General features: G+C 44.2%; 2 protein-coding genes across 10 annotated transcripts; one reads left to right on the forward strand and one right to left on the reverse strand.

Moving 5' to 3' along the window:
• Positions 1 to 2440: 2440 nt before the first annotated feature.
• Positions 2441 to 40555, reverse strand: LOC135520005 (protein dopey-1-like). Of its 7 annotated transcripts, none has more exons than XM_064945310.1 (39): positions 40178 to 40555; positions 38667 to 38862; positions 38279 to 38460; positions 37700 to 37870; positions 37303 to 37492; positions 36816 to 36914; positions 36416 to 36515; positions 32020 to 32102; positions 31093 to 31207; positions 30657 to 30777; positions 30451 to 30570; positions 30093 to 30198; positions 29613 to 29642; positions 26381 to 26602; positions 24170 to 24665; positions 23635 to 23918; positions 23140 to 23292; positions 22889 to 22989; positions 19979 to 20253; positions 18417 to 19694; positions 17319 to 18222; positions 15560 to 15671; positions 14120 to 14302; positions 13443 to 13568; positions 13177 to 13311; positions 12277 to 12332; positions 11788 to 11892; positions 10929 to 10995; positions 10414 to 10558; positions 9975 to 10054; positions 9346 to 9455; positions 8989 to 9138; positions 8813 to 8874; positions 8518 to 8670; positions 8237 to 8373; positions 7790 to 7845; positions 7244 to 7408; positions 6742 to 6871; positions 2441 to 3049 (listed from the first exon to the last, which is right to left on the reverse strand). In XM_064945310.1, exons 2-39 carry the CDS (start codon positions 38802 to 38804, stop codon positions 2756 to 2758), a joined length of 7434 nt encoding a protein of 2477 aa, XP_064801382.1. In that variant the 5' UTR covers positions 38805 to 38862; positions 40178 to 40555; the 3' UTR covers positions 2441 to 2755. The 7 variants fall into 7 exon arrangements, 6 of the variants coding, with proteins under 6 accessions (XP_064801382.1, XP_064801380.1, XP_064801379.1 ...); XM_064945308.1 differs by having other exon boundaries at positions 23635 to 23942; XM_064945307.1 differs by having other exon boundaries at positions 32020 to 32129.
• Positions 40556 to 40596: 41 nt separating this feature from the next.
• ube3d (ubiquitin protein ligase E3D) lies at positions 40597 to 59287 on the forward strand. 3 transcript variants are annotated; one of them, XM_064945313.1, is made up of 11 exons: positions 40597 to 40927; positions 44051 to 44256; positions 45326 to 45416; positions 45838 to 46072; positions 46886 to 46958; positions 47338 to 47416; positions 47661 to 47769; positions 47914 to 48101; positions 49581 to 49719; positions 53636 to 53662; positions 58898 to 59287. In XM_064945313.1, the coding sequence occupies exons 1-10, from the start codon at positions 40851 to 40853 to the stop codon at positions 53654 to 53656; spliced, it is 1218 nt and encodes a 405-aa protein (XP_064801385.1). In that variant the 5' UTR covers positions 40597 to 40850; the 3' UTR covers positions 53657 to 53662; positions 58898 to 59287. The 3 variants fall into 3 exon arrangements, with proteins under 3 accessions (XP_064801385.1, XP_064801384.1, XP_064801386.1); XM_064945312.1 differs by lacking the exon at positions 53636 to 53662; XM_064945314.1 differs by lacking the exons at positions 53636 to 53662; positions 58898 to 59287 and having other exon boundaries at positions 47914 to 48145; positions 49581 to 49663.
• The last annotated feature ends 12162 nt before the right edge of the window (positions 59288 to 71449 follow it).

The raw sequence follows: 71449 nt of genomic DNA on the forward strand, positions 1-71449 counted from the left end.
TAATGTATCGTCGTTGAAAATGAAAAATATTAATTTTCACTAAGTTTGTTGCTTCAGTGTCTTTAGATATTTTTGTCAGAAGTTACTATGGAATACTGAAGTATAATTACAAGCATTTCATAAGTGTCAAAGGCTATTTTTGACAATTACATGAAGTTGATGCAAAGAGTCAATATTTGCAGTGCTGACCATTCTTTTTCCAGACCTCTGCAATCTGCCCTGGCATGCTGTCAATTAACTTCTGGGCCACATCCTGACTTATGGCAGCCCATTCTTGTATAATCAATGCTTGGAGTTTGTCAGAATTTTTGGGGTTTTGTTTGTTCACCCGCCTCTTGAGGATTGACCACAAGTTCTCAATGGGATTAAGGTCTGGGGAGTTTCCTGGCCATGGACCCAAAATATAAATGTTTTGTTCCCCGAGCCACTTATCATTTTTGCCTTATGGCAAGGTGCTCGCTCGGTCATGCTGGAAAAGGCATTGCTCATCACCAAACTGTTCCTGGATGGTTGGGAGAAGATGCTCTCGGGGGATGTATTGGTACCATTCTTCATTCATGGCTGTGTTCTTAGGCAAAATTGTGAGTGAGCCCACTCCCTTGGCTGAGAAGCAACTCCACACATGAATGGTCTCAGGATGCTTTACTGTTGGCATGACACAGGACTGATGGTAGTGCTCACCATGTCTTCTCCAGACAAGATTTTTTTCCGGATGCCCCAAACAATCGGAAAGGGGATTCATCAGAGAAAATGACTGTACCCCAGTCCTCAGCAGTCCAATCCCTGTACCTTTTGCAGAATTATCAGTCTGTCCCTGATGTTTTTCCTGGAGAGAAGTAGCTTCTTTGCTGCCCTTCTTGACACCAGGCCATCCTCCAAAGGTCTTCGCCTCACTGTGCATGCAGATGCACTCACACCTGCCTGCTGCCATTCCTGAGCAAGCTCTGCACTGGTGGTGCCCCGATCCCGCAGCTGAATCAACTTTAGGAGACGGTCCTGGTGCTTGGACTTTCTTGGGCACCCTGAAGCCTTCTTCACAACAATTGACCCACTCTCCTTGAAATTCTTGATGATCCGATAAATGGTTGATTTTGGTGCAATCTTACTCGCAGCAATATCCTTGCCTGTGAAGCCCTTTTTGTGGAAAGCAATGATGACGGCATGTGTTTCCTTGCAGGTAACCATGGATGACAGAGGAAGAACAATGATTCCAAGCACCACCCTCCGTTTGAAGCTTCCAGTCTGTTATTTGAACTCAATCAGCATGACAGAGTGATCTCCAGCCTTGCCCTTGTCAACACTCACACCTGTGTTAACGAGAGAATCGCTGACATGATGGCAGCTGGTCCTTTTGTGGCAGGGCTGAAATGCACTGGAAATGTTTTTTGGGGGATTCAGTTCATTTACATGGGAAAGAGGGACTTTGCAATTAATTGCAATCCCTCTGATCACTCTTCATAACATTCTGGGGTATATGCAAATTGCCATCATACAAACAGAGGCAGCAGACTGTGAAAATTTACATTTGCGTCATTTTCAAAACTTTTGGCCACAACTGTACTTCCAATGCCTCAACATGGACAGTCATTACAGTAAACAGAAAAGTTGGGAGGGAAGTGTTTGATAGACACAATTTATGTTCATGTCAGCCTTCTCTCTTGCCTTGCACCGTACATATTGCCAGAAATTCTACCTCTCAACCACAGGAGACACCACGCAAGCGCTCCCTCTTTGTGAGGATGTTTTCATGTCTGAGGAAGACTTCCAAAAAGTCCTCCTGCTGCAAAACCTTGTAGAGGAATGCATTAGTCTTAATATACGAATTTCATTGCAGTTTGTCTTTTTCAAATCTATCTAATATCATATTTCACAAAGTGGTGGATGTAACTGGTCAAAATGTGTGTCAACATTCTAGTTATTCAGTCTATTAGTCATTCCCAACCCGATACATGAAATTATGCATACAAATGGCACACAGACTATTTATGTACAATGAGAGAACATGTTAAAGGCCCAGTGCAGTAAAAAGTGATTTTCCTCTTTTTTATATTTCCACACAGTTTTGGTGTGAGAGCAGTTTGAAAAGACAGTGTGAAATATCAGCCTGTTTGGTGGGATAGACTTTTGGCCTGACTGGTGAATAGACCAATAAGAAAGAATTCCAAACCTCTCCGCAAATAACAGCTAGCTTTCAGTTTTCCCCTCTCCACTTCCAGACAGTCCTAACGAAATTCTTGCTTGAGAAATTGCTCTTTGCCAAGAAGCTATTCATATTTTTTGGACAAATTGAAAACAATCACAGTAAGAAAAATGTGATATTGAGATAAAACAACTGCACTGGACCTTTAAGTGCTTTCCACTCTCTATGATGCTCAAACCATTTCAAATAACTTGTCTGTCCATGGTGAGGGTGAGACCGAGACACACATGGCATGTAAGATCTCATGATAAGTCTTTAATTCAGTAAGTCACAACAATATAGAATTGCACAGCATCTTCACATTGTCCCAGAAAGGGCTTGCACAAACTGTCAGTCAGTCCTCACAGCTGTATATACAAATAATTAAAAGCCTTTGAAAAGTAAAATACAGTCATTATAAATAGAATAAATAAAATGTACAAACTTGATTTATTTTTAGTTCCCATGGTTTATGTCCCTAATATGTTCCCTTATATACAAGATGAGTTTTATTCACTAGTGCTTTTTATTAATTTATTTCCCTTCGGAAAAAACATTTCCCTCTGTCCCTCGTGTTCACGTCTTGATAAGGCCCTCTAGAAAGTCTTTCTCCACCATCTCCTCGATGTTCTGCCGTGCCCGACTCCAGAACACTTTTTGGCTCTCCAGCTTGCCCTCCTTGTTGGGGAAGGAGGGCCCAGAGTGGCTGGGGGCGGCATTGCGGCTGCTGGCCTTACTATTGAACACCTGGCTGAGCAGGTTGAAGAAAGGGAGGAGCTGCTCCATACTGCGGATCACGTAGAGCGTCAGGGTGAGGTGGCCCGGTTCCCAGGACAGAGTACGCAGGGAACAGTCCTCCTCTGGGTTCTTCTATGGGAAGGAATGGATGGAAACAGATGACAGCAGACTGAGCAAAGAGATGCGACTTTATATAGCTATGGACTACACATATTAAACTCAACAAAAAAAGAAACACCCTTTTTTCAGGACCCTGTCTTTCAAAGATAATTCGTAAAAATCCAAATCCAAACGGCCTGCTACTCGGGCCCAGAAGATATGATATGCACACAACTGGTAGATTGGAATAGAAAACACTCTAAAGTTTCCAAAACTGTTAAAATAGTGTCTGAGTATAACAGAACTGATTTGGCAGGTGAAAACCTGAGAAAAAAACTACTTCCTGAATGGATTTGTTGTTGGTTTTGTAGTTTTCTATTCAATGCCATTACAGTATCCATTGACTTAGGACTCAAATTGCAGTTCCTATGCCTTCCACGAGATGTCAACAGTCTTTAGAAATTGTTTCAGGCTTGTATTCTGATAAATGAGAGAGTAAGACCAGTCTGAATGAGTGGACCCTACCGTGTCACAGAGCTTTTTCATGCGCAATCCCGAGAGAGTGCCTTTCTTGTTTACCTTTTATATTGACAACGTTATTGTCCGGTTGAAATATTAAAGATCATTTAGGCTAAAAACAACCTGAGGATTGAATATAAACATCATTTGACATGTTTCTATAAACTTTACAGACAATTTGGATTTTTTTGTCTGCCTGTTTTGACTGCGTTTGAGCCTGTGGATTACTGAAGAAAACACACAAACAAAACTGAGGTTTTTGGATATAAAGAGACTATATCGAACAAAAGGAACATTTATTGAGTAAATGAATGTCTTCTGAGTGCCACCATATGAAGATCATAAAAAGTAAGGGATTCATTTTATCAGAGTTACAGGGAGACAGGACGGACAGCTGATTGTCCTCGCAGTGGCAAACCATGTGTAACAACACCTGCAGAGGATTGGTACATCTGAACATCACACCTGCGGAACAGGTACAGGATGGCAACAACAACTGCCAAGTTACTCCAGGAACGAACAATCCCTCCATCAGTGCTCAGACTGTCCGCAATAGGCTGGACTGAGGGGCTTGTAGGCCTGTTGTAAAGGCAGGTCCTCACCAGACGTCACTGGCAACAATGTCGCCTATGGGCACAAACCCACCATCGCTCGACCAGACAGGACTGGCAAAAAGTGTTCTTCACTGAATAGTCGTGGTTTTGTCTCACCAGGGGTGATGGTTGAATTCCAGTTTATCGTCGAAGGAATGAGCGTTACACCGAGGCCTGTACTCTGGAGCGGGATCAATTTGGACGTGGAGGGTCCTTCATGGTCTGGGTCGGTGTGTCACAACATCATCAGACTGAGCTTGTTGTCATTGCAGGCAATCTCAACGCTGTGTGTTACTGGGAAGACATCCTCCTCCCTCATGTGGTACCCTTCCTGCAGGCTCCTCCTGACATGACCCTCCAGCATGACAATGCCATCAGCCATACTGCTCGTTCTGTGCATGATGTCCTGCAAGACAGGAATGTCAGTGTTCTGCCATGTCCAGCGAAGTGCCCGGATCTCAATCCCATTGAGCACGTCTGGGAACTGCTGGATCGGAGGGTGAGGGCTCGGGCCATTCCCCCCAGAAATGTCAGTGAACTTGCAGGTGCCTTAGTGGAAGAGTGGGGTAACATCTCACAGCAATAAATGGCAAATCTGGTGCAGTCCATGAGGAGGTGATGCACTGCAGTACTTAATGCAGCTGGTGGCCACAGCAGATACCGACTGTTACTTTTGATTTTGTCCCCCCCTTTCTTCAGGGACACATAATTCAATTTTTGTTAGTCACATGTCTGTGGAACTTGTTCAGTTTATGTCTCAGTTGTTAAATCTTATGTTCATACAAATATTTACACGTTACGTTTGCTGAAAATAAACCCAGTTGACAGTGAGAGGACAGTTGAAGTCGAAAGTTTACATACACCTTAGCCAAATACATTTAAAACTCAGTTTTTAACAATTCCTAGTAAAAAAATCCCTGTCTTAGGTCAGTTAGGATCACCACTTTATTTTAAGAATGTGAAATGTCAGAATAAGAGAGAGAATGATTTATTTCAGCTTTGATTTCTTTCATCACATTCCTAGTGGGTCAGAAGTTCACATACACTCAATTAGTATTTGGTAGCATTGCCTTTAAATTGTTTAACTTGGGACAAACGTTTCGAGTAGCCTTCCACAAGCATCTCACAATAAGTTGGGTGAATTTTGGCCCATTCTTCCTGACATAGCTGGTGTAACTGAGTCAGGTTTGTAGGCCTCCTTGCTCGCGCACACATTTTCAGTTCTGCCCACAAATTTTCTATAAGATTGAGGTCAGGGCATTGTGATGGCCACTCCAATACCCTGACTTTCTTGTCCTTAAGCGATTTTGCCACAACTTTGGAAGTATGCTTGGGGTCATTGTCCATTTGGAAGACCCATTTGCGACCAAGCTTTAATGATGTCTTGAGAAGTTGCTACAGTATATCCAGAATTTTCAAACATCATGATGCCATCTATTTTGTGAAGTGCACCAGTCCCTCCTGCAGCAAAACACCCCAACAACATGATACTGCCACCCCTTTGCTTCACGGTTGGGATGGTGTTCTTCGGCTTGCAATCCTCCCCATTATTCCTCCAAACGTAACAATGGTCATTTTGGCCAAATAGTTCTAGTTTTGTTTCATCAGACCAGAGGACAGTTCTCCAAAAAATGGTGTTTATACTGTTTGTATTTACGTACTATTGTTTGTACAGATGAACGTGGTATCTTCAGGTGTTTGGTAATTGCTCCATAGGATTAACCAGACTTGTGGAGGTCTACAATTTTCTTTCCTGAGGTCTTGGCTGATTTATTTTGATTTTCCCATGATGTCAAGCAAAGAGGCACTGAGTTTGAAGGTAGGCCTTGAAATACATCCACAGGTACACCTCCAATTGACTCAAATTATGTCAATTAGCCTATCAGAGGCTTCTAAAGCCATGACATGATTTTCTGGAAAGGCACAGACAATTTAGTGGGTCAACTTCTGACCCACTGGAATTGTGATACAGTGAATTATAAGTGAAATAATCTGTCTGTAAACAATTGTTGGAAAAAGTACTTGTGTCATGCACAAAGTAGATGTCCAAACCGACTGGCCAATACTATAGTTTGTTAACAAGAAATTTGTGGAGTGGTTGAAAAACGAGTTTTAATGACTCCAACCTAAGTGTATGTAAACTTCCGAGTTCAACTTTATGTGCTTTGTTGGTGTGCCATTATCTGACTTGATTGTCTGCCAGAATTTTTTTCTTTTTCAAATTAGCAGCTGACATTTACATTTCTCAAGTTTCATTTTTGTTGTCACGTGGGGAAAGCGCCCTAGCGCTCTGATTGGCTCAAGGGTGTGAAGTTATCCCTGACGCTCATCCAAGATTCTACATGTTGAATCGTGAAAGACTGCCTCACTCTTGACCACCGGCAGGTGTCCCCTGGAACACACCGCGGGGACTGCAGCTGATGTTTACCCACTGATGGCCTTCGGAAAAGATTTTCAGGCTGCTACACTACTGGCCTTAGGGGTACACTAAGTTGTCCCAAATGTCGGTAATAGCTAAAGTTACCAAGGTCATTGCGATTGGTCACTTTTGCTAATGTGGGTCTATGTCTAGCCTTGCATTATGTTACTCTGAAGGAAGACCGGAGCAGTTACCTTGGCTCGTTTCCTCAGCAGCTTGGCTAGTCGGACAACGTAGGGTTTGAACTCTCTCTGGTGGGTCCCCTGACGTCTCACCTCCAGGCCCGAGTCATCAGATGCCTCGGGGATAAAGGCCCAGCGGTACCTAAGAAAGAACACAACCAATGCCCAAACATTACACACATACACACACACACACACACAATCCTTTTCACACTTCTGAGCAAAAAACACACAATGTATGACGGAAAGGACAAAGTGACAGGAAAATATAGGAGCCATCACTGAATGATTTTGTTCAGTACGAAACGGGTGAAAAGGCTTGAGGACCTCACTGGGTAAGAGTGATGTGACATACTTTCTTTCATGTGTTCTGAAACACAATCTGTGCTTAAACCTTTAATAACCTTCCAAAAACAAATCTAAAGGAGAGAGTGCAGTGTGCATTACAGTCTTCAGATGAATGTACTGCATGCGAGTGTATGAACCCAGGCAGGAGTAGTGGGTTAGTACACACATCTGGAACTGCGGCAGGCTCTCGGAGGGCAGTGCCAGGGCCAGGTCCAGCAGTTTGCAGGCAGACAGGTAGAGGTTGAGCCAGCGCTGGCTGTTGTAGGAGGTGGAGAAACCGTTCCCTCCAGAGTAGGTGGTCTCCAGGCCAGCCACCGATGGACCCGACGTCCTACAGGTCAAACCCAGATGGAAACATGACCAACGCATACACACGGCATAGACTCAGACGGAACGGACCAGTTTCCTGGACACAGATTAAACCTAGCCCTGGATTCAAATGCACTTTCTGTCAAACGGAGAATCTCCATTGAACATGCGTTTAAATTCAGGTCTACTCTTAATCTGTGTCCAGGAAACCAGCCCTACAGATTGAAGATACACATTGGTAGTGGACGTTTCCCCACCATACAATCTAAAGCGCGTTGAGCACCTGAAACTCAATAAATCCAATCCACCATCAGGGCACATAATTTCTATGGCAGGAAAAACACATTCTCTCACTGTCATGTATTAATCAATGTCCACTCCCATTTGGTGGATTGACAGTTACCTTGACATGTCCTCATCTGCAGTAAGCTCCTGCTCCATGAGTAAAAAGACCTGAACCTGAGAGGGAGGGAATACATAGGTAAGTAAATAGGAAAAAAGCCACACACTGTTAGGATTATATATAACGATCTATTACCTTGGTCGACGATCTATAGTACAGTAGTTCGAGACAAAGGGGATGATCACCACAACTCAGTAATCGAAAAAGTATTGCAAGAACAACAGTTCGGCTTATTTATCCAATGAAGACACCCATTACTTCACTTAAAAAGCCGACATTATCTCTTGGAAATTCTATCAAAATATTTATAAACAGCGGGACAAACAAACGCAGAGGTGTTTGAGGCTTGGCGTAGGCCTTCATCAGGCTGCCCATCGGCAGGTGGCGCTTGTGTCTGTGTGACTAAGTGCGGTGTGTGTTCTGTAGCGTGCTCTAGCTCTCTCTCACCAGTTCAGTGATCATGGTGGGCCACAGTGAGGTGAGGTGTTGAGGAGACATGCGCAGCAGTAGAACTCTGAAGAACAGGAACACTTGGGCATGGAGGATGGGCACCTGGGGCAGACGCAGACTCTCCACCAGCCGCTCTGATGGGGGAAACACACGCACTCATGTAAGTCAATACGCCATCCGCTGTGTGTGTGTGTGTGTGTGTAAATATCTGAAAACAGAAGGATGTGTGTGTTTGGGGGAGGGGTTGCGTGCGTGCTTGTCTGCATGTGCGTGTTTACCCTGTATGTCAGGTAGGTATTTTTGGTACTGGTCCACCTCGCTGCTGTAGATGGTGAAGGCCAGGCGTTTGAGCAGCATGGCTCTCTGCTCCAGCTCTGCGTCTCGGTTAGAGAACAGATTCAGAGAGCTGCTCTGAGCCACCGCCACACGAGCTGCAGACACACACACACGCCTTAACTACTATACTATAACAGTTATAATATAAAGTCGACCCATATATTTACCTGTAAACCTCACATACAACTACACACAGAAATTCTCATTTACAAGAATCAGGCTACTAATTATACTTACTCATAAGATCTCTAAACGTGGTCTTGTCGTGGGTCATAAGATGATCAATGATGGCTCTCCAACTGGAAAATGCAGGAGAGGATGTCAGATAGAATCCTATTATATGAAGCACATATAACAAGAATACACAAACCCCTGTACCCTCCCCCACACACACTCAACAATTCTCAACTCACTGGCTGACACAGGAGGAATCCATCTGGAAAAAGGTGTGGTCCATGAAGAGGTCAAAGGCTTCTTTCTTCCAGGCCCGCCGGGTGTACTGGTACCCACTCAGGCTGCTCAGCAGCTGGATACACGCCCGGTAGCTGGGGGCGTTGTGGGCACTGCCAAGGAAGAGGGCACAGAGACACAGTGCACATTAGAGATAGGACCCAGACATGACCAGACCAGGAAATACTGGGCCCCAGTCATACAGCGTGGGAGTGTTTCCTAGGCAGATCCCATGGGCATGTTATTTAGTGTAATTGAGGAGCCGGGAGCTCTCTAGGCTCTAGCGGAGAAGCGTCGTGTATTGGCTGGTCCATCCCTACCTGTGGTTGCGGAGGTAGGGCACGACATAGTGCATAATGTTCACCAGTAGAGGGATCACCCTCTCTTTCTCGTCACTGTAGAACACCATGTCTAGGAGATGGGCCAGCACCTGACAACACACAACCGCTACTCTCAATACTCGCCACTGTTCAGATAGGATACATGGCAACAGCGTGCTACCCTAAAAAGTACTATAAAACCTAGCACATTGCGATATTGCTTTAAAAAGATACATCCTTGCACTACAGCAGACATAAAGCGACCAGTAAACACTCACACACCGCAATGAGTAAACAGGTCACATGAGAGTGACATAAGCCTAAACAGCAGGAAGAGAGGGAGGTCTGGTTATAACACTAAAGCAAGAGAGGCACAGTCAGTGGCTCCGGTTTATATTTGGCTTCAACAGTGACTGTGTCCAGGGAAGGATTTATTGCTTTGCTAATAGTGATTGAGGTTGGGCCTGGGGGAGGGAGAGCTGATCGTAAATCAGCTGAGTGCGAGTCGACTGTGCGTGGGTCCTAATAGCAGAAGCAAGGCTGTTGGTAGCCGTGAGTGGAGAGGACGCACGGATGGACGGACACACCCCGACAGACAAGACGGCCAGACAGAGCGCTTGGTGTTTTACCTCCGCTAGCAGTGTGAGGGCGTGAACGCTGTACACAGATGGAGTGAAGCTGGACGCCTCCATCACTGTGAGCATTAGATCTGAAACACACACACGCCATTAGTGACACATCATACGCAGCACAGACACACATGCAGACGCACGCTGTACGTGAGCACAATCAAATGTCCACACTAACATAACCTACCATTTTGAATGCATTCCCAATACATCGGGTCATTCTAAGTGGTATGATAGTGTGGATATTGAAACACAGCCATACATTCAGTCACACAAGAAACACCTCTGAAATCGGCACATTTCTGATTAAGGGTGTGTTCATTAGGGGCCAAACGGAAGAAAACGGACTGAAACAGGGAATTTGGTGCCCCAATGAACATGAAGCCGACGTATTGTACACAACTAGCACAGACAGCCAGGGTCCTCTCATCGTTCCTACCCTCTACGTCTTGCTCCAGGCTGGTCCCGTCCACCACGATCTGTGGCGACGCCTTGACCTCCAGGTTCCTCCTCAGCCAGGTGGTCTGCTCCAGAGAGGAGCCTGCGATGGTTCCGATGGCCTCCACCACCTTGTGGGTCACATCCTGCACACACACACGGACACAGACAGTGAATAATCATACTGGCTTCATTACAATACTGCCATACCACTTAAGTAAAACGCATGCCCAATACATTGCTTCAATCCAATTGGTATGCTGGGGTAAATAATGGAACGGAACTCTTGAATTGAATTTATTTGGGTAAAAACATGTTCAGCAATATGTACATTGTATTCCCAGAAGATAGCACATACAAGTATTATTCAAAACACTTGATTCCAAAGTGGTCCTCGATGGGGCTTACCTCGATGAATATTATCTTATATTTTCTAGGAGATAAGAATTGTGAATTATGTCATCTTTAAGATAAAATAATAAATAGTGAATCCTTTTGCATGGGACTAAGGCTTACTTGCAGCTCCCGCTGGTCCTTCTTGCTCTCCAGGTTCGGGTTCTTGAGGATGAACTCATTTAGAACTCTGGGGAAGAGACAGATGGATAGGTTAGTCTGGTGGCTGCGTATGTACAGCGTAGATAAGGGGACGGGAGTGATGTTGGGAGTAAGAGAGGGCAGAGTCAGAGAGTGTTGTAAAGCGCAGTTATAGTAAGGAATCGCAGAACTCTTCCCTTTGTGGTTGTAGCTTCCAAACAACAGGCTCACAATGTCACGTTTGATATTCGCGTATCCAGCAGTGTCAACGATAGCTTGCAAGATTCTCCCTCCTCCTCCGATTAGCTAATTCGAGCCCTGAATGCTGATTGGCTGACAGCTGTGGTATATCAGGTGCTCTAATTACTTTAGTAAGCAGATTATAATAGTAATAAGGCACCTGGGGATTTGTGGAATATGGCCAATATACCACGGCTAAGGGGTGTGTCCAGGCACTCTGCGTTGCGTTTAAGAACACCCCTTAGCGTGGTATATTGCCCATATACCACACCTCCTCTGGCCTTATTGCTTAAATGTATCCTTGTGTCTTCTTCCCCTTATTGAAATTGACTGGTCTTCGGTAGCTTGATCACTAGAGGTAGTGCCTGATTTAACTAGGCAAGTCAGTTAAGAACAAATTCTTATTTACAATGACTGCCTACCCCGGCCAAACCCGGGGCAACACTGGTCCAATTGTGTGGCGCCCTATGGGACTCCCAATCACGGCCGGATGTGAGCCTGGATTCGAACCAAGGACAGTAGTGACGCCTCTTGCACTGAGATGCAGTGCCTTAGACCTCTGCGCCACCCCGGGAGCTGGTATGTGTGTGTGTGGTCTAACCCCAGTATGAGGAACTGTCCAGGAGCAGGCAGCCCCAGCTGTACCGAGTCCTTCAGTAGGGCCAGCAGAGACGGCCAACTGTCCACCAGACCGGACACAGGGATCCTACATAGACCAACAGGCAGGATATAGTCAGAAACAATGTTCTAATGATGGGTCAAGTACTAATTTAAGTCCGATACCTTTATAAACAGTTTAGTAACAATAATAGTAACGCTACAGAACTCAATGAATTGGACTATGGAAGTAATGAAATTCAGGGGTTTTATCTGAAATTAAATAAATTGTATTCTACACGCTCAACACACTTGACACACAAAAATGTCAAACTAAACATGACATTGCATGAACTAAACTACAAAAGAGGTGAAACTCAAACTAATTGATTGTTTTAGGATTCACATGGATTTTCATTGCCAACATCTCATATCTTTGCTACCTATGCTCAACACACTTGACAGACCGGTGGAGGAGGGCCGTTGGTCTCACCTCTGAACGTAGGCATAGAAGAACTGCAGCATGCACACCTCCAGAGACAGATGCTTCTATGGTGAGAAAGAGGGAAGACAAGTGAGAGAGGGGGAGAGAGGGTTGAGGAAGAGGTGACACTGGACTACATTACATTTCATTTGAACATAATGAGGTCGTGGCAGGGAAGCTGCCAGTTTACTTTGATATACTGTAACAATAACATGGTATCTGTCCAATCAAATCAAAATCTAATTTTATTGGTCACATACACATGGTTAGCAGATGTTAATGCGAGTGTAGCGAAATGCTGGTGCTTCTAGTTCTGACAGTGCAGTATTATCTAACAAGTAATCTAACAATTCCCCAACAACTACTTAATACACACAAATCTAAAGGGGTGAATGAGAATATGTACATATAAGTATACGGATGAGCGGCATAGGCAAGGTGCAGTAGATGGTATAAAATACAGTATATACATGTGATATGACTAATGTAAGATATGTAAACATTATTAAAGTGGCATTGTTTAAAGTGGCATTGTTTAAAGTGACTAGTAATCAATTTATTAAAGTGTCCAGTGATTGGGTCTCAGTGTAGGCAGCAGCCTCTCTGACTTAGTGATTGCTGTTTAGCAGTCTGATGGCATTGAGATAGAAGCTATTTTTAAATCTCTCGGTCCCAGCTTAATGGTAACATGCAATAGTAACAGAGGACCGACATTAGAGTGAATTAGGACTAACGCAAGCAGGAGGCTAGGAGTCGAGCAGCTTTTTATATAGTCATAAACTGTAACAAGGTTAGCGTAGCACAGTGTTTTCTAAGGGTATGTATTGGGAAACGAATATGCCTCGTTTCAACGGTAAAACAGAGCATGCCAGTTTAGATTGCAGGCTATTGGGAGACTGCAGCACCAACCTTCTCTTTGGCGATGGCCGGCGGCTGCTTCAGGACCTCTTTGACCGTCTGCATCACGGTCTCAGTCCTCATGGCGCTGACCGACCGTACCAGCTCTACCAGCAACAGCTGCTCCTCACTGGCAGTGGGGATCACCTACACACACACACACACACACGTGCGCGAACATGGACACAGACAGGGTAAGAGAGCTCTGTGCCCTGCCATTAACCACAAAGTGTATGTGTTTAGTAAGGGTTTCTGCCATGTTGGTTTCTGGAGCTTACCTTGTAAGTGGCAGTGGTCTTGACCTGCTTCCTCTCGTTCCACACGTAGGCGATAGCTGCCATGAAGTGGGCTCCGTGGTTCATGGAGATGGGTCCGAGCAGCTCCAGGATCTGCTGACGCAAGTTCTGAGGAGAAAGAGGAACGATTGAGCGCTCTACGCAGTGTCAGAAATAAGACCAGGCCGACGGGCAGTGGACAGTCCATCCTCCTTCAACAATGTTATGGTCCTGGGGAAACACACATGTTGTGCAAGCTTTTGTTCCAGTCCAGCGCTAATGGATACTTAGCCAAATCCTCAAATCAGGAGTACTGGGCTGAAACAAAAGCCTGCACATCCTGTAGGGGGCCTAGGAGCAGGATAGTTACGAGCTAGTAACATAGGCATTTTGCTGCATCCACTATGACACCTGCTAAACTGTGTCCACTACCAAGAAAAACTTTGTTTTGATTATATTGAAGAACAATGATCTAGGTATCAACTGCAGGCACTCTTTTCACAGTATCGTGTAGACCCAGACTGAACTGTGCTGGCTATTATCACATTGTCCATTTCAGCACAGTTCCAGCAACTCTGGATGGATGAGTAACTAGAGCAGCTCAGTAGAGCTTGGTTTGGCTCGCCTTAGTTCGATTCAGTACTGTGAAAAGGCTTAGGGTCAGGGTGTAACCGCAGTACCTTGGTGGATCCCAGGTTGATGTTGGAAGTGGATGCAGCGGAGGCGGCGGCTGGCCGGTCAGAGCTGTCGGCCTGGTACAGGACGCTCCACAGCAGGGTGACGGAGGACATGATGGTGTGGAGGATGGACAGGATCCCTGAGCGAGCATCTGCCAGGTGCTTCTGGTCCACACTCGCCTGCAGCTGAGAGGAGAGATAGGGACATGGAGATACAGTCACTGGTGAAAGTGTGTACACCCCTTGCAGTCTTCACGTTTAGCTGCCTTAAAATTACATCTGAAAAGGGATTACATTCGATTTTTTCCCCCTACTAACATACAACCTACTCCACATTTTCAAAGTTAAAGAAAAATTATAGAAACATGAACAAATTAATAACAAAATGTAATAGGAAGATGTATTGTCCTCACACCCCAGAGTTAACACTTGGTGGAAACACCATTGGCAGACATTTTTTTTTTAATTGCTCAACTCAGTAAATGTGGATGGGAGACATTGATGGGACAGCAATATTCAAACCGTGTCTCCATATTTCCAAGCAGATTTTCAAGTCAGGACTGAGACTGGACTGTTCAGGAACACTCACCACCTTTTGGGAAAGCCATTCTGGTGTGTCTTCGGCATTAAAGCTTGTGTAATTGTCACACTGAAAAATAAAACTCTATCCCAGGGTAGAGAAACCCCTCTATTGGGTTTCCCTCTATTTTTTTTTTACCTGGGCTTTGCTTCTTTCATATTTATTTTGATCATGACAAACCTCCCAGTCCCTGCCGGTGACAAGCATACCCATAACTTGATGCTGCTACCACAAAAGCCATGATAATAGCAATCACGGTTTGAATATTGCTGTCCATCAATGACTCCCAACCAAATACACTGAGCTTGAGCAATTTTGACAATAACAATGGATATATGTTGCCCTAAGTGCAAAGTTGGTAAAATGTTATTCAGAATGATTTACAGCTTTAATGGCTGCCAAAGGTGCTTCCGCCAACTATTAACTCTGGAGTGTGAGGACATACGCAATCAAAACATTGTATTTTTTATTTATTAATTTGGGAAAATGTCCTATAATTTTCTTTCACTTTGAAAATGCTGTAGTAGGTTGTGTAGATCTGTACAGATAATGTCATACTCTTTAGATACAATTTTAAGGCAGCAAAATGTGAAGACCGTGCAAGAGGTGTGCAGACTTTCACGAGGCACTGTCAGCACACGCAAATCCTGCGACAGAGTAAAATACATACAAAGACATAAAATTATGTAAAAGAACAAGCACACATAGCTCTCTGAGAAGATGTAGGGAGGAATGAGTCAGAGTGCGTGCATGCAATGAAGGAGGTCTATCGATGTGTAAATAAGTGACATCAGCATTAAATCATTGCAGATATGACATGTCTGTCTACTTGGCAGTGCAGCCTGGCTGACTAGCGGCCTCACCTGGTGATACTGTGAGGATGGGTCCAGTAGACAGTAGTGGATGATGGCTGTCACTCCTTCCAGTACTGTTAGAATCAAATCTGGCGGGATGCACAGGGCCATCCACTGAGGTCTGGAAGAGGGATAGTGGGGAAAGTATAAAAGAATAGTCACCGTTTGGTATAAAAAAACTATTTTGCCATAAACAATTCATGTTGTCATAGAATATACAGTAACAATGTAGAATCTACAAAGTCATTAGTCAAAGGTGGGTAAATTTGAGGCAACTGCTGGTCAAGAGAGCCATCTTGTGGCAGCATCACTCAACTAATTTCTTCCAAACAAACCCTCTGCTACAAAGCAGCTGTAAATCTGTTGCCATGGATATGTACTTAAATTAACCAATTCATCCTCATACTTCACTAGCGAGGTCCTTCCAATAGGCGACAGATTTTCAGGCGAATGCTCAAAAATCAGTGGTGCTTCCACCAAACTGAGTGGCTGTGGATAAAAACGCATGAACGAAGAAGTAGAGCACATAAAAAGGTATGTTTTTTCTTCTTAAAGGGATGGTTTGAGATTTTGCAAATGAAGCCCTTTATCTACTTTCCCAGAGCCAGATGAACTCGAGGATACCATTTTTATGTCACCGTTTGCAGTTTGAAGGAAGTTGCTAACTAGTGTTAGCGCAATGCCTGGAAGTCTATGGGAACATCAAGCATGCAAGGTGTTCCTGTAGGCCTCAAGTCATTGCGCTAACGCTAGTTAGCATTGGCTCACAAAACTACCTCTAACTTCCTTCATACTGGATGCAGAGACAGACATAAATATGGTAGTTCATCTGATTTTAGGGAAATAGATAAAGGGCTTCATTGCCATTATCCCTTTAAATTTTCATGTACCAAATAGAAATATATAGTTCAATGTGTCATCATCTAATTTTCAACTGTACCGATGGGTTTGTCACAAAAACTGTTAAATAGCAAATGTGCCCACTATGGTCTTGGCACATGGGCTGTAGACAACAGTTTGCAGATACCTATATGATGACATTATTATGGAGATCAGTTTTATTTGTCCAAGCATCAATTATCATGTCACCAGAATAAGACCACTGATATTTATTGTAAAGGCGCACCAAGCTCATCACCGTGCACTTTCACCAACCTTTTGAAGTTCATCATAACTTATTTCATCTGTAGTCTAATAAACTGCATGCTTTCTCCGAGTGGTAGTGGGAGGACCACACAACATATCATCGCGTGACTCCAAGTTTACTTTGGTTATTATATCAAATATGTGCGCATAAATCCACATTTTACTGACACAAAAAGGTCCCACCATGTCGAATCAACAAATTGTCCCCCGACATTTATGAAATTGTCCCAACATTTCCTGTTTCGATTAGCCCGGTCGTGACTTCAAGTAATTCATGAAACGGTTGGATGGAAACCTGGTTACTGACAATCTGCTTGCAGTTGCCTTCACACCAGATCCTGGTACAACAATATTCCCACTTTTACATTTCAGTTATTTATCAGACACTTTCATCCAGAGTGACTTACAATCAGCGCATTCAACTTAAGTAGGTAGAACTAAAACACACACAAACCCTTCAATACAGCCACGATCACATCGTCCTGTGGACGACAAAGGTAGCAGTGGTGTGGTTTTATAATGGCTAACCAGTACTGATGGATGGGTGGATATGGATGTCTCAGCACCATCTCAAAATGCCTAGCTCATATGGGCCTATAAGAAACTATCCTATAGCAGTTACCTGGTGTCTGTGATGGTGGTCTCATAGCGGTACTGCTGAATGAGGTTATCCAGGTTCCTACAGAGCTGCAGTGTGACCGAGGCCACCACCCTGCGCAGTACCTTGCCCATATAGGGCAGCGTGGCCGTGATCAGGCCGATCCACTGCGGGTGCATCTTACACGCGTGGTGCTGGTGCAGCGCCCGGATCACCGCACACAGGAACATGCCCTGTGCCGTGATAGGCTGCCCGTGAAGGTACTGCAGCGACGTCATTGGCTGCTGTGGGTTCATGTGCTCCACCTCGCCTCCCAGCAGTTCGAAGCCCGACCCTGCCCCACTCCCCGTCCCTAACGTTACACTCCCTAATGTTACACCCCCCGGGACGACCACGGGCCCCCCGTCGCCGCCCTCCTCGGCGGGCACTAGGACCCTGTGCTCCAGCACCACCAAGCTCTGGAGAAGCCTCAGCAGCTGGGACTGAACGGCGCTGCAGCCGTCCATTTGATCTTCTGAGAGGTTGATGATACTGTCCTCTGAGAGACCCTCCTCCTGGGAGGCCACGTTGACGGAGGCCGCCCGCTGCTCGTGCCACTTCTGGGCCGAGAAGATGGAGGAGAGCAGGCAGTGGAGCACCACCTTCTGGACCTTACACTTGGACAGCACGTCGCTGATGAAGCTGGCGAAGCCTTTGGCTGAGCCGCCGGTCACCTTGGACAGCTCGCTGAAGAGGAGGGTGAGGACCTCCAAGCTGGTCAGCTGCATGGCCCGGTTGCCCGCCAGGTCGGTGGCAGCCGTGCCCACGTGGGCAGAGTAGTAGGAGCGCAGGAAGTAGAGGCAGAGGGAGATGATGATCTCTAGGAACATGGCGCTGCGGAACGAGTGGGAGTGGCTGTCCTGTGAGATGGGGCAGTAGAAGTCCTTACCTGGGAGGAGGAGGAGATTGAACACCACATTATTCTACATTCTAATAACAAGAAACATCCGATTGTATGGTTTTTAGGGTAGCTCTTATCCAGCGCAACTTACACCTCCGGAATACATTTGAATTGTTTAGTTAATTTGTGTTTAACTGTCCTTTATCTGTGTATTAATGCATAAAAAAATAAATATGACTTGCCCATGACGGAGACGCGGTGGCGTGCCAGCAGGTTCTGCAGCAGTGACAGCTGGGGTGTGTAGGTGTTGTTGATGCTGGTGGTGGAGATGGCGTCCACGAAGTCCGATGGCACCGCCCGCAGCATGGCGGCGATGGCCGAAAGGGCGTGCAGCGTGCGGGAGGAGTCGTACAGCTGCAGGTAGAGCAGCACGTGCTGGTAGAGGGGGTGGATGTTGAACCGAGGCGGCGAGGCGGAAGCTCTACGCCCCACTCTCCCGTTGGGACCATTGTCCCCGCTCACGTCTCCGCCCACACTGGGCGAGCCGGTGTCACTCTCAATCTCGGACACCTCGCCTTCTCCGCAGCTGTACCAGTTCTCCAGATCCAGGCTGTCTCCGAAGAAGATGCTGGGCGGCCGGAGCTTCTCGGCCTGCACAGCTTTCCTCTGCCTCTCCTCGTCCTTCCTCTTGCTCTTCTTCACCTTGGGCTTGGCGCCGGGGGACTTGTCTTGCAGACGCTCCATGATCTTACCCTTGAGGCTGAGCTGGGTGCTGCTGTGGGAGCGCTTACGGGCCCGCTGGTCCACAACGTCCAAACAGAGGCTCCGGTCGTGAGGGGTGGCCGGGCCCGAGCTATCCGGTAGGGTCACGATGGAGGGGGACGAGCTGTGGCGAGTGATGACCTCGTGGTGCCTCTCCCCCTCCTCCCCTGTCTGGTCCGGTGGGGTGACATGGAAGAACCCCAGGGTGCCACCCGCTAACATCTCGAGGCGGTGAGAGGGGGCGTGGGGGCCTGAATCGAGCCGAAGACCGGTCGGCGTATCTGACGAGGAGCTATCGGAGTCCGTCTGCGCCCACGCTTCAGAGGGGGACGGTGTTTCAGGTGGCCCCTCCTCCTCTCCCATACCCACCACCCTGTCTATCAACTCATTTAACACTGACAACACAGCCTCTTCTAGTGAACCCTCCTCATCAGGAACCATACTGTCTGATTCTATAAGGAAAGGGACTTGGTCGGAACCACATCCGTTCACTGTGCTGCAGGTGCCGTCTGGCTCCTCGAAGCTGCCATTGACTATGGAGGAGTGCGAGCTGCTGGACTCAGAGCCGTGGTGGTGGGGTTCCCCCTGCTGGTCAGGAGGATGGCAGTCACCCCTCAGCACCAGGTTCTCACTGCTCAGGCTGAGCAGGGACAGGCTGTCACTCAGAGGGTTGACTGTCAGGCAGAAGGGCTCCATGTCGCCCAATGGCAGCCCTCGGAGCCCTGACTTCAGAGAGTCCCCTGGCATCTGGCTGAAGTCTGAGAGAAGAAGAGAAGAGGATGTGACATACTGTTTATGCAAATAAATTAGGGAGTCGAAATGAACCGTGAACTAGATTCACTCCAAACCAACGTTCACCAAACGACACTGATCCTTTAGAGCTATAGACTTTTCTTCCAGTCCAACATTAAACAATCATGAGATGAGTGTTGAATCTATTAGTGCTGGGCTGGAACAAAATCCTGCACTGTCCTGTATCTCTTCACGACCATGGCTGTCCTATCCACCACCATTCTAACCCGTGTCTCTCCCCTCTACTCACTGTCACAGACTCCCGAGTCCCTCATGTAGATGGGTTCTGAGGTGTCCTGCTCGGCCTGGGCGTTGTGGTTAGGGACCTCCTGGGCCCAGTGGCGCTGGGCCTGGACGCGCTGGATGGACACACGGTGGGTCTTGGGGTGCAGCAGCAGCAGCAGGAGGGGCTCCAGGACCCGGGCGATGTCGTGTCTCTGGAGCACCTGGTTGAGCCAGGCCCGGCCCACTGCGCTGGCCGACGCATCCCAGTAACTTAGACTGTCCAGCATGATGAACAGAGACCTGGGAGAGAGAGAGAGAGAACAGAAGACAGCAGAGATATTCATTTGTAAAGGCAAAGGGGTAGCGTGTCATATATATATATATATATAGTCATGACCGCAGTCAAAATCCATGTGACCGCTGAGTCACAGTAATCTGCTCCTATTCTCCGCTTCTGTAGTTGATGCATTGGTAGCACCCAACTCGCTAACTGCCTGGTACTCAGCACTCTATTGTCCCTCTAATCCGACTGATAAAAAAAATGACAGCAATAATCCCATCAAACATTTCAAGACTGAATTATAAGAATCTGAAAGTGGTGATGGCGGGAGTTCATTCATCTTCATCAATGGCGGTCAAATTATTTTGGGTGGGTGTTTGGGAGTATCATGCTTATAAAACTCAGCATTAGACTACAATGGTTGACCTCATTGTGATCAATCAATTCGAAGAAAGAAATTAAACAACAGGTTGAAACTGAGTGGGAAAACATGGTAGTCATGATCTTGTTTCAAAGCCGCAACAAATTGACAGCGCTTTCTAAGCTGATTATTAATTCCAAGCATTTAAGACGTCACATGCGCATATTAGAGCTCATGCATATGTATAAGCCTATAAATCAAATCTTATTCGTCACATACACATGGTTGGCAGATGTTAATGCGAGTGTAGCGAAATGCTTGTGCTTCTCGTTCCGACAGTGCAGTAATATCAAGTTTTAACAAGTAATATAACAATTTCACAACTACCTTATACACACACAAGTGTAAAGGAATGAATAAGAATGTACATACATATTAACCCAAGCCCCCCCAAAAAGCCTCAATTACAATAATTATTGTGCTGTTATAAAATACATATAGCTCTGCCTATGGCTATCTTAAAGCTTATACATACACTGAGTGTACAAAACATTAAGGACACCTGCTTTTTCCATGACAGACTGACCAGGTAAATCCATGATCCCTTATTGATGTCACTTGTTAAATCCAGTTCAAATCAGTGTAGATGAAGGGGGGGCACCGGTTAAAGAAGGAGTATTAAGACTCAAGGCATTAGAGCCATGGATTGTGTATGTGTGCTATTCAGAGGGTGAATGGGCAAGACACTGAGTTTTCTAAACATCTTGTGTATCTAAATGCCCCTTATGCGGTTGACCTCGGACAGTGACGTTTATATCTCACTCTAAAATACTGAGCAGCTGTTCTGTTCCTCTTGAAAGATAATAAAATATCTACTGCTGCACCGTACAGGCGCTGTACACCCCGGTCTCATCATTACCAATGCTCCAATCTCTCCTGTCATCTGTCACTGGAAGGTCTATTCTCCTGACTGTCATGCCTGCCCCTTCTGACACTCCATCAACAAAAGATTTAAGTGCCTTCGAACGGCGTATGTTAGTAGGTGCCAGGCGCACCGGTTTGTGTCAAGAATTGCAACACTGCTGGGGTTCACACACTCAACAGCTTCCCGTTCGGACTGAGAATGGTCCACCAGCCAGAGGACATCCAGACAACTTGACAACTGTGGGAAGCATTGGATTCAACATGGGCCAGCATTCCTGTGGAACGCTTGACACCTTGTGTCAACACTTGAGTCCCAACGAATTGAGGCTGTTCTGAGGGCAAAGGGGGCTGGGGGTTTACTAGCGATGTTCCCGAATAGATTTCACTTGGTTTTCGATGTTGTGGCTTAAGTGGGCTACTGTCCGTTACCAAATTAAGCACTGGGTAGCTTGCAAGGACAGGGTTGGAGTCTGGCATACGTAGTTTGAGCTGGTTAATGCGTGGAGTGAAAGACATTCTTATAAACCCACAAATTTGTACATGCAATCCTGCTGTAGCCTACAACCGGAGTAGCCTACCCGGCATGATTGAAAAAGGAACCATGGGAAAGCGCATTCTCCATATCCTATTAGAGTGCATTCATTACTTGTCTTTTTTCCCCTGTTCCTGCCTAGCTGATAATGGCACCATTCTAAGTCAAAAACAATCATTCACAGTTAATGTTGCCAAATAACTATAAATCAACCGTATAGGACCTCCATGTACGCACTCAGCTCAATAATCGTTTGGGGAAAATGTCCTTTCTATTTTATTCCGGCTAAGATCAAATATATTCGTATAACTCTAAAATAATATATTATAAAATAATGGTATGGGAATTATAATCATATCTTGTCTGCTCAATGAACTAGTCTACAGCTTAGGCTGCCATTCTATGCTATTCAGTTCTTCTGAGACACATTCCATTCATATGTTTCTTCATGGATTTATTGTGATGGCGTATACTAATAATCCACCGAGCGTCAATCTAAGTAACCCAATTTAAAAAAAGACCCCTATCAAAATAGGGTCAGATTATGGTAGAGAAATGTTTTTAGCATGGGCTGCATCTCAATCCATCCAATGACGGCAACAGTGGCGTTTGTCGGACCATGAGACATCCCAAAAATCGGTCTTCTCACAAAAACATCTGTAGCATCCGAACGGTATGTGTGTGTGTGTGTGTGTGTGTGCGTGCGAGAGAGAGACAGAAAAAGAGTATGAGACATGTATCACATTAATATATTAGCAGCGGTTTTGTCCACCCTTGATAAAACAAGGGACAAAACCAAACTTTTACAGTGGCAAGTCAATAGAGAGGCAAGGCCTACCTGTCAAAGGTACGGTTGAAAGGGGAAGACTTGGTGATGTTCAAGTCTCTGGTCAGATGCCAAAGCACAGAGAACTTCACATGGGCCTCGAGACGGATTTTCTGAGAAAACACACAGAAGTCTTAGATGACGTGTGTGGAACGCGTGTGTGTCGGAGCATATTCCTTCAGGCATACAGGACTCTTACAAGCATACCGTGAAGTTGTGCGTGTTCCTATGTGTCTGACTGCACATGTACTGGGCAGACCAACCTTGTCTCTGTGCATGAGCTGCTGGCTGATGACGTCCTCACAGGTGCTGGAGGAGGGCACCAGGTTGTGGAGCTGGTAGAAGAGCTCCACGCTGCGCTGGTGGTGCTGAGGGGCCCCCTCCCCCAACTGTCCCCACAGGATAAGGGCCACACTCTGGAGAGGTGAGGGGGAAGGAGGAGGGAGGTCGTGTTAGAGAGAGACCTAAAGCTTCCAAGATGTGTCATGGTGAGCAACGGAGAGATTTCTTAGGATAGGTTTATTACCATTTATCATGTTCAAAAATGTACTTAACATACGTTTCTACCATTTATCATGTTGAAAAACAGATTTATGAACACCAATTCTGACCATTTACCATGGTGAGCAATGACAAAGAGAAAGTTTCTTCCATTTATCATGCTGAGCTACATTCTGTGTCCTCTGTACTGAACCACCTCTAAGCATCTCAACCATATCAGATGCAAATAAGCCACAAATTTCCTCCCTGTGACTTACCTTGAAGAAGTCCGTCTTCTCTGCGATGTACTTCAGGATTCCCTGTGTGAGTGGTGGCCTGATCACCACAGCAACGCGGCCCTGGCTGGGGCTCATGGGCTGGGTGGAGTCGGGGTTGCCGCCGGCGATGCTGCCCTCGGCGGTGACCATGGCGACAGACTGGGTGAGGCCCACCAGGTCCATGACCAGGGAGATGGCCACGGCCTGGACGCTGAAGTCACTGGCCAGGCAGCAGGTGTCCATCAGGGTCTGCAGCCACACGGCAGGACACATCTGCTCGCTGTCTGGAGGAGAGAATAGAAACGATACTGTATTGAGAAAAGGGGAGAAGACATACAACAGTAAATAGCTGTAGTCCAGATGTGCTCATCTAACACAAAGAGAGATAATATGCTTAACATATGGAGAAGGGTATGGGATTATCATATCAAACTGGAATGTAGTTAACCGCTTCTCCAGCCGTAGTAAAAATCTGTTAATCTGCACAGAGCCGGTATTGTAACTAAAACGTGGTCAGACTGTCCGTCTGTCTTACCAGTCTGCTCCTTAGGCGGAGGCGTTGATTTGAGGTTGCCCTCGGCGATGTAGACGGGGAAGCTGGAGCACTCCAGGAAGAGCTGGCAGGCAGCAGTAAAAGCCGCCAGACACTCCCTTTGCCCCGGGACCTCAACCACGTCACGGCCGTTGTGCTGGGCACCGCCCTCTGGTTCCGCTCTCACCACATCGCTCCTCTCGCCCCCAGCTCCCTCTACCATCCCTGGGGTGATGTAAAGGGTGACCAGGCGGGAGAGGAAGTGCTGGAAGTGCTCCAGGCAGCACTGCATGACAGGCTTGTCCTGCGGCTTGTTCTGGGAGGCTGGGAGGGAGCTGCTGCAGCCCGTCTTGAGGGAAGGCTGAGTGGGTGCTGGTTCCTCAGAGGCCTGGTACTGGACAAAGTCTGTGAAGCCACTCTCGGAGGAGCGACTGCTGTTGGGGTTCTCCCCTATCTCAAACACATCGCCAGTGGGGAGCTCCAGAGTAGCGGGCAGGGGCTGGGGAGAGAGAGCAGGAAGAAGAGAGGAGAAAGGAGAAGAGAATCAAACACAGACAGTAACAATACATATCAGGAGTGGAAACAAAAGGCGACCATCTTAAAAAATCTGGAAAGCTGAAAACAGTACCCCTGTTTTAGGATGGCCAGCGGGGACCAAAGTGCATCAGGCCAAGATAAGAGTGCAGGTCTCTCAGGAGACTAGGAGGGAGAGCATTTCTAAGCACTCCCTGACAGACCCCCCTCCACCTTGGGCACCCACAGCAGACAGGGAAGTGCACAGCTGATGCCCCAAACTGAATGGACTCCTCTACTACACCCTACATAAAGCTCCCTCCCTGCATCATGCCAGCCAGCTTAGGACAGATCGACAGACAGCCCCAATCCCACATTGCCATGCCACAAGCAAGCCCCAGGGCATTCTCAGCATGCAGTGCAGCGGGCTGAGGCTACACATTCTGGCGCCAGGACTCAGATGGCAAACTAAGTCCTGTAAATGTCCCCAGGAGGGTAGCTGGAAAACAGGAAGAAGGGAGAGAGAGGGGGGGGATAGAACAGAAGGGAGGGAAGGAAGCCTTCCACACCAATGGAGCAGACAGACCCAAGGGGAAACCATCGGGTAGGCTGATCCTCCTCGGAGAGAAAGAGAGGCTCAGCTGTTTGTTAGTTGCCACTTGTGTGTGTCTCTATGTGCTCCCCTCCCCTGCACCTCTCCCAGGCCTCTACCTCCAGCCTAGGATTCTGTCAGCTTTTAGTCAAGCCTTACTGAGCACTGAAACACTACCAGACCGCCAGGTAACAGACAGGGGGGCGGAGAAAGTAGACTGATCCCAGCTTCTAACACCTCTGTCTGGGGAGAGAGGGAGCTACCCTCCAGTCCTGGAGCTGGGACCACCCAGCCAAATTGAGGGGGTAGAAGGGTGGGGGCCAGCTCAGGGACCAGGGGACACCATGAGGGCCTTGGATGGTTGTTTATGTTTTTGAGGGTGAGGGAAGCAGACCAAACTGAGGAGCCCTGCCGTGATGATTTTATTTGGCAGGAAGTGAAAGAAGTGACATGCGTGTACTATCAAAGGTAGTCAGCCATCAGCTTGGAACTGAAAGATGGACAAAGTTTTAATTTTCAAAGTGAGAATCAATGAACGTGGGTGTGTAAGGGGAAGCATGTTTGCTTTTGAACGTAATTTGGTTCCATTTCATCTCCGCTGGACAAAGACAAAAGGCAAAAACGATTTAACCTTCGCATGAATTTCACATACTGTTCAGAGATAAAAAAGGAACCGTTTCTTTTATGAGCAACCAAACGCTCAGAGACAATACGCTAAAGCAAACTGTGTTAAGGCAGGGAAGAACTAGGATGACAACAGGATGCTTTCAGACTTGGCAGAGGTCATGATTGAAGCTCATTCATCACCACCAAAAGCTTTACGGGATCAAATGGAACTGGGTTAAAACCGTAAATCAGGATAGACAGTTGGTTATGTCATGAAAAGGTAGGCAAAAGATTATCCTTATTACCTGGGAAATGTCTGCAGAAAATATTGATTCATAATAAATCTAAGCATCTATTTTACATACATTCTAAAATATGCATACAATAATTTAAAAAAAATCACAAATAAACAAAAGCTATAGAATATGCTCTGGCTGTAACAACCAAGGTTAATCTAACTCGTATAGGTGTCCCGGTCTGGGGCACCATCTCATACTTCTTACCCGCTTCTCCTCCTTAGCAGAGGCCGTGGAGGCGAGGGGGCCCGTGGGCAGGGACAGGGGGGACACCAAGGGGGGCTGCACCTTGCTGAGGATCTTGGAGCAGAGGCGCAGGCAGTGGGTGAGCTCCCCAAGGCCCAGGGCCGGGAGGTGAGAGGTCAGGGCAGAAACCATGCGCAGCAGCAGCTGGGGAAGGTGCTCCGTCTGGATCTCTATGTAGGTCTCCTGAAGGGAGGAGGAAGAGGAGGGTGAGAGGGCTCTGGAGAATAGGGGAGTCGCCACTCGCCTGGTGACTGGAGATGGAAATTGGATGCCTAGATTCATCTGGTACAATGCATCACATTACTTGATTTGTGTTTAAAACTTTAAATAGTCCCTGTCAAATAAATGTAATAAAATAAATAGGCAGCATCAAGTATGTCTGAGAAAGCTCTTGGAGATTGATGTAATTAAAATCCAATTCCGAATCTATATTAGATGTTTATTATTATTAGTTATCGGCACAACGCTGTGGTTAGCCTCTCGATTCTTTAAAATAAGTCCACACATTAGAGAAACAATCTGTGGTTGTTTCGGACCCCAGTACCACTTCCAATGAGTGAAAGGGGGACACCTAGTCAGTTGTATAACAGAACGCAAAAAAAAAACTAAAATGTGTCTGAATACTTAAGTCAATGAGATATATTTCTGTATTTCATTTTCAATAAATTTGCAACACATTCTATGAACATATTTTCACTTTGTCATTATGGGGTATTATGTGTAAATGGGTGAGAGAACATTTTTTTTAAATCCATTTTAAATTCAGGCTGTAAACAACAAAAATGTGGAATAAGTCCAGGGGTATAAATACTTTCTGAAGGCATGGTATATCCTTCCATCAAGACAAAAAAATGGAGGCAAGGCAAAAAAACTGGTACATTTCTTTCTTTTTATTGTTGTTGCCTGCTGCATCTCGGGCTCTGTAGTCGTCACGCTGTTTCTCTTTATAAGAATCCAACCGTTCTTACCTTTCTAACAGCACTAAGACATCATTACATTACATTTAAGTCATTTGGCAGACGCTCTTATCCAGAGCGACTTACAAATTGGGTGCTCAGGTGCTTGTAGGACTTAAAATGTATAGCGCCTTCAGAAGGTATTCACACCCCTTTTCCCACATTTTGTTGTGTTACAGCCTGCATTGAGATTGTGTCACTGGCTAGGACGAGGGAGGTCTTTTTGTTAATACAAATAAATGGAATATGGCTACGCACAGGCAAAATCCAAGAGGAAATCCTGGTGCAGTCTGCTTTTAGAAATGTTTACAAATTGGTTAAAAACTAAAAGCTGAAATATCTTGAGTCAATAAGTATTCAACCTACTTGTTATGGCAAGCTTAAATAAATGTAGGCATAAAAAACATGCTTAACAAGTCACATAAGTTGACTGGACTCACTGTGTGCAATAAGTGTTTAACATGCTTTTTAAACGACTACCCCATCTCTGTACAATCATCATACAATTATCTAAGGTCCCTCAGTCCAGCAGTGAATTTCATGCACAGATTCAACCACAAAGACCAGGGAGGCTTTCCAATGGTTTGTCCAGAAAATAAAAAAGTTGAAATTCAAATATCCCTTTGAGAATGGTGTCAGTTATTAATTTTACACTCACTACAAAGATACAGATGCTCTTTCCAAATCAGTTGCCAATGCCCAATGGTGATTTCAAAACAGTTAGAGTTTAATGGCTGTGATAGAGCCGCACTCAGTTATCTCCTAACACAAATCCAAAATACTAAAGCTTGTACAAAACATAAATATTCCAAAGCATGCATCCTGTTTTAAATAAGGGACTTGTAATACTGCAAGAAATGTGGCAAAGAAATTAACTTTTTGTCCTGAATACAAAGCGTTATGTTGGGGCAAATCCAACAAAACCCATCAGCGAGTACCACTCTTCATACTTCCAAGTATGGTAGAGGCTGCATCATGTTATGGACTAGTGAGTTTTTCTGGGGATAAAAATTAGCAGAAGGCGGGCACAGGCAAAATCCTTGAGGAAAACCTGGTTCAGTCTGCTTTCCAACGGACACTGGAAGACAAATTCACCTTTCAGCAGGACGATAACCTAAAACACAAGGCCAAATCTACACTGGAGTTGCTGACCAAGATAACATTGAATGTTCCTGAGAGGCCTAGTTACAGTTTTGACTTAAATCTGCTAGAAGATCTATGGCAAGACTTGAAAATGGCAGTCTAGCAATGATCATCAACCAAGTTGACAGAGCTTGAAGAATTTTTAAAAGAATAAGGTGCAAATATTGTACAATCCAGGTGTGCAAAGCTCTTGGACTTACCCAGAAAGACTCACAGCTATAGACACTGCCGAAGGTGATTCTAACAAGTATTGACTCAGGGAATCTAATCAAGATGTATTATTGTTTTATTTTCCATTAAAAAAATATATATTAGGCTTTGACATGATTATCTTGTGTTGACAGTTGACAAAAAATTACAACTAAATCGATTGTTTATCTCACTTTGTAAAAAAAAAAAAATGATTTGGAAAAAGTCAAGGGGTGGGAATACTTTCTGAAAGCATTGTATTTTATGAGGGTGGTACACAATATTACGCGTTGTTTTAGTAAAAGCCATCAGAGGCCGTCAAAGTTTACGAGGTTAGACCCTTTGAAAAATACAACCCCCACTAAAATATTTAATTATGATCAGGCTTCCTCAAATCATTGTCATCTTCCATTGTACCTTTTCCTTGAATATTGTAATGGGCATTTTCTTTACAAATGACTTGAACAAAAGTAATGCTAAAAGAAAAAAGAACAAATGGGCAAATGAAGAATAAACACACGTGAAATGTTCAAAAAGCCATAGGCTACTTAAAATATGTGAGCAATGGGAGCATATTATTCTGTGCATGCAGGACAATGACACACCAGGCTGAAATTTCATTTTCACAACATCTCCCACCAAACTATGAATATATATATAGTATATTCCCACAAAAAAAATCCCAATTCTATTGGTCTAGGTAGAAATTCCACCATATTCCCAATAATACAGGCCTATTTCACTCACTCTGGAGTACAATAACAATACTCAAAACAAGAAAAATAACAGAAATTCATATTTGGCTTTAGGAATGTTGCTGGGGTGTTGCTAAAATGTTATCCAAGCCATAGTAAACCAGGCAGGCGGGATGAAGGGTGAAGAAGCAGGAGACAGCCGTACTTTACCTGGCAGATTACCCTCATGCTTCGAGTAGGCTTCAAGGAGAGAGAGAGCAGATAGATTGAACAGACAGGAGCAAGCAGAGCATAGGCCAGAGGACACTGTGTGCAGAACATACCCACGCACAGAAACATCAGCACGCACACACACCCGCAAGCAATCACACACAGACACGCACAGTAGTACAGGTGTCAGGGGCTTTCCAACCTATTCTGAATGGAAATGAAGAGAAGCATTCTCTCTACTAGAAGATGCAATGACACAGAAGACAGGCAGATCTACAACCTGTTAATGCATTGCACGCACACACACACGCACGCACACAATAAGGGATTGCCATGAGCACTCACATTCAGAAACAGACCTATAACTAGTAAATATTATATTGTATGAGTGCTGATATTTCAATGGCTGTTGTTCTGTTTTGAGAGACTATAGTATGAGTGAGAAAGGAAGGCGGGGTGAGAAGTGTGTGTGTGTCTCACCAAGGACACAATGTCCAGTAGGAAGTCCACCAGCTGACAGAACTCCACCAATGAGAGCCCTGAGGACTCCGTGCTCCCAGCATTCCCTGGTCCATTTTCTGCCTTCCTGCAAGATGGACAGAGTGACCCTTTTACATCAAACTCAGCTCTCCCATTTACAAACACAAAACAGGATGGTGTTCATCCCGCAAAAAAAAAAAGAAAACGGGGTAAAACTTGTCCAATAAGAAATGCTTAAATTTATTGTCTGTTGAAAAAACATTTTGCTACGGTGTGGCCTAATGGTCACCGACTCGGGTTCTATCTCGCCATCTTACCACGTCAGCATACACACGTGGAGCAGCACATGCACACAGACCTGCAGCAGTCCTCCAACCAGCGAGCAATGTAGTCCCACATGTAGTACGGCTCAAAAGAGTTGAAGAGGAGATTGGCCGTTTTGATAAGCTCTGCAGTTTTCTTGTTCTCTCGCAGTTTGCTGAGGGAAACGATCAATGCGACCCTTAGCTTACAGTGGTTATTAAAAGCTTTGGCACACACACACACACACACACACACACACACCTGCTGAGATGAGCATGGTCCTTGCTGAACGGGTGGTGGTTCTGCAGGTCCAGCTCTGCTCGGCACTGTGTGTGTAATGTCCTGAACACCTCGATCAGAACGTCCTCCAGGATGGCTGGTCCTGGAACACACAGAATTACAAATCAGTCACTGATCATGTCCATTTACAAATGTATCTGGAACAGTCACAGGGAAAGAGGGTCATTAGGCACAAAATGGAAGGAAATGGACTGAAACTGACTACCTGGATTTGTCCAATAAGTGCTAATTTTAGTTGTCCGCTGTGAAATGTTTTGCTATGATGTTTCCTACTGAACACAGCCCAGTAGTGATATGTGGGTCACTATGACCAAAATGTTGTGTGTGTTCTATTCAGTGTGTAACAGTGACATGAATGATATGCGCTGCATTGATCTGATGTAGTAAGATACAGTACCGAGTTCAGGTTTGTCCAGCAGGCTGATGAGAATGCGGAAAGGCTTGAGGTCATGCATCAGGACGCTCTCCTCCTCCCCGCCTCGGGCCTTCCCTTGCAGGATCCCCACCATTGCCTGCACACACACACGGTCAAAACTTCTGGATCGAACCGCATTCAAAAAAAAAAAACAGAACGACCAAAGCAACTCCCGAGACAGACTGCAGAACATGGACTCAGCTGGTGAGCGATCTAGTTTCTGGTTGAGATTACATTTTTGGGTTAGGGCCGGAGGACATTTCCACAGCAAGTCTTCTTTTTGTTCTTCAGTGTGTGTGTGTTTCACACGCCTCGTCTAACACAGAAGTGGTTGGGGCCCAAGGAACAGGCGGTCCCCTGCAGTAGCCCCATTTCCCAGCGGGGGGAGACCCAACAAGTGTCCATGAACAGATGGCAGATGAACAAATTAAAGCCCTGGTCTGTCTGTCCCAACCACTGGAGTAACAGGACACATCACATGTAGGCCCACGCCGTCATAAGGGCCAATGCTGTTGGAGCGTGACACTGCACTACAAGGGGGAATAGGGGGGAATAGTGTGTGAGTGTGTGATCGTGGCCCAGGCATGGAGCAGAGTTTGGGAGAGCTTCAAAGGGAAGGCCCCTGGGATGAGGAGGGTGTGGAAGTAGGGGGCTATAGGCATTACAGGCAAACCCCTATGGGTGTGTGTGTGTGTGTAGGTGGGGGTGGGGGGTAGTTTAGAGATTGAAAGGGGGCACAGATGGGGAGCAGTAGGGGTCTGAATTTCACCTGCTGAAAAATGTAAGGCATTTACCTTGTTCCCTTTCAGAAGACCCACTCAAACTTTGAGGTCTTTGAAAATAATAATTTATGCAAATAACTGTGTGTGAGTGTGTAGGTGGGTGGGTTTGTGTGCGTTCAAGGCGTACCTGGACCAGCATGTCTTTGGAGTAGGTATTGAAATAGTGGGTAGCGTGGTCCTCAGGGTTGCTCTGTCGAGCGCTGCGAGGGCCTGTCCTCACACCATTGTTGTCAAAGCCTAGGAGTACAGTACACACACACACACACACACACACACACACAAGATGACGAAAGACGAGGGAGAAGAGGGTGGGGTGAGATTGTTTACTGAATGACTGGTAACTCAATCAAGCTTTTCTGAGTGTAAAAACATGAGCCCTGCTCAGCCAAGTAGACACTTACCAGCATTTTTTTTTTTTAATCCACAGCGAGTAAGACGCAAATAAGACAAAACAAAGTAGGGAAATAAGCACTGGGATATGACAACAAGACATGTTACTGCACAAGACCAGATGTTCATTCCAACATGTAAAGTCCAACAGCTCAACTATACGAAGTTGTACAGAACGCATGCAGTGGTATGTATGTGTGCATGTGCTTGTTTGTGCATGTGTACCAGGGTTCCCATTATGAAAATGTGGCGCCGGACTTTTGACCGGCAGCACTTTAATTTACCGGAAATATACTGGACCAATATGCATTGGGTGCGTAACCTGATTAGGGCTTCCACCCATGGTGATCAGAATGACATAAATCACATTTAGATGATGGTATTTCATATTAATTCATAATCACCCCAGACTTGACTGCCGTTGACCAGCACAAAAACTTCCTTTTAGCATTGAATAGCCCCCGCAATATGCTACTTTTCAGGGAGGTCAGGAACTAATATACTCAGTCAGTTAGGAAAACTAAGGCTAGCTTTTTCAAACAGAAATTTGCTTCCTGTAGCACTAATTCCAAAAGGTTTTGGGACACTAAAGTCCATGGAGAATAAGAGCACCTCCTCCCAGCTGCCCACTGCACTGAGGATAGGAAACACTGTCACCACCAATAAATCTACGATAATCGATAACTGCAATAAACCTACCCTGGCCAACATCTCAGCACCCCCTGCAGCAACTTGCCCCCCCCCGCGCTTCTTCTTCAACGAAATCCAGACAGCTGATGTTCTGAAAGAGCTGCAAAATCTGGTTCCCTACAAATCACCTGGGCTAGACAATCTGGACCCTCTTTTCTAAAATTATCTGCCAAAATTGTTGCTATTACTAGCCTATTCAACCTCTCTTTCGTATCGTCAGATCCCCAAAGATTGGAAAGCTGCAGCGCTCATCCCCCTCTTCAGCCATATCTTTCCTGCCCTGCCTTTCTAAAAATCCAAGTTAATAAACAGATCACCGACCATTTCGAATCCCACCGTACCTTCTCCACTATGTGTCTACGGAATTTCATAATTCCTATATGTATCATTAATTAAAATCACTGTCTGTTTTCTAAGAATTTGTAAGATTCTTATTTGCATAAAATAGACAGAGACCAGTCTTATCAAAATTAGATAGTATTTATTCTCGGAGCGCGCTGCCATAGAACCAAGAACAACCGTTTATAGACAAAATATGACATCATTGGTTATAGAATGAATCATCTCCTCCTCTCGACCAAGACAAAGCAGGTTCAAAAGTTTATTCCAACCCACTAGCGCACAATCTTGACATACACTCTGTCAATCACCGCATTGTTTCGGCCAAATCAAGAGTTGTGGCTTCTCAAATGACTGCCTCACCTGGTTCACCAACTACTTTTCAGATAGATTTCAGTGTGTGAAATTGGAGGGCCTGTTGTCTGGACCTCTAGCAGTCTCATATGGGGCTGCCACAGGTTCAATTCTCGGGGCGACTCTTTTCTCTGTATATATCAATGATGACACTCTTGCTGCTGGTGATTCTCTGATCCACCTCTACGCAGACGACACCATTCTGTATACATCTAGCCCTTCTTTGGACACTGTGCTAACAAACCTCCAAAAAGGATCCAACGCTATACAACACTCCTTCAGTGGCCTCCAACTGATTTTAAATACTAGTAAAACTAAGTGCATTCTCTTCACCAGATTGCTGCCTGCACCCTCCTGCCCTACTAGCATCACTACTCTGGACGGTTCTGACGTAGAATATGTGGATAACTACAAATACCTAGGTGTCTGGTTAGATTGTAAATTTTCCTTCCAGACTCACATTAAGCATCTCCAATCAAAAAATTACATTAGAATTGGCTTCCTATTTCGGAACAAAGCATCCTTCACTCATGCTGCCAAACATACTCTTGAAAAACTGACTATCCTACCGATCCTTGACTTCGGCGATGTCATCTACAAAATAGCCTCCAACACTCTACTCAGCAAACTGTATGTAGCCTATCACAGTACCATCCGCTTTGTCAAAGCCCCAAGTACTACCCACCACTGCGACCTGTATGCTCTCGTCGGCTGGCCCTCACCACATATGCGTTGCCAAACCCACTGCCTCCAGGTCGTCTATAAATCTTTGCTAGGTAAAGCCCCGCCGTATCTCAACTCACAGGTCACCATAGCAACACCCACCCGTAGCACGTGCTCCAGCAGGTATATTGCACTGATCACCCCCAAAGCCAAAACTTACTTTGTCCGCCTTTCCTTCCAGTTCTCTGCTGCCAAAGACTAGAACGAATTTCAAAAATCACTGAAGCTGGAGTCTTATATCTCCCTCTCTAACTTTAAGGATCAGATGTCAGAGCAGCTTACTGACCACTGTACCTCTACACAGCTAATCTGTAAATAGCACACCCAACTACCTCATCCCCATATTATTACTTGCACATCATCATCTGCACATCTATCCAGCATTCATGCTAAATTGTCATTATTTTCACCTCTAGGGCCTATTTATTGCCTACCTCCCTACTCTTCTATTGCCTACCTCCCACACTGTACATAGATTTTTCTACTATTTTTTTCTATTGTGTTATTGACCGTACGTTTGTTTGTGTAACTCTGTGTTGTTTTTGTCGCACTGCTTTGCTTTATCTTGGCCAGGTCGCAGTTGTAAATGAGAACTTGTTCTCAACTGGCCTACCTGGTTAAATTAAAAAGGTGAAATAAATACATTTTGTAATTTGTAAGTCGCTCTGGATAAGAGCGTCTGCTAAATGACTTAAATGTAAATGTACATTAAAAAAATAAAAAATAACATGCAAGACGAGGATGCAACAACATTCTTACCAAATTCTGATGTGCACTTTGAAGATGTTAGAATAATTGTTCATATTTACTTTTCCTCAGCAAACAAGGCGAGCAAGTGACAAACAGCCAAATCACTAGCCTATGTCAATCTACTATCCCCTCCATAGTAGAAAAGTTGACCTATTCTATTGGTCATCTTGTCGTTCTGTGTGAGAAAGAAATAACCTATTCCCAACAGACGCTGGGACTGTTGTGGGACGATAGAGCCTAAATTCATACAAAAAAAAGCAAAGATTCCGGTGCAACAGTTGAGCTTAAAATGTTGATCAACTTATTTCTTCACATTATAAGCGCAGCAATGTGCACAAGGCAGCAGGTTAGGCGTGAATGTTTGTTACATTACGCAATTAATGGGAAAACACAGTGGCCGAAAGCTCAACGCACATTCTAGTGGTTTCATGTGACAGGGAGAGGGGATATCTAATATGCAGCCTCTAGCATGGGTTGCTAATATAACTAGGATTGTGCCTTTGACTACTGGACAACGAAAGAAAGTTGAAAATACCTGCTCTTTCCGTGACAGACTAACCAGGTGAATCCAGGTGAAGGCTATGATTCCTTATTGATGTAACTTGTTCAATCCACTTCAATCAATGTAGATGTAAAGAAGGATTGTTAAGCCTTGAGACACAGATTGTGTGTGCCATTCAGAGGGTGACTGGGCAAGACAAAAGACTGAAGTGCCTTTGAACAGGGTATGATGGTAGGTGCCAGGTGTACCGGTTTGTGTCAAGGACTGCAACGATGCTGGGTTTTTCCACACTGAACAGTTTCCTGTGAGTATCAAGAATGGTCCACCAGCCAAACGACATCCAGCCAAATTGACACAACGCATTGCAAATTGGTGTGACACACTGATGAAGCCTGCCTTCCACTCTCTATGCCTTCGCTGTTTGAGATGATGTAGCAGCAGCTATCGCACTGTCTGACAGATTCTCCACTAAAAGGCTCTGTGTCTGTATGCTGTACGAATGTGACAAATAATATACTGTACACGCACCAATTTAATTCCACTAAATTATGTAAATTAACTTAAAGACCGATAAGCATGACCAGTGAAATGTATTTACATAGACTGGTATTTCCATCAATGAATAGGCAAAAAAGCATTATTTCACAATGGGATTTTTTTTTCTTCTTCTCCTGGACAATTGGCCGTCAATTTTATTCATCGGATTTTCTAAAAAATGTGTCTGCCAACAGCCGGCTAACGGAAACCTTTGCATGTGCATGAATGTGTCTTTTACCCAGCAGCCAGGCGTATAGTCTGCGGTTGAGTGACATGTCCCTCCTCAGAACCACGTGCAGCGCTGCAGAAAGGATCCGAATCATGTCTGGACGGGTGGCCTGGAACAGCAACACACACAACAAAAATAAGGAAATAATAGGAGATTTCAGATGAGTTCTGACTTCGAAGAAAGGATGCCGTAATTTGGGCTGTTTGGGCTCTGAGACACATTGTGCTTCGATGATTGAATAGAGAGGTGAACGGCCAAACAAGCATCCTCTGAGTCACTGCATGCTCTCTCTCCCTCTAACTGGATGTCAGATAGCCTCATCATCAAGAATGGCCAGTTCCCAAAAGTGCTGTGACTGCGGTCTTGTGTGCTGAGCAGTGCTGACAGAGTTGAGCATATCTGTCCTTACCTGACTCATGTGAAATGGGAAGCAGAAGAGGATCAGGTCCAGGGTGCTCCTCTGGACCAGAACACTGGAGTCCTGCACCGATATGCTGACTGCCTCCACCTGCAGGGAGCGACACAACACACAGGGTTAAATCAAGCCCCATTTACATCTATTTATCTAGCAAATAAATTAGTGAATATGTAGAATTTCAGAACAACCAGACTTGGTTGACTACTATTGCATTTTTGCTTGTTCTTCAGGAAAAAATTAGGACCCGAAGTTTTTTCCGTTTTTTCTTTTTAATTAGGGAAAACTTCTGGCCCAGTCAATACAAGTTCACGTGACATAATTTCTCAGTCTGCATCATGAATACACTACTAATGATTTCTAAATGTTCCCCAAATACAGGCACTTAAAGCTCTACTTGGTGTGTGTGTGTTTTTCTTGGGGGGGTTGGGATAAAGGAAAAAGATAAGGGTCTCTGAAAACGATTCTTCTTTTCGTGTACCATGAGCTCGATGTCACTGCCCATGACATAGAGCTGGTCCTCCATGGAGAGTTTGCGGTTGAGGTGTAGCAGAACAAAGGTGACCCCGGGCAGGCGCACGGCGGGGCTGGTCAGGATGCTGCCCCAGAGGGCGCTGTAGAAGGCCGACTGCTCCACCGCCACAGCCACCTTCTCCAGCAACGTGTTGGTCCTGGAGAGGATTGCATCGAATTGAAATCAATTAATTTGGGTTGCATACATTGACAAGACAATTGAATCCCAGATTATTGAATTGTTACTAAGGTTGATTCTGACTGAATATATATATATTTGTATTTTTTCTCTCGTAATTAGCAATTCACTTCATTCAATGACATCCATTTCTCTTTTTCTCTTTCTCCAGCCCTCCATCTCTTACCTATCATAGTATTCAGAGCCCTCCTCCAGGCCTGGTAGTACCCCAGTCAGCAGCCCCTGCAGGCCAGGTTTGAGGGTCTTTCCCAGGGGCAGGTAGTAGGTCTCATACAGGCCCAGCAGCACTGGCTTCACAGACATAGCAGCATTGGAGAGTAGAGGGAACAGCCCAGAGCTGAAACAGAAAGCAGGGTAGAGGTTTTCGGTGTTGGGGTAATAGAGTAAAGGGGAAATTATAGGGTTGATAGGTCAACTGAAGAAAAATAACTATTGAACAAAATCCACATGCATTAATTGTATTATCTTACTAGTTCAAAGGAGATGGATTAAGGGTAAGGCCCTGCGATAGACTAGCGTTCTGTTCAGGGGGTGTACTTGTACATCAGGCTGCCTCACGCTATAGAAACAGGAGAAACATGCCTCTGCCCTATGGACCATTCTGGCTTGGACAAGGCGTATTTACTTACTTTACTAGTTCACATTCAGTTTATGACATGTTCACCAGTTACAATAAAGCTACTGCACTTCTCTACTACTACTAATGTCCTAAACAAGTGTTGACATCCTGTAGCCTAGTCAGTACCTGTAGAGGAAGAGGTCTTTGGCCAGCCTCTTGGGCCCTATGATCTTGAAGATGATCTCGTAGGTCTCCAGGGCCTTGCGGTGCACCCCGCTGGGCAGAGCTGGGTGGAGGCATTGAGCCAGACGCTTGCCTATCGTCAGCTTCTTGGGCACCACCTGGTACTTGGCATTGCTTTGCAATACCTGAGAAACAGATTCAAACATCAGACATGGGGTACCAGATCAATCTACATCTTTCCACAATAGCTGTCGGTAAAAATATATGCATTTAGTGCATTAGAGACTATGCAGATCCAGTTTTAATTGCGGATGTGTTCATTGTGTATCCATTCCAAACCAAAATGTACATATGTGAAATATCCAAAAAGGTAAATGTTTGTGGTCATTACCTTGTTGAGTTTGCCCAGTGCAGAGATAAGGTCTGCCCATTCACTGGAGTACTCAAAGTTCTTGAGGGCCTTGTCCACCGCCGCCACATAATTCCTGTACTTGGAGTCACTGAGCAGGTCCACTTCCTCTGCATTCATCCTCCTGGGTGGTTATTCAGCTACTTGCCAACACCAGGCTCACATACACACATCACACCTGGAGTGAATGGGGGGGGGGTATCGTTACTCTGAATCATAGTGAGTGGATTAATCAGAACTTCACATATGGAAGCGTTAGTCTCAAACTACATGTGTCCTTAATGTGCAGGCCAGCGCCAGTCAATCTGTCAGAATGAGAGTTACAGAGGAGAAGCACATGGGTTGACGATGGTGCACAGATGGAACCGTTTATTGACCAGTCATGTACAAATGACAAATGTGAATTAGGAGCAAAGTCTGACAGATTACAAGAATTTGATAAGGTTAATGTTGGTATGTGAAGATAGTGCTAAATCATTGGTGTCTTCTTCCAGACATGTCTTAGTGAAACAGATGCCTTGGGGATGGGAGAGGTAGATAGATGTGCTTCAGCAGACAATATAGAAGTCAAGTGAACAAAGAGATGTACATGAGAGGGTTGGGTTCCAACTACAATCAAATCACATTTTATTTGTCACACGCTTCATAGACAACAGGTGTAGACTAACAATGAAATGCTTACTTATGGGTTTATTTCCAACAGAGCAGAGTTAAAGATTAAAAATAAAGTGGCACAGTGAACAGCAAATAAAACGAGTAAAAATAACATGCCTATATATTAGGGAGTGCCAGTACAATGTCATCCTTTCACCAAAAATATATTTTTTTTTCATGGAATTTTTATCCAAGGCAGAAACCTAAATTCCTCCCACCCGGTAATCAGGGAAGGGACAGACCTGAGTGGTACAGTACATGCATCACATGCCCAGTGCCTCACAATGAAATGTGTTCTTGGTGGGGTGGGCGACACAGGAAACTAAATTACAGCCCTGGTCTTTGTAGTTGCAGCTATATGGATCTCTAGCTAGTTGTCACGAGTTGAAATATTTGGCAAGAGACAGCCTAATTTTAGGACGACACACCTACTAGATATACTGACAAGAACAATAGAACGACATGCAAATTATAAAACGCTAGATCAAACTATCTAGCAAGTCATCTATTTAACAAGATGGATACAAAAAAAATATATAAAATTAAGTTCTATAGCCAACAACGTTAAACACTTATCAAGGCATCGGACATAACTCGCAACCAAACATGAATGACATCACCTATCGTAATAGGTCCTGCGTGGTCAGCAATATCGAAACCTGCCCTCCATGTAAGTTAAATGTGCTAGCGTGCTAACTCAGCGATACAACACCCAGGTGGCTACAATAGTACCAAGTAACTTAGTTAGACGTAACGTTACAGCCTGAATAACTCCCGAGGTTGTGTCCCGAAACTATCGTCTTATTTATCGGCCGCGACAGCCGACGATAAATGCTTACCGTTAGAAGGATATTTGTAAACCCACACTGTCAGTAAATGTATCCCGCTTGACGAATTAAAAATAAAATAAAAATTCAGCCTGCGCCAAATGGCTCAGTGGGAAATGTATCCTTGATAGCTATGTCCGTATTATTGATGATGTTGTTGTTGCTGCTGCCGGGCCCCCGACGTCGACTCGGTTAAACCGTGTCACTTGTCAAGTAAGCATACAACGCTCACGGTTTAAATAATAAGTGTATCCTACATATTTCAAAGTATCTATGTCTTTGCTTGAAAAACAAACCAACATCAAAACCACACCTGCCCTACGTTCAGGTTCACAGAGCCAAACAATCGCGTTCACAGTTGTCCCAGACTGCGTTGCAGACTGCTTGCACGTCTCCTTCTTTTGTCCGACTGCAATCCCTCCTGGCGGTAGAAAGGTTCCGGCTCGTGTTGATAGCTAGTGAAATATATGCCGTAGAAGTCTACGCTGTTTTACATTTATAGCCTGATGATTTTTATTGCTACATTTGCTTTAATTCGCCATACTGACAAATCAGATGTACGAAGCCATTTCGCTTTGGACTCCGTTACCTCTATTAGAGCGAAAAGTAAACTGCACGTGTCTTCGTTGTTAAACCAGGTTAGCCAGCTAGCCATTGCGAGCAATAGAAGATAACGACACACACCATGGGCGAAAATGACAAAGGAGCTGGAGTGTTTCTCGAACTAAGGAAGCGGCTGCAAAGTGGTCTTCTTGTTCTCTGGTAATTATTTGCGAAATAGTTAGCTACCACTAGCTAGGTATCTAGTCCTAGCTAATGTCGGCTGGTTGCGCTAGCAGGACAGGATTGAGGACGCATTCCTGCCGTGAACAGACGCATATAAATGTATTTAACATCTCAAGGACCACACACACATGTGACTCTTAGCTTACATTTGTACAACATCAACTCCGAGCCCTACATCAGGGACTTCATCAGGACCTGGATGATTTTGGGTCAACCACGAATCGTTTGGGCTGCTGCAATGGTGTAAAACAATTGTACTACTGTTCGTCAACTAAATGCACCACTCCGGTTATAGAGCGGTGGTAACGTATAACACCCGAAGTCATCCAACGGTTATAGTCAGGGGTGTTGTGCTGCTGGTGCATAACGACGTTCGGCCACTTCTCGTGACGGTGATATGTCTCGCAAGATCACTTTGATGATTTAATTAGTATTCTACATGACAAACTGAATATAATGGCATAGATCATGTCCGGTTACTGTTATACCAAAAACACCTATTTTTTATGTCAGTTTTAAGATAATCGTGCTGAAGTTGTTGCATTTTTTTTTGTTCTGTTGGAACTCAATCTGCTAGAAAATTCGATTAAATAGTAGTTAGGCCGGTTAGCCATCCCTAGAAGGTCGAAATGAATATTCCCATGGAACGGATTGGGATTAAATGGTTGGCATGCATGCAGCATGGGTGTTTTAATATGTAAAACGTGAAGGATTATCATTCACGAACGAATCGCGATGACGGCCTAATTTATAGTAATTGGTGTTTTAGGATTTAAACATAGAGCGTTTTCCTTGAGTCACGTACATACTGTGATTGCCTACACGGTATAATCGTGTAATTTGGATGATGCATTGTATGTATATTCTAAAATAATTTTTATACAATAGGCTTCATATCGGTGCCAACTTTCATTCAGGAGTGACGTAATACAAAATTGCGCTCCGTTAGGCAACCTAAAATATTGCACTACACCACTGTTTATAATAAATGCAAAGGCATTGTCGTTTGTGGTCAACTGATAATACCTGCACCGTTTTGATTGAGACAGCGTCATTGCCTCTCTTGGGTTACGCATGGGAGCTCATCTTGATAAATCAGTCAAATGTCCGATTTTTGTATTCAGTGAATCTCCGTTTGGATATTTGGTTACAATTAGGCTGGGAAATATTAGCCAAATTCAGGTGAGTGCTGATCATCTTTAGTCTAGCAAATGAAAGCAATTCAGATATTATCTACACACACACACGTACATTAGTCCTACAGCCTACCTGTTGAGCTTCGCTGATGTTTATTCATCTATTGGGCCAACATGTTCTCATGGGTGTAATGTTATATTTTGACACCAGGTGGGGTTGTGGAGTAGGAAATTAACATTTTCATCAAAAAAACATTTTCAATCAAAATACATGGGCCATTCAAGCTGTGGCAGTGAGTCAGACTTAACATGGATTGGAGTCCATAAAACATTGGCGTAAATCATAATGCTTTGTTTTAATAGGGCTCTGCTGCTTTCAACTATACCAAAAGCAACATTAGGGCCCTATTCAGACTTGAGATAAGTTGACATAAATTGGATTTAAAAAAAATGTTGGCTTAAATCCATATTTTATGAATTTAATGAATCTTTCCATGTCTGAAAATAAGTGTACACTCTTCTCACTTAAGTGGCTCCCAAGTGGAACAGTGGTCTAAGGCACTGCATCTCAGTGCTTGAGGCGTCACGACAGACACCCTGGTTTGAATCCAAGCTGTAGACAGTTGGCCTAGCGTCGTCCGGGTTTGGCCGGTGTAGGTCGTCATTGTAAATAATTTGTCCTCAACTGTCCTTGGCTAGTTAAATAAATAAAAAAGAACAGAATCAACTGCCTTTGCGTAGGTAATTAAGACAGTTTATTTGTGAGAAAGTGTTCAAGTTAGCCATTGTTATGTAAATGCAGTCTGAAAAGTTCCAGTGGCTTGGCTTTTCCCCCAAGTGAGAGCAGGTCTAGTCATGGCCTAGTGAGACACGGGTGCTGTCCCGTGTAGCAGGAAATAGAAAACTCTAAGCCTTTCGGGTTAAACACTTGGGTAAATCCTGAATGAAAATGCACCATAAATAGAATCGTGTCCAGGTGCTGGATCCTTTGGGAGCCTCTACATTTGATACTTGTAAACATTGGTGTGGGATTCTGTAGGTTAGGCCTATAGCCTAGTCCGTGCTTTGCTGCATTGCCTAATTGTTCTATAGTTGGATAATATCTTGTTAAAAAGAGCAGGTTTACTGTTTAGAGACTCTTGTTTTACCAGTCGCTTGTGTATTGTCTGGTGTGAGAGGCTGCTACTGTGGTTCCTGGTTATAGTTCCTTCCAGTTGTTTGCTGTTGCTTCCACCACTCGGTTGGAAGTGAGAGAATTCAATTCAGCCAACCAAGTTGTGATTTTAAAGCAGCCTTCGCTGGGTAATGTTTTTCTTCCTGGGGGACAGCACTTGTGTCAAGCATGGACAGAGACGCATTGCATGGCTAGTGAAAATAATTGCATCGAACCCAGAGATTGAGCAGAGGGCAACGTATCTTCTGTGCATCAGGGTTGTCACTGCAAGAGAAAGAAAATCTGGATTAGCCAAACATTGTACATGCACTTTACCCCCTTTTTTCTTCCTTTGTCTCACACACACATACACACACAATATATCGCTGTATTTCTCGCTCCCTCTTATCTCTTCAGTTGGCCTACAGTTGTTTTCCTTTGCCCTTCTTCCATCAGAGCAGTGGGTGCATCCTCTCTCTCTGCAAACGTTCCTCTAACTCATTAGACTTCTACTTTGAGCTGAGACAGCAACAGGCAGGAGGTAGAAGGGGATAAGGACAAGTTGGAAGGTTATGATAAATGGCTTTAGTACTGTCACACACACACACACTGGTCTACCATTCACTTGTTTGTCATCCACTTGTCAAGGAACGCAGTCCCATTTGTGTCTCAGCCATTGCACTGAGGCCTGCCATTACGCTGAATCATTAATCCAATTGTATATGTTTTGTTACCAGGTTTACCTGTCCATATCAAAATATGACATGTTGCTGAACACCATGTCTGCCTGTCTGTCTGTCCCTCACTCAGGAGAGATGTGGCGAAGAGCTATGCAGAGGTGAGGGTTACAGGAGGAGATTCGTCCCTCCACATCCGGACTCCTCGGGGCCTGCTAATCGTGGAGCTGCCAGCAGGGGTCAGCCTCGTGGAGGGCTCCTGCAGGGAGGCACCTGAAAGAGGAGACGAGATACACTTCAGAATGCGCCTCAATGTGGACCAGCACACAGATGACACAGGTAATGGTGAGGCTAGCTGTATGGACACACACACACACACACACACACACACACACACACACACACACACACACACACACACACACACACACACACACACACACACACACACACACACACACACACACACACACACACACACACAACAAACAGAGACAGAATTACTCCCATGTAAATGTTTGTTTCTCACATATCGTAGCCTAATTACCATCTCCATTTCAGGTAAGACAGAACAGTATCAGTAGATAATTTCTTATTTATGGCTGATTATATAATATATTCTCATCTGGCTTGAGTCAGTTACTCCGTGGCTGTGAAGCCTTCCCTTGAACTGAGACAGTAGAGGAGTCCTTCTGTGTGTCACCTGTAGCCTGATCAGCCCACACAGTACTGATCTATAAAGGACTGAGTCATGAGCTCAGTAATTTGCCTGTCATGTCTGGTGCCTAAAACTACACCCACTGATGGATATATAGACACTGTGAATTTTTGACCTGAATCAGCTGTAACCTGATTTTTCGTGGAGTAATACTCTCCCATCTTCCCTGAGAAAGAACCGAGTGCATGTTTTGGTGCTACTGTGCAGGGAACGGAAAACAAAACTATAGTTTCTTATTGGTTCAGGGAGTCAGTCTGTTTTCTTCCGTTTGGTGTCAAATGAATACACCCCAGGTTTACTTTGTCTCACTCCATCAGGTCTTGCTTATATTAACTGTAGAGTCACTGCACTGACCTGGGAACCGGAGGAGATTCCCCCCATGTCTCTCTCCCAGAGAGAACGGCCCGTATCCACAAAAATATCTCATTCTAAGGGGGAAAATTGGATAAACACTGGGGTGGTGGCGGACTGGCAGAGGGGAAAGCAGCTTGGAAGAAAGGTGGCAGAATCTGTTTTTGAGCACTCCTCTGAAAAGCTTTGAGGATATGGGCCCAGACCCCTAATACCCCTTGGCCTTCATCTCTCTGTCTGCGTTCACTCTGTTTATCGACTTCTGCTCCGTCTCGAGGTGAAGCTCTTTTCCGCCGATAAGAGTTGTTTGTGTGCTCTGTGGCTACTCTCTCCTAACAGGGGCCCTGGGGAGTGTGATGGAGAGGCTGCAGGTCCGAGAGAGTTATTCCTTCCACTGCCAGTCCTGTGGGACCAGGGTGCTGGAGGAGAGGTGAGACGACCACAGGGAGGAAGTTGGTTTGTTGGTTCATTTACGTCCTCCGTAAATAAAGACACAGGAAGTGGTGCCGCTCACAGTAGTGGAGAAGATGGGTTCAGTGAGGGAGATGGATGGCTGTTTGAGCTAAAGGACGATGCTGTGCTCTGTCTCATCTCCCAATGTCATGTTGACATTGGATAGGTGGATACATGCACACCCACACACACCTGCCAAAACGTAGCGAATACATGTGTTTGTGACATTGGCACGGAAAATGGGTAAAATTGGAATATTGCCCAGCTTTCCCTGTTAATGCAAATATCTTTTTGATTGATTCATGCAAATAGGTTTTTGATTGAAGTTATCAATTGAATTCATCACAGTACAAATAGTCTCCATTATATAGCAATGTAATGTCATTGATTTTTCTCAGGGTGTTCAAGCGAGTGCTCCCTCTCCCCAACTGCAACTGGAGCTCCCTGGTGGATGACTGGTGCTGCCATCCGGACCCCTTTGCCAACCTGAAGCTGCTGCCCCGAGCGGAGGACTGTTTACTGGGCGACACTCACCTCCTTGTGCCCCTGGATAGAGGCTGTGAGGAGACACTCACCCAGGAGCTCAGCCCCATCACCAACAAAATGGCTGAGGGTCAAAATCAGGACACACCGGTGAGAGGAGGCAAGGGAGGAAGGAATGTCCATGGCAGAAGATCAATGCCGTTTTAGCCTTGATCATCACGTTGATGTTCGTTAGATACATAATTTAGGATTTTGGCTTTTCACTTCGCTCTCACTCCCTCCCCAATGTGCTGTATACTTACCGAAAAGTAAAGCTAAAACATTGGTCATTTTCAAAAGTTTCCCTCATGTTTGTCGGGAAGTGTACTGTAGTTACATCAGCAGTGTCTGTGCTTCAGGCTCCTTGTTAGTCTCACACTATCTGTATACCCCCCTCCCACTGGGCCTGAGACTGGCAGGATGAGATGGACACACTCTACTTCACAAGCAGCAGCAGCTAGCAGCACTCCCTTTTGAGAGAGGAAACTTGAGGAGGCGGGCAGACAGGCAGCACATCAACACACATCGTGAGCCACTTTAACCCGAGCCTATAGCCATGCCTGGTGTTTGAAGCCAAGCTTATTTTTTTCTCTCTGCCTCTCTCTCTCTGCCTCTCTCTCTCTCTCTCTCTCACTCTCTCTGCCTCTCTCTCTCGCTCCATCACTATCTGGAGTGGGATTGATTTCGCTCTCCATCTATTAGTCACTATCTGTGGCTCAGCCTGGGCCTTTTAGTGTGGCTGTGGTTCAGTGGATGGGAAGTGGAAAGAGGGACGAGGAGAAGAATTATGCCTGCCCATTGCTCTCTCCTCTTTTTAGGTTGTTTGATTGTGGTTATCGATTTCCGTTTTGGAGGAACTTAAATTAGAACTGTATGTTCTTGTCTTTTAGCTTTATTTTGTATTTTTCTGTTCTTTTTTTGTAGAAACCCAACCGCAGGCGTACGCTTGTCTCCTGTAAGAGCTGCACAGCCGGCCTAGGAGAGGCTGTGGCACCAGGTACACAACCGTCTTTATAGAATAGATACTGTATATTGTTTTAAAAAATTCAACAAGAATTTATTGATTTGCTATCATAATACCCAACGTCATACACACACATACACACAAACACACACTGGTTGGGAGCAGCACAGCGTCTACCTTAGAGTGGCACTACCGGAGCAATTTTAGGGCTTAACTTCCTTGCTCAAGGGCACAAAGGCAGTGAATGGCATGGGACCAGTAGCCCTTTATTTGCCAGTTCAATTCCCACTTGTATCATTTACCCTGGGACTTGAACCATAAGAAAGTTGCATTGCATTAGAAAAGATGCCCAAGTCAGGTTCTGTCTGCATGTGGGTTGGCTCAATAGTAACCGTTTCTGTAAACGTTGCAGGGATCCTGAAACTCTACATCACAGAGGTGACGGTGAGACCCAGTGTGGGAGACAGCCAGTTTGATACCTCTCCAGACAGGTAACTATGGTGCTGCTTCTCAGACTGGTGCATGTTGCTGTAACATCTGTGGATACTCATCCTCATCATTCGGATACTCAGCTTCTCAAAGTGCAAATCGATGTAAATCTATAGTTTTTCACTATGCAGATGCAATATATGACCTTTTTGTTGCTACAATGCCAGTGAGCGATGTAGAATATTATTTTAGACATAGCTAGGTAGAATTCTTATTGAGGGTTAACCATGCCCTACTCTTCCACAGGTCACTGTTCCTGGAACAGACCATAGCTGCCAGACTGGTGGAGCTGTCCTCCTCACAGAGCGTGTTTCGTTTCTCTATCCAGGCCTCAGATGGAAAAGCCTTTATATTGGTAAGAGGTGTGTGTGTGTGTGTGTGTGCGTGTGTTTGTGAGCGAGCTTGAAATATGTGAGACAGAGACGGTGTGTGCATTGGTGAAATGTGTGTGGCTTTAACAGAGCGGGTGTGAAGTGTTAAATAACCTTCTGATCTTCAGCTCTGGCTCCTGAACAGCGACTCCCTCATTGCCTCTTTCTCTGCCACTCCGTCATCGACTGTCAGAGGTGATGCTGTCACCTCTCCCGGCCACCGCCAGTGTTCTGAGCATCAATCACCCACTGAGGCTGGCAGCGCCGTCAAAGTTCTCTATCTCCCCTGTTCTTCCTCTGCCAGCACACACCAGGAGTAAGACAGCCTACATACCCATCTCCTGCTGCATTTCTGATAGAGTATGATTTTTTTTTTGAGTTGGGGGGTGGTCTTTCAGTGTTTGTTCAGGATATTTGACTATAACGGGTATTGGTACTATTGGTATTATTTTTATTATAAAATTGTATTTTGCAACTGAGAACAGAAATGAGTCACGGATAGATGTGGTAGGTGCTCCATGTTCCTCCGTGCTGAGTTCCCCGCGGGAGGATTCTTCTCTTCTGTTATGATTTCCTTCTTCCTCTCCCGCTTCACCTTTGTCTTGTTTTGCTTCGTATAACGTGACAGCCCCTCCAGCAGACTGGCAGCAGAGCTGTAATTAACAAACTGTAGATGAAAGGAGAGGACTCCTCTCCGTACGGCACTCCAGTACAGCGTAGCTCAGCACATCACCGCTGTTGACTGTGTGTAGGATGGGAAATTGCCTGCTGTTTTAAGTATGACACTGGCTCAGGGGTTGGAGAGCCCTGACCTACACTAGCTTAAACCGGATCACTCCTCCAACATTTTGGAAGAAAACAACGTGGCTGTTGGCTGACACAGCTTGTATGAAGGTGGGGAAGTGTTAGAGAAACATCTGTTTCCTCTAGGCCCTACATACTGTTACATACGTGACATTCATCCCTGACCATGTTTTAATTCAGTCAGCCGTGTAAGTCACTGAGCACCGTCTGTCTTGGTTGAACGCACTGGAGGTGACGTTGGAGATGCACGCCAGTAACGTGTCTCTAATTGGTGGGAGAATCAGTGAGCCTCTGCTTAATTGAATTATGACTGTCACCGAGGGCGATGACTTGATAAGTGTGAAGTTGACGGCTGCAGAACTAATCAAATTTCCTACCAGCGGTGTTTTCATTAGTACAAACCGTAGCAAAACATTTTGCTATGAATACGAGGGTTTCTCATTGGAAAAGTGCAGGTTCGTCCCTCCCTGTTTCGGCCCATTTGTTTCTTTTTGGACAATGGTTCCTAAACACTACACCCTTGGGTGACCGTTGAGGTTTTAACCAGCGCTGTGTGTGTTAGGATTTTCTTTACTGTAAAAGCAGTAGCATTCACTGTATACTAAGTGAGTGTTGCTTTCTATACTAAGGACTTATCAGCATTTTAACTCAGAGTGTCTGTCGCAGAGCCACTGCACAGATGGCCAAATGTAATGAAAACCTAGATCGCTTCCACGACCTGTGACAGGGAATCAATCCCTCCCTCAATTTCTCATTCCTCCATCCCTTTCAAACTCTCACTGTTCAACATTACCCAGTGATAGATTATAATGATTTGATTAGCATCGTAATGCTTCAAACTGGGATTTATGTCCCCTTGCCTAGAAGATGTGAACCTCGGGGAGATATTTGACTTTTTATGTATTATTCTGACTGATGCAGTGTTGTACATTTTCTCTCGGTCTCATTAATTTTCTTTCTCTCGCTATCCTTTATCTCTGTGTGGGTCCAGTGTTGTAGACACCTGGGAGAAGGACATCGGTGTCCACCCCCTAGAACTGCCCCTGACCACGTGCCAGGAGCTGCTGTCAGTGCTGACAGCCAGTACTTCCTGTCTCCCTCCGTCGCTGCATTCCATGAACTCCTACCAGGTGAGAGAGCCTCTAGGTAATGTAGGCAGAGCTTCTCCCTTTGGCAGGATGAACATGACACTGTTTGATTCCATATGGCTGATATCCATTATTTACAGCCTCTACCCTAGTAGCTATGGTTGTGACCATTTTATTTTTATTTTTTATTTTTTTAAAGCACATTTTTGAAAAGAGGTTCAGAGGGATTTTGTGACAAACTATTCTTAGAAGATGCTGGAGCACCACCAATACTGCTGGGCAGTCTAACGTTTTAGTGCCCACAACAGTCTCCTCTACAGTACAAAAAGGGAGAGTTTTCTTGCACCAAGGCAAGACTAGGAGTTGTAAACTTGGCTGACTTCACCAGGGACTCTCCAGAGACATTCCAGACAGTTGCACAGTAATTACCACCATTGTCTCATCCCTGCCTCTTTATCTGTCAAAGCAGCACTCACCTGCGAGCACGACGTCAGGTTTGAGAAGTTGAAGTAGCCTAACATAAAAAAAAAAAAAATTTAAACAAACATTTGAGCTCCTGCATATTCAACGTGGCTGAAAATAAGGCCACTGGCTACTGTCTCATTAAATAGTTATCATGACTCTGGGCCCTTTGATTAAAATGCTTACCAGTTACTGTTTTCACTTCCCACCACTACTATGTTACCAAACCTCTACGAGACTGCTTATTATATTTCAGCACTCCCTCTCTTTCTCTCCCACGCTCTGCAATCTCATATTTTGTGTTCCTTCCCTCTTTCACAAAACTCTGTTACTTGCCCTCTGGGTCTGTACAGGGGAGGAGGAACTCATTTTGACTCTGGCAGACGCTATCAATTCCACTTAGATGGAGGGGATTGGAGAGAACTTCTTTCCTTACTTTTTCCATTTATCTTCAGTTTGTCGTATTTCAGTCTGATAGGCTTGTAGGGTGTTAAGAGTGAGTCATTCTGTACATTCCAGGTGTTGCAATAAGTCTTTTTAGTAAAAATATATTTTCCAGAGAAACCATCAATTGTCTACAGTTGCGATGCCATACTCCCCCCGTGTTACCATATTCCCAAATAACGTTCATCACTCAGCGGGAAAGTCTGGAAATCGAGGATATCAATGTCTTGTCCTGACCGTGAGTGATTATGCTACTGCTGAAAAGGGACTCGTTTTAGGACGGGGGTACTTTAGACTGACTGCATGTCACTAAAATGGGGAAGAGACGAGCGGGACTAAGGGGAGTGATGAAGAGTGTCTGATTTAGCCACTTAAATACCTCCACTAGAGAGATGGATTCACTGCTCTGCTGTAGACCTAGGAGTACCAGAGAGTAATGTGATCACGTAGTCAGATAGAGTTACAGCGGATGAGGGCTGAAAACTCCCAAATTGATAATGTAGCCCTAATAGTGTGTGTGTGGGCATGTGAAATGGTGAGTGGGCCTTCCAGTGCCAGTCTATTGTGTTAGCCCGCCTAACCAGATCTAGCCTCTCATTACTGGAGGAGGAGGAATGGTGTGTTGTCTGGGATGTTGTGTTCCACCTCCGAGCTGTGCTGCGGTGTAATGGGGTGTAAAGTACTTCCAGTGCAGCGTGCCACCCCTGCCACAGCCCCCCTGCTTGCCAGCTCATTAATCTCCCACACAGAGAGGCACACTGGAAGATAAAAACTGGACAGAAAAAGGCAAGGGGCAACATGTTGGAAAAATGAGATCTATATCAAGTCTCACCCTGACGATGTCTTGCACACTCCTGTGTCGTATTGTTGAAACGATTTACCTCCCTCAGGTACACGTGCCTGAGGGAGGTAAGGGAATGCATGGAAAATGGGATTTGTCGGAAGAAGAATTCTCTGCTAACCAGCACTGTATTGTATTAGACTGAATGGCTTGTGACACTCAGTCAGTGTGGCTGGTCCCCATAATTTAGATTACTCGGTCAGTTGCTGTGGTACTCCTCAATCAGAATCCCTCAGTCAGTAGCTTAGACCACACTTTCAGAAATGCCTTATTCCCTACAGAACACAGTTTCAGTGTAGGCAAACCACTTTCACTTCAGCAGCACCATTCACACATGTCATTTGTGCCCCCTCCCAGTTATATTTCTCGTCAAGTGGAGTAAATAATATTCCCTCTGTCACCTCGCCAAGATGTTGAGTGTTGTGATAACAGAACGCCTGTACGAGAGCACCGAAGCTGAGCATTTAGCTTCTGAGGCTTTTCTTCTCTAGTCGTATCAGCCCTTTTTAATGCTGACAGATAAACACCCCGCTGTGAATACTACTACCTCTGACAGAAAAGAGCCATAGTACAGTGATGGAAAGGAAATAAACTGTACTGGCAAATCTCCCGGTACGGGAAGAAGTGTTTCTCTCATGTATCTAAAAAAAAAAAAAAAAAAAATCATATCCCTAGGAGAGTAGACGTTTTTCAACGAGGCGGGCTGAAATTGTATTTCCATTATTAGAATTTGTAACTGCGGTGAGCTCACGACGAAGCTGTGATGAGAAACCGTTTCACCCCTGGGTAGTACATCAGCACATCACAACTATTCTTGGAATGTAGCAGGACCTTATGTCAATAATAATTCGTTTAATTGAAAGTGTTTGTCTCACACCCAAGGTGGCATTTTCTTTTAAATAATAAAAACAATCCAAAAAAACAGAACGTGGACACGGACAAGAAACATCAGGTCCGGAGGACATGAGAACGGAATTAGCAGAGGTCTGTGAAAAGCTTTTGTGAACAGCACTGTCTTGAGCTGTGTTTTCAAGGAGGACCGAGACACTGCACTAATAATGTCTGGAAGAGACTCTACCATAATAGTGTGAGCCCTGTTACCTATAGTTTTATAGTCTGCTGCGGGGCTGCTGAAGGAAGACGGACCTGGAGGGAGTGAAGGGGGCGTGTATGAGGCAGGAGGATAGAACAAGGTCAGACAGGTACTTGTGTCCAGAGTTTAGGATAGGTTGGTAGGTGTGAAACAGGATTTTGTAGTTGATCCGTGACCATATGTGGAGCCAGTGGAAGTCGAATAGCGCTGGATTGATGTGCTCACGGGGGGAGGTGTGGGTGAGAATACGTTCTGGACATATTGTAGCCTGTTTAGGCACTTGGTAGCTACAGTAACAAAAGGGGTGTTTTTAAAATAAAATAAAACTGGATGAGTTGCTCAGCTGCAGGTTTTGATAGCATAGGTTGTAACCTGGCAATGTCTCAAAGATGGGGAAATTAGAATTTGACCAGACTCTTGATGTGGGCTTCAAACAAGAGCGGACTTAAATATCACACCCAGGTTGTGAACCTCACTGGAGGGGAGGACCTTGACACCATCAATATTAAGGCTGTAGCTGCTGATTTAGTCAATGATGATGCGAGTGCCAATCAAGACGACCTCTGTCTAAAAAGACATCTTCAGTATCGGTGTCCCTTCCACGGGACGGTTGAGCTAATCTAGGCTAATGCGATTAGTATGAGGTTGTAAGTGACAAGAAAATTTCCCAGGACATAGACATATCTGATATTGGCAAAAAGCTTAAATTCTTGTTAATCTAACTGCACTGTCCAATTTACAGTAGCTATTACAGTGAAATAATACCATTCTATTGTTTGAGAAGAGTACACAATTTTGAACATAAAGTTTATTAATAAACAAATTAGGCACATTTGGGCAGTCTTGATACAAAATTGAACAGAAATGCAATGGTTCATTGGATCAGTCTAAAACTTAAGACATACGCTGATGCCATCTAGTGGCCAATATCTAAATTGAACCTGGGCTGGAATAATACATTATGGCCTTTCTCTTGCATTTCAAAGATTGTTAAAAAAATATGAAAGAACGGTTGTTGTTTTTTCTTTGTATTGTCTTTTACCAGATCTATTGTTATATTCCACTACATTCCTTTCACATTTCCATAAATGTCAGTGTTTCTTTTCTCCTTGCTTCAGGGCCTGAGCCACGGCAGTTAGATTTGGGTAAGTCATTTTAGGTGAATATTTTAAAAAGGGGCTAATCCTTAAGAGGTTCTGCAGGAAACTAAACTGCATTGTCGGTGTTTGTGGAGACATACAGCTGAGTGTTGTCAGCATAGAAGTGAAAGCCCAGTCTGTGTTTCCTCAAAATGTTTCTCAGTGGCAGCATGTAGATGCAAAACAATAGTGGCCCCAGAACCAAGCCTTGATGGGGACACCTTGTTGGACCACAACTGTCTCACCTACTAGGACTGATGGCTACAAACTGGTAGCGAGCAGTGAGAGAGACACTGTTCAGGTCCTGACAGGCCCAGGTGCTTCTCCATGCAGTCCAGCAGGATGGTGTGGCTGACCGTGTCGAGTATGAGGATGATGGCAGCCTCAGAGTTAGCATTCATGAGGAGGTCATTGGTGGCCCAGTCTTGATGCTGTGTCTAGCTCTGAAACCCAACTGGAAGGGCTCAAGTAGGTTGTGAGTGGCCCGGGTGGTTTTGGAGTTGGTCAGAAACGGCACATTCGAGGAAGGAGCTTACTCTGGAATGGCAGGTTGGAAATAGGCCTGTATTTCTGGAGGTTGTTAGGGTCATATTCAGGCCTTTTAAGTACTGCTGTAACTGCAAACAATTTTGAGCTGAGGAGGGACACATCCAGGGATGAGAGACTTGTTGATCATTTCTGTGAAGAAAGGCTCTAGAGCTGGTAAGCAGGTGTTTACAAGGGAGGTGGGGTTAGGGTCAAGTGAGCAAGTGGTGGGCCTCATTGTTCTAGCCAGCTTACATCAGCTGCAGTGACTGTGGTGAAGGTGGAAGACCTTGACTCAGAGCATAGGACTGGGTAGATCAACTACAGGGGCTGGAGAGGACAGGATGGTGTTTTGAGGTTTTACGTTTTGCTTTGGAAGAAGCACAGGTATTTGTTGCACTGTTCTAAGGAGGCTGAAGTAACCAAATTGTTGTCAGGTTGGAGGAGCTTACTCGCAGTAAAGAACAGCACCCGGGAGTTACCACTGCAAGGTCCTGAGCAGTTGGGAGAGGTAGATTGCCCAAGCTGCATTTATGGTCTGTTTGTGTTCTTGCTGATGTTGCTCAAACATCTGTGCATGTACTGTTAGCTCAGTTTTCTGAAACTGTCGTTCTAGACGACGGCCCGTTGCTTTGAGAGAGTGTAGCTCCTCAGTGAACCAGGGAGAAGATTTGGAGAAAGACACCAGGTGGGTTTTCAAAGCAGCAACTTCATCCAGTATGGAGGCCAAGGCAGTGTTTATATTGAGCCGCAGATAGTTCCACAAGAAAGTCAGGTGAGTTTAGGAGGCCGATAAATCAGCACAGCAAGTACTGATACAGAGCCAGTGATTTTGAAAGCCATGCATTCAAAAGATGAGACAGCTGGTACTGGAGTAGACTTCACAGTGAATGTCTCGACCTCTATCAGTGATGTCATTCATTAGTAAGCCTTTGCTGTTTATGGATACATTTAAAAGCCTCGGTTGAATTACTTTGGAAGTTGCCTGAGGGGGAACCTGCAGAACTGGCCTTTGTCCTTTATCATCCACATCCGGTGTGCATGATCTACTGTTTGCATTGCGAGTGCACACAAAATATTTAAGTCTGTTCATTAGTCTCCTACCGCCCATTCGTCCTCGCCGTCTGCAGTTTTTCCAGAGGATCCCGTATTGCTCCCTGCACAGGGTTGTTTTAATATGTTCATAAACACCTGAGGAATCATTGGGTGTAGTGAGCGATAGTTGCTGCTATTTCTGTATCTTTTGGTTCAGCCTTTGGCGCAGTAGATAAGAAGAGATCTAAGGATCTGAGCTGGTATTTGAATCCAAATTATTAGCCAGAAGTAGTCAAATATATTAACTAATTTAATGTTGTTGATTTAAAAAAGAAAAACTAGATGTGTTAAATACAAAAAAAGTTTGTCATTTTAGAATGCGCATAAACACTTAATAATTAAGTTTGCAGGAGTAAACTACCAAGTCTGCCACTAGGTACTATTGCACAGGGATGAAAACTAGTCACCTTTCAGTGGAATTTGCTGTTTTGAATCCGAAATAGGTGACCTACGTGATTTGTGTAGATCTGATGAGTTTTTTTTGGGGGGGGGGGGGGGGGGTTGGGTCACTACTGGCTGATCGAGTGATGCGCGTTTGGAGCAATACTGGCTTTATCTAAAGCTCAGCCAATCGTTCACATAACAACAGAATGCAAAGCAGCACGCGACTGAAGAAAGAAGAGACAACCAATTTAGTCGTTACAACATCAGTGTGTGCTCTGGAAAGGCAGCTTGTCAGTTACAGCAGCGCGTCCCCTGAACGATAACGAGTAACACCATACCCAAACCGGCAGCTTGCAAATTGATTTTGTCCCCCCACACCAAACGCAATCACGACACACAGGTTGAAATATCAAAACAAACTGAACCAATTATATTAATTTGGGGAGAGATCTTAAAGCATTAAACATTTATGGCAATTTAGCTAGCTCGCAGTTGCTAGCTAATTTGTCCTATTTAGCTAGCTTGCTGTTGCTAGCACATTTGTCCTGGAATATAAACGTTCAGTTGTTATTTCACCTGAAATGCACAAGGTTCTCTACACCGACAATTAATCCACACATAAAACGGTCAACCGAATCATTTCTAGTCATCTCTCCTCCTTCCAGGACTTTTCTTCTTTGGACTTTTATATGGCGATTGGCATCTAACTTTCAGAGTTACCACGACGATGACCAAACTCAGTTCATCTTTCAATCACCCACTTGGGTATAACCAATGAGGAGATGGCACGTGGGTATCTGCTTCTATAAACCAATGAGATGGGAGAGGCAGGACTTGCACCGTGTTTAGTGTCACAAATAGAACTGACTTCTATTTTAGCGCTTGGCAACGCAGACGCTCGTTGGCGCACGTGAGCAGTGTGGGTGCAATAGTTGAATAACATGCATGTTTAAATTAATTTTGGTCAGCATGTTAGGTGAGAAGCCTGACCACAGAGACGGGGGTGAGAAGGTGATGAAGCATACTTCATGAGCTGTAACCGGAAAACAACTGGCATTTGGAAAGTTTGAGGTGAGGGAGAAAGTGTGGTGGAAGAAGTATTAGATTTAAGTATATAAGTCCAAAGAAGAAAAAGCCTGGAAGGAGGAGATGGCTATAAACGATTCGGGTTGACCGTTTTTATGTGTGGATTCATTGTCGGAGTAGAGGACCTTGTGCATTTCAAGTGAAATAACAACTCAATGTTTATATCACAGGACAAATTAGCTAGCGACTTAAAGCTAGCTTAATTGGACAAATTAGCTAGCAACTGCAAGCTAGCTAGCTAAATTGCCATAAATGTTTAATGCTTTTCGACTTGTCCCCAAATGAATATATTTGGTTTAGAGTTTGTTTTGATATTTTAACATGCGTCTTGATCGCGTTTGGTGTGAGGGGACAAAATGAATTTCCGCACGCATGCCGGTGTGGGTATGGTGTCAGCCCTTGGCAACACAGACACTCATTGGCACGTGCGAGCAGTGTGGGTGCAATCACTGAATGACGTGTATGTTAAAATGTATTTTGCAACGCACACGATGCAAGCGGTGATGTCAGCATGTAACCAATTCGCTATATTATTAACTAGTATACGAGTCCTTGCCGTTCCTCAAGTTGTAACGCGTTAGTTGCTTACTGGACCCTGGCAATCTGTGTGAAATGTTAACTAGTTAACGAACTAACCACTATCCGTTAACTAATGTTTTCCCTCTACAGTATCTGGTTAATTTTTGGATTGAGAGAATTAGGTGAAAATGTGCCGTTGCTTGTGAATTCAGGGATCAAGTGTAGCAGGAGCTGGGCCTGGTTTAACCTGGATGCCGCTATAGAGGTGAAAGGAACTCCACACACTTTCCCTCTTTCACACTTTTGCTGGCACATTGGAGAACAGATGTCCACAGGCAGAACGTGTACAATGTAATAATATGCAGTGTTGCCCAAAGATCGTTTTTGTTGTGTTGAACTTGACAGTAACACGTGTGCGTAAGTGAGGGGGGATTATAATTGTTTTTACTCAGTGAACGTTATTTTTGCACACATGTAGCCTTGTACACTTGATCGACGTCTATAGTGGCCACTATAATAGAGCAATTTGTGCCTGTTTGTTTCATTCTATTTCTACTTAAGATGGGGTTTCCCCCCACCCCCCAAGTGCAATATTTGTGTGTGTGTGGTCACAAGCGTTCTATTATAAAGGCTAACTGCAATATTAGTGTGTTTTTTTTCTCAAGACTTGAGAGTCATTTGCAGTAAAGTCTAGGCAACACATAACATTGGGTTGCTTTCTTTACATTTTAGCTGTGGGTTCGGTTCACATGAACCACTTTATATGACACACAGAGACTGATCCTGCAGATCATATTCTCTGTTTTAATTAGTTAAAACCTGCGTTTCTCCCTGGCGAGGATTTTTTGTTTGTTGCAGGTTTCAGTGCAAAAATAAAAAGGTCACCTTTTTGGGTCCTCACCAGCTTGCATCCCTGATTGCAACCATCTATCAATGACAGCAGCTGGTTCAAAGGTACATACTTGAAAGTGTTAACGTTAGAGGTTAAGGTTCACTCTCTTAAGTCAAAGGGAATTAATAGTAGCTTGTTTCTTGCTTCGTTTTTCCTTGTATTTTTCTTTGGGGGCTTAGCTATTTTGTAGCACGTTCACCTTTGGGCTTAATCTGCCGTCACAGACTAATTTGTTATCATTTGTGTTAATGAGTGTTGATGCGGTGTGCAGGCTGAGTCATGAGTTTCGGGGGGGAGCCTTGAGTGAAGCCAATGCCCTCATCCATCATCCCAATATAGCGGTCTCACAGGAGATCCAGTCAGGCAGAGCTGTGACCCTCTTCCAGGCAAACAACCAGGACTAGGAGATGGCTTTAAGTTGTATGTGTGCGTGTATGTGCAAGACCTGCACTGTTATGTCAGGCATCTGACCGTGTAAGAGAGGACAGGATGTGCCACGAGCCGACAAAATATCCACATTTCATCTGAACACATTGTTTACCTAAATGTCACTGTTTTTTCATTTGTTTTAACACAACCCATACAGTATACTCATCATAAGTCAGTTTCATTGTACGTGATGAAGATATTTTTTTTTTCTTGCTGTATATCTGAATCTACATATACAGGTGAGAAAAGTAATACTGTATCTCTTATTGTTACACTAGAGATCTAACCCGATCTGTCTGAATTGTTTACAGGTGGCGTACATGAGACTGTAATGTCAGAGGTCAAGAGCCATGGATCCACTCATCTTTCCTAGAGGGAGGATCAGCAGAAGAAACACTGGAACACTAGAGCACAGTTACTTATCTGTCTTAGGCTGTGTTCAAGACGCACGTAATGGAAAACCAAGTTCCATTGCCCAAGTTCAGCTGGTGCATACCTCCGAGTCGAGCATTCTCCTCCTAAAAGAACGATCATTCCGTTATACGGTTTGAAAAGGTTTCTTCAATTTGGTCCTACGGAACATGACCCTGATAGCTGCTGTAATGCAGACCATGTAAAAAAAAAAGACTTGTAACTAATCATTCCAATGGAATGACTGAGTTATTGATGACCTGCCCAGATTAAATAGTGAATCTGACTAACATGCCCGTGTTGAAGTTCATGTTTTTTAGCGGGGGGGGGGGGTCACTTTTTTATTGTAAATAAGAAAAGAATATGTTTCGAAACACTTCGGCATGAATGTGGATAAAAGTAGAATAGACGGATAATCCTGAATGAATCGTGAATAATGATGAGTGATAAAGTTACAGATGCACAAATATCATACCCCCCCCCCCCCCCCAAATGGCTTGGGGGTTGGTATGATATTTGTGCGTCTAACTTTCTCACTCATCATTGTTCACGATTCATTCAGGATTATCCGTCTATTCTACTTTTCTTTTTTTTTACAATAAAAGTGACTCAAATGACACATTATTTACATTCATTTCTGTTGGGCACAAAATCATTTGAAACACAACCAAAACAAACAGCAAATGCATCCAAAAAATTGTAGTCACAAGCTTGATGTAGTCAATGCATGCTATGGATATGGGACCAAATACTTCACTTTTTACTACTTTAATACACAAAAGTAAATTTGTCCCAATACTTTTGCTCCCCTAAAATGGGGGGTCTATGTGCAACAGCAAAAACGGTTCACTCGATATGGATGAAAATACCCTCAAATTAAAGCTGACAGTCTGCACTTTAACCTCAGTCATTGTTTTGATTTCAAATCCAAATTTTTGAAGTGTAGAGCCAAAAGAGGAAATAATGCTTCACTGTCCCAATAATTACGGAGGGCACTGTATGTAACCTCTGTGACAGGCGGTACCTTTTTGGACAGGCTTTTCATTTTACCTCTCAACCACTTTTCCTCACCACACTACCTGCTGCTGTGTGAGAGGAAAATAAGCTGACAGTGTCATTATAATAACCGCTATAATTACTTTAAAAAAATATATATATTACCAGAGAGTTAGTAATTATGTGGTTGGTTATGAGCGCTACAGAGTTTTCTGAATGTCAGCTAGCAAAGCTTTAATTACAAATACTTCCCTAGATTCATGTGCACTAGAAAATCAGCCAGCTTTACAAGTACATGACAACATATGGTCGATGGAGAATGATTATATATTATGCAGAATATTCTTCTAAAGCTCCATTATGTGATTCAGTTTCATTTTGAGGATTTGAATGTTCTCTTACACTGGGTCTATAAACAGGGCATAGCCAATAATAGGACACACATATTGTGCATCCCCATGGGCTATAACGAGGTCATTGTTGGAAGCAACTGTAAACTGAATGGCAATGAAGTGGAACAGGGTCTGCACTACTAAGAATAAGGGAAGAGTTATATTCAGTATCACTTCATGTCTATAGTTAGGAAGCTGAAAGGTCACGATTTGAGTAGCAGGAGCTGAGCTTCATGAAAAACTAAGTTACCCAAATGTACCGATTTGTATATTTTTTTTGCTCTATTTTGGGGCTTTTCAGACCCATCTTGTCTCATGGTTTTGTTAACCAATATAAGTACAACTATAGTGAATCCCAACACGGGTACAGTATAAGGTGGTCCTTGTTGGTAGCTGTACAACAGCAAGGAACTGTAACAGGGTCTTCCCTAGCTGATGCAGAGTCAGACCAGCTTGTATCTGTCTATAGTAAGATCAGAGGTAGACGATAAAAGTACTGTATAACGGAGGGGGGGGGCTGAGCTTCTCAACACGGATCCAACAGAAAGAACAAATGTATCAAGCACTAAGCTCTATTCCTGGATCATTTTTTTGCTGTCTCTGTTTTGGAGCTATTCAGGCCTACCCCTCTCCATTGTCTTGTGATTAAGACAAGCTATCTGCATAGGTTATATAGCAGACAGTGAGAGACGATTCAGCATTGTCTCTGCCAACGTAAGGTGTCATGTTATTTTTACAAGCTCCCCAGAAGATGTAGATACCCCTGTTTGCCTCCCTGGATCTGCCATGTGCTTATGCGGCAACTGACAATTACTTTTAAAAAAAATACAAAGGCACATTTTGTGCTCACTGAGGTGGCAAAGCAGAGAGTGAATTGGCTAATTAAATATATCCAGTGTTGAACAGTCAAGAGGGTCTCGGCTCTCTTTCCAGCCCTTGTCACACGAGAGTCAATTATGTGAGCTCTAAATAAACCATCAGTGTGAACCGAAGCAGACTGAGTGGGAAGAGGTACCGGAAGAGTTGCCCTCGTTCTGAAGACACACACGACAGATACATTAACAGTGTTTATTGTAGGGAATCACTGCGTTTTGCAGCTTCTTTCATTCCCCTCATCTTTGATCAAAGAAAACGGTATCAAATGGGGAAAAAATGATCCTCCAAGGTGACGCCGGGCTGCCCCGTGTTGTCATTGTACTGCTCATTAGGCTCCTCAACTAGTTATGTCTAGAGAGATGCACAACTGAAAATCTTATCATTTTCAGGAATCGTTTTCTTCCTATTTCGACCTATGATTTGGATATGGCTTGACAGGTTTTTTCATCTCAGAGGATGCCTTTTTAGAAAAGGTAGAAAAGGAAGAGATCAAAACCCACCTTGAGAGAATAAAAGGTTATAACTAGCCTTTATTACTGTAACTCTCAAATGTGATTACGGTCTTACATTTGTATCTAATCTAAGGGGTAACACTGGCTGCGTGCGACTGTGTGTTTGTCAATCAGGGAGCTTGTATGTGATAGCAAGATTGAAAATGTGTTGCATGGGAGATTAGGCACACACTACTTCTGGAGAACACACACCAATTTAAGAAAGGGGACCCATTCAAACTCATTCAGCTGTGGATGGCATTAACACATTTCATAGACATTTCTCCCCTTCCTCACTGACTCTCTCGAGTTCTCAGTGCACTCAAAACAGACACAGATTAAGTCCAATCCGGGACTAAGACATATTTTCAATGGAGACTGATTTTGTAAAAAAATAAATATCTGTGTCTTGGAAACCATCCAGTGAGAATAAGACACTGATACCCCATTTTACTCTCCAACCCCTGCTAGTGTTTTCAGTTTTCTCCCAACTCCCATTGTAGATAGTCCATTATTAGATAACATCACATACGTATGGACAGACCCATTCAGAGCTTTAAGATATCATTTTCAGATTGGATGTTCCAGGCATATGCCCAAATGAATTCGTTCTGTATTATTTTTTAGATTAACTGGGACGGGTGGTGTCTGCGATTACATGTGACCTGTGTAAAGGGTGAGATCCATTGGTATAAAGTCAGAGGAACCGAGCTTCTACCTCATTTCTTTTAGTCAATGAGGCATCGGATAGAGTTCCTGCTGCAGTCAACCAGCCCTAATGTTTTCTCTGCCTAAGTGCATCTTCAAGCTTATTCCCCCTACAAATGATTCCTGAACCTTTTGATATTCTCTCTTTGTGAATCAGTGTCATTACTGGGGTTAAAAGATATGGGTAAAAAATAAATGCTATCAAAAGCAGGTGGAATTAATATGATATCTTTCTTTGCTGTAGGGCACGCCAAGATAATATTGCCATCTTTTATTTCTCTCTTTTCTCCCTCTCTGAGCATGCTTATTACTCTTCCCATCTTTCTATAATCCATCTTGTTCTTTCATTTTCTCGTCCGATACATTTATCTTCTTGCTCTTACGACTACATTGTCAGCTTCCTCTCTTCCTCTCCTAACCCCTTCCTCATCCCCTCTCTGTCCTTCTCCAAACCTCCTGCTACTTCCGCTATTACCCTCCTATGCTCCTTATCCTCTCTCCCCACCCCCCCTCTCTCCTCTGCGCCTCCCTTACTCCCTCTCCCTCCCTACCGCTCACTAATATGGCACTGTGGTGTGTCTGCGGGTCATCTGTGACTCATTCCTTTGCCCATTGGCCTGGGTGCCACCCCTGAACGAGAACCCGTGAAAATGCCATGCCCACAATGAAAGGTTTGAGCATTCAGTAGTGCCAGCCCTCCCCTGGGCAAGGGTGGTACCACTACATCTGTGGGCATGAGATGCTCAAAATTGGCGAGTTGTACTCCCACAGCTGTCCACGAAAACTCATGATAGTACAAGATGGTGTGATGGCATTCAGTCAGTCAATTTTAACATTCTAATCGAAACAATCTGAAGCAGCATCTGTGCACTCAGTATCTATATTTTATGATTTATACAAGGCATTAGGAAAACCTGCTCTTTCCATGACATAGACTGACCAGGTGAATCCAGGTGAAAGCTATGATCCCTTCTTGATGTCAATTAAATCCACTTCAATCAGTGTTGATGAGTTAAAGGATAAAGAAGGATTTTTTAGCCTGAATGGGCAAGCCAAAAGATTTACAGTTGAAGTCGGAAGTTTACATACACCTTTGCCAAATACATTTAAATCCTTGACATTTAATCCTAGTAAAAATTCCCCGTCTTGGGTCAGTTAGGATCACCACTTTATTTTAAGAATGTGAAATGTCAGAATAATAGTAGAGAGAAAGATTTATTTCAGCTTTTATTTCTTTCATCACATTCCCAGTGAGTCAGAAGTTTACATACACTCAATTAGTATTTGGTAGCATTGCCTTAAACAATTTAAACTTGGGTCAAACATTTTGGGTAGCCTTCATCATGCTTCCCACAATAACTTGGTTGAATCTTGACCCATTCCTCCTGACAGAGCTGGTGTAACTGTCAGGTCTGTAGGCCTTCTTGCTCACACACGCTTTATCAGTTCTGCCCACACATTTTCTATAGGATTGAGGTCAGGGCTTTGTGATTGCCACTCCAATACCTTGACTTTGTTGTCCTTAAACCATTTTCCCACAACTTTGGAAGTGTGCTTGGGATCATTTTCCATTTGGAAGATCCATTTGCGACCAAGCTTTAACTTCCTGACTGATGTCTTGAGATGTTGCTTCAATATATCCACATATTTTTCCATCCTCATGATGCCATCTATTTTGTGAAGTGCACCTGTCCCCCCTTTGTTTCATCAGAACAGAGGACATTTCTCCCAAAAGTACCATCTTTGTCCCCATGTGCAGTTGCAAACCGTAGTCTGACTTTTTTATGGCGGTTTTGGAGCAGTGGCTTCTTCCTTGCTGAGCTGCCTTTCAGGTTATGTCGATATAGGACTCGTTTTACTGTGGATATAGATACTTATGTACCTGTTTCGTCCAGCATCTTCACAATATCCTTTGCTGTTGTTCTGGGATTGGTGTCCACTTTTCGCACCAAAGTACGCTCCTCTCTAGGAGACAAAACGCGTTTCCTTCTGACCCACTGAAATTGTGATACGGGGAATTATAAGTGAAATAATCTGTCTGTAAACAATTGTTGGAAAGAATTACTTGTCATTCACAAAGTTGATGTCCTAACCGACTTGCCAAAACTATAGTTTGTTATCAAGAAATTTGTGGAGTGGTTGAAAAACGAGTTTTAATGACTCCAACCTAAGTGTATGTAAACTTCCGACTTAAACTGTAAGTGCCTTTAAACAGGGTATTGTAGTAAGTAGGTGCCAGGTGCACCGGGTGGAGTGTGTCAAGAACTGCAATGCTACTGGGTTTTTTACGCTCAACAGTTTCCCATGCGTGTCAACAATGGTCTACGACCCAAAGGACATCCAACTTGACACAACTGTGCGAAGCATTGGACTCAACATGGGCTTGTAGAGTCTATGCTCTGGCGAATTGAGGCTGTTCTGAGGGTAAAAGGGGGTGCAACTCAATACTAGGAAGGTGTTCCTAATGTTTAATACACTGTATATCTATCTATATACAAGTAACTGCCAAATTAAAGGACACACTTGAGTAATTGAGGGATACAAAGTATATTGAAAGCAAGTGCTTCCACACAGGTGTGGTCCCAGAGTTAATTAAGCAATTAAAACATCCCATCATTCTAAGGGTTTTGTATAAAATGCCCAGTTGCCTATTATTGTGGCTACCATGACCCGAAGGAGATATCTCAGTAAATTTGGAAGAGGGGTCTCAAAGGAGCATAGGGGGTTCAAAAGGTGTGTGTGTCTCAATCACCAGATCTCAACCCAATTGCCTGAGACAGTGTTTTCCACCACCATCAACAGATTGGAATTTCTCGTGGAAGGACGGTGTCGCATCCCTCCAATAGAGTACCAGACATGTGCATTGAAGCTGTTCTAGCAGCCAACGCCCCATTAAGACACTCTGTGTTTCCTTTATTTTGGCAGTTACTTGTATATCTAAACTATATAAGAAACATTTGAACACCAATGTGTTGTTGTTTTTGTATTTTTTTTTTTAAATATTTCCTTAAAAGCACGTGGAGTTCTCAGTAGATTGATGGAGTGTCAGAGGGGGCAGGCCTGACAGTCAGGAGAGTAGACCTTCCAGTGACAGATGACAGGAGAGATTGGAGCGTTGGTAATGATGAGACTGGGGTGTACAGCGCCTGTACAGTGCAGCAGTAGATATTTTATTATCTTTCAAGAGGAACAGAACAGCTGCTCAGTATTTTAGAGTGAGATATAAACGTCACTGTCCGAGGTCAACCGCATAAGGGGCAAGTTAGATGCACGGAGTTTTCGAAACATCTTCTGTCTTGCCCATTCACCCTCTGAATGGCACACATACACAATTCATCTCTCAATTGTCTCAAGGCTTAGAATTCCTTCTTTAACCTCTCCACTGATTGGAAGTGGATTTAACAAGTGATATCCATAAGGGATCATAGCTTTCACCCATCCAGTTTGTTCTTAATGTTTTGTATACTCAGTGTATATTACTGTCATTACATACACATAATATAAATATGGAAAAGTTCCATGATGTGGTAAACATAGAATATGGTGGTGATCAACCTTGGTCATAAGCCCTACAGGATATAGAGGCATTGGTTGCGGCCCAGCAATAAAACACCTGAGATGAGTAGGTGTTAAGTAGAATCCTATGTTTTAGTGTAGGGCTGGAACAAAAATGCATGCTGGGTTGTAGCTTAGTCAAGTTGGTGAGCAGACCGCTGAAATAAGTGAATGGAAAAGGAATGGTTTCTGTAATGAAGATAGCAATCTACACTGAACGGAAATATAAACGCAACATGTAAAGTGTCGGTCTCATGTTTCATGAACTGAAATAAAAAAATCCCAGGATTGTTCCATACGCACAAAAAGCGTATTTCTCTCAAATGTTGTGCACGCACACGTTTACATCCCTGTTGGTGAGCATTTCTCCTTTGCCAAGATAATCTGTCCACCTGACAGGTGTGGTATATGCTGATGATCAAACAGCATGATCATTACACAGGTGCAACTTGTGCTGGGGACAATAAAAGGCCACTCTAAAATGTGCAGTTTTGTCACACAACACAATGCCACATATGTCTCAAGTTTTGAGGGAGCATGCAATTGGCATGTTGACTGCAGGAATGTCCATCAGACCTGTTCCCAGAGAATTTAATGTTAATTTCTCACCCATAAACTGCCTCCAATGTCGTTTTAGAGAATTTGGCAGTATGCCCAACCGGCCTCACATCCACAGACCACTTGTAACCACGCCAGCCCAGGACCTCCACATCCGGCTTCTTCACCTGCGGCATCATCTGGGGACGGGGGGGGGGGGGAGTGCTGAGGAGTAGTTCTGTCTGTAATAAAACCTTTTTGTGGGCAAAAACGAATTCTGATTGGCTGGGCCTGGCTCCCCAGTGGGAGAGCCTAAGCGCACACGGGCCCACCCTTGGCTGCACCCCTGCCCAGTCATGTGAAATTCCATAGATTAGGGCCAAATGAATTTATTTCAATTGACTGATTTCCTTATATGAACTGTAACTCAGTATAATCTTTGAAATTATTGCATGTTGCGTTTTATATTTTTCGTTCAGTATATATTAGCATGGTCTTCGGCTGTGTGAGTTCTGGTATTTGAGGGTTTGTATGACTAGTTAGACTAGCTGAGGTCCCCATGACAAAAGAAAGTTGGGATGATAACCACTTACTCCCAACACAGGGACGAATCTCTCACCAAGTGCCAGATGACATGCCAGTAAAGTGAACTGCTTAGCTGACTTGACCTCTCTAGGTAAGTGCTACATGAGAGGTGAATAGATACATGGATGGATGGAGGGGTTATGGACGAGGCAATCTGTTAGCATCCAAAGCCAAGATGAATGGCCTTATTTGAGCAGGACAATGTCTTATCTGTTTGCCTCGTGGCATCCCTCCCTGCAGCAGCTGTGTCCTGAGCCTACGTTACCCATGTAGGAGCATCGGCACAGAGGGAAAAATGTTCTGTCACCTCAAACTGCCGGGTCATAGCAGGATCAGAAAATTAGGTCTGTAGAGAGAAATGTCTTTCTCTCTCTCTCTCTCTCTCTCTCTCTCTCCCACTCACTCTTCCGCTCCTACTCCGTCTCTCTGTTTTCAGTTATCATGGTCCTGATGAGAGGGGCTGCTGTTTGTGCGGGAGACAAAGCCTCAGGACAAGGGAGCAATATCCCACTCATGTGATTAGCTCAAGAGAGCTGGAAACCAAATTAAATAATGTCCAGCAGCTAATCCTTCTGGCCAGTATCCCGAATGCGTGTCTGTGTATGGCTAAAGGTTGTCCTAGTACTGTTAAGTTCTGCAGAAGAAGTCTCATACACATTTCCCTGGATTCATCTGAGTTTGGCAGGATACTTGAAAGTCATCCTAACCAAAAACCTTTATTTTGCTTGCTGAATTTGAGGCATGCACTTTCCACATTATTCTGATGCGCTGAGGTGCTTTGTGATCTGTTAGTTCTGTCTCACAGAGCAGTCTGTGATTGCAGTTCACCCCAAACAAAGGTCTCGGAGGCAGCTCGCTCTATCCGATCGCAGACTTTAGTGTGGGTTGGAGATGTTACCGTGTCTTCTGACAGACTCAACCAAATAGGGTGAGGAGGAAGTGAGCGGGCTCACCCTAACAAAGAGAGAACATCATACATTTATTTCTTGGTCTCACTCTTCAAAGCGCCCCCTGACACCCTATTTTCTTTCGATGCAATGTCTGTGCTGCTGTGTTGCTGCTTTTTCCTTTTTTTAAATCCATCTTTATTTCATCAGTCAGTTAGCTGCCATTTTGACTTCTGAAATTCAAATTGCAGCTTCTCATCAAAAGCTAGGAGATTGTGTAGTGTATTGTAACTGGAGACCATGTGGCTTTTCAACATGTTAACACATTTTTATCTTTGTATCCCATGGCATAGCCTTGCTATTTCACACACACACAAAAACAGTATACAATTCCAGTTCGCTATCAGTAGTTTCATTCTTTTTTTAAATTCCATATGCCCTCACACTTACAGTAGTTTCTGGCTGTCATAGTGAACTGTTAGCTATCATTTATCCCGAGCCTCCATCTGACGTCTCACAAGCCTGTCTCCATCTCTGATTTAGAATGTCTCGCTCTCTCTCTTTTTTCCCCTCTCTCTTTCTATTCCTCTGCTCAGATGCCTGTTTCTGCCATGCAATCCCAGGGCACTCTGTTCAGATGAGCGGGCCGGAGGATTGGTTTGTGGGGTTGACTGGGTTCCATATTATTGGAATGGAGTTTCCTGCTGCAAACCGCAGTGAGGAGTGGAGTCCAAACTCACTGTCTCACATCAGAACCCCATAGGCCATTAGTTTGTGCATGTGTGTGAGCCACCGACGTATGTTCATACGCATATAAGTCAAACCAATCAAATAAAGACGAGTGTATGCGTACACATTCTATATAAGCATATTTGATGATGTTGCATTATGTTTGAGGGCCATTATGATGTAGGTAGAGAGAGCTTCATACATACACCAGGGCCAGAACTACTACTCCTTTGTGACATATGTCCGCGGTCATGTCCCTGACTCATCCCCCCTCTCTGCCCTCACTCTGAGTTCAATTTGTGGCTCAGTGTTGATGAGATATTGCCTAAATGTTTGCTTAATGAGAACCACGTGGAGGAAACGGTCGTTTAACACAGCAGATGCCAGCTTGACTCCGTCTTTACGACCCCCTCGATCCCCCTTTTTATTCCCTCCTCCTGATTTCCCCACTTTCTCTCCCTCTCACAGCAAACATTTTCTCTCTTCTATCCGTCTTTCGTAATCGATCCCTGTAATTACTGCCGGAGCCTCACCTGCTGTCTTGCCGGGCTGAGTGAGCTTGTAGTGTAGCACTTTGTTTTCAGTCTTCAATGCACTTGAATATTCTCACTGCATGGTCAGACTCAGCTAAACAAGGGAGACCCGAGCTGAATACAAATGCACAATGAAAGATATTTGAATTGAATGGTCTGCCTGTGGTTGCTCTGATCATCATATATCCACTCTAATCACAGAGATATTTACAGAATAGTTCCCAGCATGCAGTGGGCTGTATCGTGTTCCTCCTTCATGCACTTGGAAGGAACAGTGCCCTGCGGCCATTGTTTTGGAAGATTTCCTCCCCAGATCTTGGCATATTTGTTTTTTGTGATGTGATTAAAATGATTCATCTGAATTCAGCATTGTTCAAGTTTCTCTGGGGAAAGAGAGAAGAAAGAGAGAGACAGAAAACATAAGAGGGATATAAAGTAAGTTTTAGACCAGTCTAAATTAATTTACAGTGGCAGAGAGCATACACAGCAGATTATTGGTATAACATATTCCCGATTCTTATCGCTATACAGTATCCACAATATACAGTACAAGTTAAAAGTTTGGACACCTACTCATTCAAGGGTTTTTCTTTATTTTTTACTATTACTATTTTACTATTCGAAATTGCAACCTTTCGATTACTAGTCCAACGCTCTAACCACTAGGCTACCCTGCCGCCCCATGTGGTTAAGTTGGTGAATGACAGCATAACAATGATTAAAACCTATAGGCACAGATTCCTAAATACCCACTCAAGTACCATTAAAACCTCTTAGATGTCAAGTCTCCTATTTGGGGGACGTTGACCGTTTCTGGCTGGTTCCGACTGACATTTTGGTGTACGAAGTGCTCTGTGAACATAGTATGGTCCCGTGTCCTATATTGCACGATAGCCCCCCCAAAATATTCATTTGTTTGGAGGAAATAAATGATTTAATGAAAAGGGAGGATCTGGCAGATGCAACAATACTAGTTTAATCTCGGGAGTGGATTTAGAGCTCGCAACCTGAAAGAAATAGTAAATAATTTCATAGAATGAAATTAAGACCACTTTTGCTTGGTCACAGATAGATGAATCCCATGCTTGAAGCTGAAGTTGTAATGAGTCTTGCCACATTTGAACGGTGTCTATGTGCAGTTCAGTGGACGTTTAGGAGAAAATTATTTTCCGGCGGTTATATGAAATACTGCCAATATTGTACTGCCACTAATTTTACAGTTATGAGAAATGTGAAATCCTATAGTAAGTTGTATTGTTACTATATTTTGAAATTCCAGTCATTTCAAGCCTTATTGCCTACTTTTATTAAATAAGAATATTGATATTTTCATCATATTTGTACTGTGTATTGGGTCCTCAAAAGTGAGTATACCTCAGCAATTTACTATTTTAGTTCCAGAAAGATTGATTGTTTATGGCCATCTCTTGGGGAAAAAAATACTTTTGCGTGTCTATTTAGGTAGAAATAAAAATGTTGCCCTATCATTCAACGTTTTCTTTAATTTATTGAGTTTATTTTTTTACAGGTACAGTGCACATTAATCAACGTTTCAGTAAAAGTGCCTGGTTTTAGCCAGCCAGCTAATTTTCAACTGCAGTCCCTGGACAGGTTATTGAATGAGGTTGGCTCATTCACCCCCCTCTTCTCTCCTGTAATTGTTCCCCAGGTCGTTGCTGTTTAGGGAGTTTTTCCTAGCCACCGTGCTTCTACACATGCATTGCTTGCTGTTTGGGGTTTTAGGCTGGGTTTCTGCACAGCACTTTGTGACATCAGCTGATGTAAGTAGGGCTTTATAAATACATTTGATTGATTGATTGATTGACTGTAAATGAGAATGTGTTCTCAGTCAACTTACCTGGTAAAATAAGAGTTAAATAAAATACATGTAAAAACTCAAGGCTAAGTTGTCGTATCGGGTTTAACAAGAAACAGTTTAACCGTCTATTGGTCTATTCACCGTTTATTTTCACATAGTTAAGGGGATTTGTTGGAGAGCACAAGAGATTAATCCTCTCTTCAGCTCTGCTCTACTCCAGCGGATTTCAGGAATTTGCTTTTATCAGGACAATTTGGATTTCCATTTTGAAATCACGAGTCGTGAGTACAACAGTCAACCCTTGCAACTGGAGAGCACTTATGTCAGTGTTTGAAACAACAAAG

This window comes from Oncorhynchus masou, chromosome 29, assembly GCF_036934945.1.
Source record: "Oncorhynchus masou masou isolate Uvic2021 chromosome 29, UVic_Omas_1.1, whole genome shotgun sequence".
Classification (NCBI taxonomy): domain Eukaryota; kingdom Metazoa; phylum Chordata; class Actinopteri; order Salmoniformes; family Salmonidae; genus Oncorhynchus; species Oncorhynchus masou.

What these genes read in the sequence shown, in the direction of transcription:
- ube3d (XM_064945313.1), top strand. Translation starts at nt 40,851, where the DNA reads ATGGGCGAAAATGACAAAGGAGCTGGAGTGTTTCTCGAACTAAGGAAG. An exon ending in AGGAGAGGCTGTGGCACCAG is followed by an intron (nt 46,959 to 47,337) that starts GTACACAACCGT and finishes TAAACGTTGCAG; the next exon opens with GGATCCTGAAACTCTACATC. An exon ending in ATGGAAAAGCCTTTATATTG is followed by an intron (nt 47,770 to 47,913) that starts GTAAGAGGTGTG and finishes TCTGATCTTCAG; the next exon opens with CTCTGGCTCCTGAACAGCGA.
- LOC135520005 (XM_064945306.1), bottom strand. Translation starts at nt 38,804, where the DNA reads ATGAATGCAGAGGAAGTGGACCTGCTCAGTGACTCCAAGTACAGGAAT. An exon ending in GCTGGACAAACCTGAACTCG is followed by an intron (nt 30,778 to 31,092) that starts GTACTGTATCTT and finishes TGTGTGTTCCAG; the next exon opens with GACCAGCCATCCTGGAGGAC. An exon ending in GATTCCTCCTGTGTCAGCCA is followed by an intron (nt 8,875 to 8,988) that starts GTGAGTTGAGAA and finishes TGCATTTTCCAG; the next exon opens with TTGGAGAGCCATCATTGATC.